The sequence below is a fragment of the Poecilia reticulata genome, chromosome 19, assembly GCF_904066995.2.
Source record: "Poecilia reticulata chromosome 19, P_reticulata-male-v2, whole genome shotgun sequence".
Lineage (NCBI taxonomy): Eukaryota > Metazoa > Chordata > Actinopteri > Cyprinodontiformes > Poeciliidae > Poecilia > Poecilia reticulata.
The window spans coordinates 6511019-6566896 of record NC_088848.1 but is presented as its reverse complement, the minus strand read 5'-3'; the positions used below and the strand labels follow the sequence as shown (position 1 = coordinate 6566896).

At 38.3% G+C, this 55878-nt stretch overlaps 5 protein-coding genes and 1 long non-coding RNA gene across 7 annotated transcripts; 4 read left to right on the top strand and 2 right to left on the bottom strand.

Moving 5' to 3' along the window:
- Positions 1 to 1446: 1446 nt before the first annotated feature.
- Positions 1447 to 10759, top strand: mazb (MYC-associated zinc finger protein b (purine-binding transcription factor)). The gene is made up of 7 exons (XM_008436793.3): positions 1447 to 2484; positions 2662 to 2812; positions 3724 to 4160; positions 5830 to 6077; positions 6156 to 6219; positions 7067 to 7238; positions 7966 to 10759. Exons 1-7 carry the CDS (start codon positions 2452 to 2454, stop codon positions 8310 to 8312), a joined length of 1452 nt encoding a protein of 483 aa, XP_008435015.2. The 5' UTR covers positions 1447 to 2451; the 3' UTR covers positions 8313 to 10759.
- On the bottom strand, positions 4960 to 8069 carry LOC103481388 (uncharacterized). Of its 2 annotated transcripts, XR_014085056.1 has the most exons (4): positions 7940 to 8069; positions 7036 to 7227; positions 6799 to 6939; positions 4960 to 5041 (listed from the first exon to the last, which is right to left on the bottom strand). It is a non-coding gene; the product is annotated as an uncharacterized LOC103481388 (long non-coding RNA). The 2 variants fall into 2 exon arrangements; XR_536286.3 differs by lacking the exon at positions 4960 to 5041 and having other exon boundaries at positions 6773 to 6939.
- Positions 10760 to 12678: 1919 nt separating the features above from the next.
- On the top strand, positions 12679 to 25520 carry tlcd3bb (TLC domain containing 3Bb). The gene is made up of 7 exons (XM_008436791.3): positions 12679 to 13194; positions 16347 to 16550; positions 17649 to 17732; positions 17832 to 18057; positions 19240 to 19335; positions 20782 to 20891; positions 21857 to 25520. Exons 2-7 carry the CDS (start codon positions 16426 to 16428, stop codon positions 22122 to 22124), a joined length of 909 nt encoding a protein of 302 aa, XP_008435013.2. The 5' UTR covers positions 12679 to 13194; positions 16347 to 16425; the 3' UTR covers positions 22125 to 25520.
- A 793-nt stretch (positions 25521 to 26313) lies between these two features.
- On the bottom strand, positions 26314 to 29530 carry pagr1 (PAXIP1 associated glutamate-rich protein 1). The gene is made up of 5 exons (XM_008436790.3): positions 29294 to 29530; positions 28860 to 29042; positions 27581 to 27917; positions 26765 to 26853; positions 26314 to 26679 (listed from the first exon to the last, which is right to left on the bottom strand). The coding sequence occupies exons 2-5, from the start codon at positions 29029 to 29031 to the stop codon at positions 26444 to 26446; spliced, it is 834 nt and encodes a 277-aa protein (XP_008435012.2). The 5' UTR covers positions 29032 to 29042; positions 29294 to 29530; the 3' UTR covers positions 26314 to 26443.
- Positions 29531 to 29778: 248 nt separating this feature from the next.
- Positions 29779 to 39456, top strand: kif22 (kinesin family member 22). Its single transcript, XM_008436789.3, has 13 exons — positions 29779 to 29936; positions 30207 to 30420; positions 30754 to 30881; positions 31045 to 31196; positions 31988 to 32197; positions 33112 to 33508; positions 34118 to 34238; positions 34440 to 34560; positions 35638 to 35818; positions 37471 to 37565; positions 37796 to 37993; positions 38078 to 38137; positions 39282 to 39456. Exons 2-13 carry the CDS (start codon positions 30233 to 30235, stop codon positions 39309 to 39311), a joined length of 1881 nt encoding a protein of 626 aa, XP_008435011.2. The 5' UTR covers positions 29779 to 29936; positions 30207 to 30232; the 3' UTR covers positions 39312 to 39456.
- A 132-nt stretch (positions 39457 to 39588) lies between these two features.
- prrt2 (proline-rich transmembrane protein 2) lies at positions 39589 to 48861 on the top strand. Its single transcript, XM_008436788.3, has 5 exons — positions 39589 to 39930; positions 42221 to 42515; positions 43334 to 43629; positions 44318 to 44447; positions 46247 to 48861. The coding sequence occupies exons 2-5, from the start codon at positions 42284 to 42286 to the stop codon at positions 46261 to 46263; spliced, it is 675 nt and encodes a 224-aa protein (XP_008435010.1). The 5' UTR covers positions 39589 to 39930; positions 42221 to 42283; the 3' UTR covers positions 46264 to 48861.
- The last annotated feature ends 7017 nt before the right edge of the window (positions 48862 to 55878 follow it).

Genomic DNA, 55878 nt, shown 5'->3' with positions numbered 1-55878 from the left:
GTTTTCCATCAACACATGGGAAGCAGTTTTGAACAATAAGAGATGAGCCCACCAGTGACAACATAAACATGTTACAGTCCAGTTAGTCTGCAATCTTCTACTGAAGTATTTAGTTTGAAGTAAAGAATCTGACAGCTATTCAGTAAGGGAATGTTAGGTTTAAGGAAAATAGCTCATTTTATAGCAAGGAATATTTGAATTAATATCAACATGTTAAGCTTTGTAGATTCACATTTTAACAGCGATAGAGAAGCATTTTCTTTTTACTTATTTTGGTTTGGATCCTGGGTGAAGGTGTGCGGATTAATCCAAAATGTTGATATCGATTTAAAGTTTTGATAATATACCAAGTTGGTATTAGTATTGGATTGATACTACCATGGTAAGATTCATATTTTTGTTTTAGATTACCTATTCAAATATTTCATTTTTGTACTGTAGTGTCTTAACTAACTCAAAAATTTTGCTTTGATTTGCACTCAAATTATTTTTTTACACTGAGGAAAAAAGGAACATAAATTTGTTCTGTTCAATAATATCGATACCAAATCTGTATCGGATTGATAACATGGTAAGATTGATACTTTAGTTTCAGATTCCCATATAACATTTTATTTTATTTTGTCGTAGTTTCAACTCTACCGTAAACAATATTTTGTTTTAATTTTCTGAAATAAGACTTTATTTAGGAAAAATCACACACAAATTAGTTTTATTCTATTATCATGTTAACAAAATAATTAAACGAAAAACTCACAACAGCACCAAAAGGTCAGAAATCTGATGATGTATCAAACTTAAATAATAATAAGCATCGATATTGGCGATATCGATATCCAATTCACTATCAATTAATTCAATATCAATATCCAATTCACTTAGCATTGGATTGATACCAAAATATGCAATATCACACACCTGTATTTTATTACGTTAAGATATTAAAGTGTTTTGTAGACACCTACAAACTTAATCCAAATTATGTCCTAGGTTTTAACAAAATAACTGAATGGAAAAAACACAGAAACCCCTAAAGGTCATGAATTAAATAATAAAAGTATTTATTATCTGCGACATTAACCGTGCATTTACATGGTGTCAGATTGATACCGCCAGACTGTGCAGCGATTTTCTTTCAAGGCACTCCATGCAGGTTGCCACTCTGGGTGGAGAGCCAAGTTAAAACCGTTGGTAATATAAAAATGACATCCTGTTAATACTGTCTGGTTTTATAGCTGTAAAACTATAGTTTTGAATTCCTGTACTCCTGCTATTTTCATTATAATTTTTTTGTTTTTGTTTCATCTCCTGAGCGGCTATTGTGCTGCAACAACAGTCTGACATCATTATTACAGAGCAACTGGGAGGATCTGTGCGCATTGCCCTTTAAAATGTGTCTGTCATCCCTCGGCTAATGGAAAGTCACTCCGCTTGTTTTCCCCGTTGCAGATTTGCTCGGTCTAGCTAGCTGGAGAGGTGGGGGGAAGAGAGAGCATTTTCCGTCGGCCGACAATCCAGGAAGGAAGGGGAGAGGACAACGAGGACGGAAATAACAAGCGCGAGGAGGAGGAGGGGGTGTCCAAAAAGGAAACTCTACCCCTTTAAGAGCAAGTGGGACATAGCGGTGCGAGAAAAAGGAGAGGAGGGGGAGAAGAAAGAGGAATTAAAAAAGAAAAGGAAGAAAGAGACAGGGAGGGAGGAGGGAGAGCGGGCGATAAAAAAAGAAAGATGACATCCTCGCAGCTGAACGGCCGAGGTGGAGCGGTAGGCTGCGGCCCGGCGAGAGCGCCGCTCGCCGGGGTCAGGGCTTGAATCCAGCAGCGAGGCTTCGACAAAACACCCGACCGGCCTACCGCGGCTTCGGAAATCGGAAAAAAATAGACTCATAAATCAAAAAAAAGCAAAGCATGACCTGCTGTTTTGACAGATATTACCACTCATATTCGTTCTCTTGCGCGAAAAACATGGCATTTATTTCACTGTTTTGTGCGCGGCGCTAAAGAGTAAAACTGCAGCGGCTCGGTCATTAGTATTATTACTATTTTTGGTTGTTTTCAGGCAACTCCTGTGGGTTGATTTCTGCGTGTTTAGCGAGGTTTGGGGTAATTTCTGTGTTTGTAAACTATTAAAGTTTAAAACCGGAGACAAGCAGGCCGTTACTGGACTGGGCCTGCTCCACCTCTGCAGCCTGCGTTAGTCCCAACAGCTGCGTGCGTCTCAACCCACAGCTCTACCTCAATGAGAAAACCAGATTTCAGCACACGGCTTTGGCTTTGTTCGCGCTATACGACAGAACCCGGGAGCCCATCGTTCCCGCTGCGGGCCGGGCCTCCGTCCGCGTCCCGATCGCCACCGGAGGGGCCGATCCGAGCCATGCAAAGGCGGCTCCCCACGACCTCAACCTCAACCAGGAGCTGACTTCATAATCTCCACCGCTGTCTGTGGCGCAAAATGGATGCTGCTTGGAGCAATTTTCTCTTCCAGGTAGGCTTTTCGCGGGCCTCTGTTTTGCGTTTTCTCCCCCTGCTGCTTCCACGCCACACACGCAGGCCCTGTCTGTGTCATCCCAGCCTCGCTCACATCTTTTTGTTACTACCTCTGCAAGATAAATGCTGTGACTTGTGTTTACATTTGGTGATGGCCTTCTCCTTGCTCCTCCAGAGTACTCCCACCCAAAACCAAGTGGAGGGGAGCCTCCAATCAGAGCTCATGCAAGTGCATACGAGTTCTCCCCAGACCCCACCCACAGAGCACATAGCGCAGCCTCCTTCCACTGTGGACACCACGGCTCTGAGTGAGGAACCCCTGCCTGGTGAGAGACATGGCAGCTCAGCCACACCTGAGTGGGTTCAGCTGGATAAACAACCTGAAGACAGCCGGAGAGATGGGGGTTGCTCCAAACACTTTGACAATTTGAGCTGGGTGCCTTTTATGATGACAGAAATGTGAAGATGTAATTGGGACTGCAATTGATGATTATTTCAGGAATTGATTAATCGTTTATTCAGGTGATTAATCGATTAAAAATGGCGCATTCTATAGCTATCTAATTTAATGCATTTTTATAGGATGTTTTTTAAATTGCAGTTCAGCCTGTGGTGTGGCATTAAATTGTTTATTTAGAGATGCTGCTAACAATTATTTTAGTAATCAATTAATTATTTTGACGACTAATCGTTTAAAATGGCACGTGCCATACATTTTTCATTTAACCACTTAAGCATTTTTTCACAAAAATTCTAATTCATTTTATTGTCTAAACCTAAATTAAACAAGCTTTGCTTTAGTAAATCTGAACTGAGTGAAATTAAAACCAGCCACTTGAGGAGTTTAGTCTATTTTTATCTTAAAAGCAAAATGCATAAAGTTTTTGTAGAGTTTGGTTTATTTACCAAATAAACCAAACTTGGTTTATTTGGTAAATAAACCAAAATAAAGTTGTATTACAACTTTGTTGTACTACAACTAAGTTGTAATACAACTTTGTTCTCAAAATATGCCTATTCTCATATTATTTAGACTTTATCCTTGTATGAGCTTATTCATTCTCACAAATTTATTTATTTTTCTTAGTATGTCCCCAATACTCTGTCGTAGTTTTCTGTTTCAGCTGAATTAAAACGCAATTTTGCTTTAAAAATTCAGAATCAGGTGGTGAACTTCACTGTGACAGGCCCTGAGTTTCTCCTCTTCCTCTTCTTCTCTTCCCCCTGGTTCCTCCAGAGCCGGTGAAGCCAGCGCCTCGGCTGGCCCGCGTGCAACACATCTGTGCCATCTGCAACAAGCAGTTCAAGAACAACTACAACTTGCGGCGGCACCAGTCGGTCCACACTGGGGTACGCATGAAGGACAGGGCCAGAGTGCAGGCGGAGGGAGCAAAGGAGGGAGCCACCGGCCAGGTGGTGGTGGCGGCGGCGGCCCCGCTGGCCATGGCGGTGGGGGCCGGAGGGAGGGCGGAGAGGCCCACTGTTCCCCTCTCCCTGCTGCACCTCTCCGTGCCTCCCCCTCTCGCCCCTCCCGGCGTGCTGGCGGGCGCCCAGCAGCCTCCCCTGGGCGGTCAGGATGGCGAAGGGGTTGCCATGCCAAACGTCATGGCTACTGTTAACCCTCATGCTCCGCCTCCTGCTGCTGTCGTCATGGCCACAGGGGCGACAGTACAGGTGGGTCAGGGCCTTGTGAGAGACGGTTGTCGTCAACCCCCGAGCTGTTGTTTCTTAAGCTGCCTTCGCCACGACGATCTTTGAACTCGTCTCCTGTGTTTGATTTTGGGAGAAATCCCTGAGCGCTGATTGGTTGAGGGGCGATTTCAGTCCCCGGTTTAAGAAACAGTTCGCTCGAAGTAGGGCTGGGCGATATGGCAATATGGCTTACAAATAAAACCTGGAAAGAAAAAAAATATAAGATTTGTTTCCACACCAGAGACAATTTTAACTTTTCTTTTCTAAAAAATGAAGTGGAAAATAGAAAATATTTTCAAAAGGTGGCTTTTATTTCAGTCATCCCTTCTGTAAGTTGTATTATGGAGCATCAGGGCCAGGCTACAAAAATGTTAGTTTAAAGGAGACCTATTTTACAAAATTCACCTTTTGCATGTTTTCATACTTCTTCTAAAAGCATAAAATAAAAAAAAAAACCCAGCTGCTTTTTTTGGCAAAAAGTTTATGTTTTTTGGTGTCTGGAAAATGAGCCATTTCAAAAACATTCGACTGGCACTACGCCCGTTACCTAGCAACCCGAGTGGTGCTCCAGCACGTTTGTTCAGCTGCTTTTACTGCTAAATTCGCTGTACAATGGCCACTGGAAAAAACACGTGTTCTGTTGTCGACTTACCATCCAGAAACAACTTGTTGCATTTTTATTGGTTGTGCAGGAGGCTCCACTTCTGCTTTTCAAACATGTACACTTGTATAATTGGGCATCTGCTTGCAGCATTTTCACGCACCAGTGTAAACGTTGAGTTTGGCAGACCTGACCAAACTGAAATCTCATCATCTCAGAATGATTTTATGCAAAAAAATGTCCTGTATAGTCCAATCCTAACCTGTTCAAGGAAGCAGAATGGGTCACCTTTAATTACAAGAACGTAGTACAAGATGCAATTTTACCAGAAAAATAAAATTACTGTAAGTCATTTTGAGAAAACACTTCTAGTAACTAGATCTGATGTCAGCTGGTCAGTTCATATCGTTTTCTTTAAAACAGGCACCGTTGTTTGCTCAAACGTGTCAAAGTTCTGCCGACCAAAATGATTTGTTGATTATGTTAAAAGGTTAAGTATATCCATGGATTATTACAAATTATAACTCAACAATATTCCTCATTTTAATTTATTTTGTGTTGGAGTTCTCATAAAATTACAACTTTATTCTCCTAATATTGTGGCGTTTCAACTTTATTGTTGTACAATTTTATTCTCCTAATACTGACTTTATTCTTCTGAATAAAAAAAAAAAAGAAAAACCTAGCCTGGCCCTAATATTCCATCGTAGAGTTGACCTGAATTCAAAGTCTAACAAAAGACGAGTGCATTGATGAGGGAAAAAAAAATCCAGATTTCTTAAAACTTAAATCTTCAGAGAGATAAAACTGATGCATCGCCCAGCCCTAGCTCGAAGCCCCACTCCCCCACGCTCCCCTGCATGTTCTCTGTTACACAAACCAGAATTAAAGACGAGCCAGAAGTAATTCTTAGCAACTGCGATCATCAGATCATTTATCTAACTGGCCGATTATCTGTGTTTGCATGGTTACATCATCAAATATTACAAATTCTCTTTCAGTATGTGGAGAACAGACCTAAACTCTGTAGCTTGTTTGTTTTTGTCTCAGCGGCCCGCCAATCCCAACCCCAACCCCGTGAAGAAGAACCACGCCTGCGAGACGTGCGGGAAGGCCTTCCGGGACGTCTACCACCTCAACCGGCACCGGCTGTCCCACTCCGACGAGAAGCCCTTCTCCTGCCCCATCTGCCAGCAGCGCTTCAAGAGGAAGGACCGCATGAGCCACCATGTGCGGTCCCACCAGGGCGGCGTGGAGAAACCCTACATCTGCCCTCACTGCGGCAAGGCTTTCTCCAGGTGATGCAGCGCTGCAGCCACACGCCGTGGCCACGCCCCCTTCCTGCTCTGACTTGTTTCTCTTGTGTCCTGCTGTAGGCCTGACCATCTCAACAGTCACGTCAGGCAGGTGCACTCCTCAGAAAGACCTTTCAAATGTCCGGTATGTATAATTTCTTTTTTTCTTATTTGCAGTTTTATTATTCTAAAGGTGCATTCACACCAGTCCTGTTTTGTTTGTCGAGAAAGTCCGGTTTATTTGGGGAGATGTAAATGCATAATCGAACTTTGATGCAGACAAAACAGCTCAATTTCTTTTATGATGATGAAGATTTTTTGATGGGTAATTTTGTTTACAGATACTTCATAATACATTTTTTTATGTTGCCGTTGTTTGGTTTTTATTTTTCCTTTTGGTTGTTTTATTTTAGATATTTAAAGTGTTAAGTGCTGTGTACTCTGTGTTTGAGAAAGGGAATTATAGCATTATTATGTCATTATCAATATATTACTTATTATCATTTATCAGAATAATTTTTGGGACAGTACATCTTCCAGTAACAGTTATTGTGACAGGCCTATATATAAACACCAAGCGGAGTAGAGTCCACTCATGAAGCAGGAAGACGACTACAGAGCAGGGAATTCTGGGTAAATGGAACCAAAGCAAACGCGCCAGAAGGAGAAATAGAAAAGAAATCCTACAACCTCTAAAATCTGATGCTAATCAATTTATATTTACATTTTGCAAAGAAGGACGTTGCTCTCATGTCTTTGGATGTTTTTATGTTGCTTCCTTCAGTGGTTCTTGGTGCAGCGCCACCACAGGTGAGGAGGGGAACAGGTTTTTGACACCGTGCGGTTAGAAAGAGAACCACAGGAGCTGAAAATGAAATAAATGTTCAATTTTGGTCCCCAATCAAACCGAATCTATCAGGTGTGAATGCAGCCTAAAATCCCAAGGTGTTCTGATTTTTACCAGTGTTGCTTCATCTGTCCTCTGTCTGCAGACTTGTGAGTCGTGTTTTGCCACGAAGGATCGCCTGCGAGCCCACATGATCCGTCACGAGGAGAAAGTGCCGTGCCACATCTGCGGGAAGCTCCTGTCCGCCGCGTACATCACCGATCACATGAGGGTGCACAACCAGTCGCAGCACCACGTCTGCCACCTCTGTAACCGCAGTGAGTGCACACGCAAACGCATTTTACCATCAGTTTTATTAAAAGTGTCTGATGAAGGCACAAACTTTAAAGTTCATAAATCTAGAGTCCTCTGCAACGGCTCCTTCTCCATTTCATTTTTGGACCAGTTAACCAATCAGTCTCTCTCTCTAGTTTGTTTGGTATTTTGAAAAGTCGAAAACGTTTCTAAAAACAACTCCAAAATTTTGAGATTGATCTCAGAAATGTTCTAGAAAAAACTTTGACATTTGCAACTCCTTATAAAAACAGCTAAGCGTTTGAGTGCTTTTGCCAAGCCTGGGATTATTAGGACAGCAAGGCAAATAATGATGCCGGTCAGTCGATGGAAAAAAGAATTTCCATCAAAAGAACTCTTGGAAATTTCAGATTTTCAAAGGTTGAAAGTTTTTGACCTTTGAAACTCTAAAAGTGGGCAGTTTTAGAAAAACTGAACATTTTCAAACATGAAAAATGTCCAGGTTTTTTCTTGAAATTTTCTGAATTTAAAAACTTTTGAGGTTTTTTTCCAGGAAATGTTCAACTTTTTTCTAGAAAATGTTCTCCTGTCCTAAGATTGATCTAAACATTTTTGATGTTTTTTTTTTTATTTTTTATGGTGTGTGTGAAAATGTACTCTCTTTTTTCTATGTACTTTGGCACTAATACACCGTTGTAGTAAACGGTCAGTTATGGAAAAGTACCTGCTCTGACCCCTGCTCTCCACCAGGCTTCACCACGCTGACTTATCTCCGCGTCCACGCCCAGAAGCACCACGGCCAGGAGTGGAAGGAGAGCCCCGGCGGCTTCGGCGGCACGGCCTCGGGCGGCGTCCTCGTCTGCCACCTGTGCGGCGTCCAGTGTAAGACGCCCACCCAGCTCCAGGGCCACATGGGAACCCACAGCACCAGCCAGGCACCACCGACTCCCGTCACCTCCAACGTGGCCGCCAGCAGCTCCATCTCCCTTAGCAACATGGTGACGGCGGCGCCCACCGTGTACGTCACCGGGAACACGGTGGTGGACCTGCTCGTCACGGACTGCTCTAGCATCGCGGCGCCGCAGTCCCACAGTTAGCAGGATTGATCTGAAGCGAGTCCCGGGACAGTTACTTGTTGATTCTGATCCGGTTTAATGTTTTATTTTCCGTTTTTATTCAAGTAGGTATGGCTGCAGATGAAGTAGGCGTTTCCAAAGGAAGACGTTTCACAAGAGCCTCACCTGATTAGACAAGCAAAAAACAAGGACCACGCCTGATTGGACGAACAAAATCAAGCGCAAAATGATTGGTCAAGCACGTCAAAGTAGCCGTTTTTCAAGAACCAAGACGAAATTAACGTCTATCATTCGACATTTTTATTAATATCTTTAGCTAACTTGTCCGGTATCGGATCGTCATTTATTTATTCTGTTGTAACAAGGTAAAAGACTTATTAAGCACTTAATAACGGCAGAGTGATTGTGTTAGCTTGTCGGACATTAGCGGCGTCTCCATAACTTCTCCTTTTACCTCCTTCGTCTTTTACCAGTGAACGTCCGGTTACGTTTCAAAATAAAAGCATCAAGATAAATCACGTTTTAATATCAAACAGCTTTGCTTTTTTTAACAGATGTTTATCAGTAAGGAGGGCTAAATGTTGACTAAATGCCTTTACATTAAAAAATGTAATCCGTTTTTGTTACTGAAATAATGTGAAACTGACATAAGTAGCTAAAAACAAAAGTAAAATTATCATTCAAAAAATAATGTTACTTAAACTGGACTTGAGTCCTTCTTCAACTACTTATCATCTTGTTCGGCTTTTAAAGCAGTCACCACAGATGAATTATTTCAGCATGTTTCTGAAAGACTTCTGTTACTGGATCAAGCCAATCAGTGTAGAAACATCTGTTCTTTAGAAACGCCTGCTTTGAGTCTGCAGAGAACCCCCCTCTCTTTTTATTAGCACTTAGGGGTTAGAGGTGAAATCTTTGAGAGAAGAAACATCTAAAAAGTTTTGCTGCAGAGCTGGAGCATCAAAGAAGACATCTTGGAGAGCAGCTGCAGCAGGTTCACCGACACTAATGACAAACATGGATGTGCTGTCCAAATATTTCCGAATGAAGACTCTAATGAAAGCGTGGTTCTCCCTCTCCACCCTTAAACTCCCTTCTTTTTTGGCATTGGCTGCTGTCTACTGTACCAAGTACTGTAAATCTCACACCAGCTCTGATCTTACCTCCATGTTAGCAACTACCGAGAATACTGAAAATCCAAAACGGTTTGTGTCGAGACATTTCGGTGGGGTGGAAACAAGACAAACGTTGGAAGGGAAGTTGTGTGTTTGCGTGTGTGTAAGTTTGAGCTCCTCTCGCATGTTTGTAGTTTTATTTCACAAGACGGAGATAAAAATTAGGGTTTAACGCTAGATAAACGTCTTTTTTGTGGAGGTAATCAGGAAAGAAGATTCATTTGCAGGGGATGAGTCATCTGTTTCCTAAAGGTACAGAAATAAAATAAAAAATAGTTGTAATTCAGGAGCATCAAGCACCTTAAAGCTGTCGGACTCGGTAAGGATGGAGGTTTGAGTTTTCTCGGATTGTTTTGCTCTGAGTCTTCCTCTCTGGGTCTGGCCTTCACAGGAAAAAAAAAAAACAAAACTGCTAATCAGCACTTCGGCTTCTGAACTACCTTTTTGCATGAAAACAAAATAAACCAAGCAAGCTCGGCCATGTTTATTGTTAGAAAACTGTCATGACGAGAATAAAATTTAGCAGTTCCACTAAGTTAGTTAGCTGTAGACGATAATATTTATGAAAAAGTTGATTTTACTCTGAATTTTTTCACATAGATTGCCATTCATTTGATTGCAGCTGTCATTGCCATAGTCCTTTTTTCTTTTCTTTTCTCTGTGTTCCAGTCCAATGGGTGAAACTTTTTTTATTTTTTTTAGATTTAGTCTTTTAACTTTCTGCATAGCACTTGTTTTCTGCATCAGTCGTGTAATGAGTTGTCGCGTTTTGTGGAAAGGGCTTAAAAAGTCACTTTAAGTCAAGGGGAGTAGGACTTTAACAGAGTGCAGTTTGTTTTGTGTTCATCTCTTACCTTGAAATCTGTAGTTGTTTCTTTCTTTGAAAATGTGTTTTTCCTGTTGAGAAACATAGTGATTTATTGCAAATTAATTTTAGTTTTTCTCCATTACACTAAAAAAAAATAATAATGATGATACCTCTACTTTAGGCTTCTGTACAGCTCTTGTGATACATCTTTAATGCCTTATCGTACTCAACTGCATTTTAATTCTTTTATGACAAAATATTTCAAATCTTAGTCATGGATTCATTAAGAATATTAAGGGGATGTATTTATATTTATATTTTTATATTTCTCAACAGTATGCATGTCTAAAAAGTTGTTAGAGCAAAAAAATCGATACTTATTACAGTCATTGTTTTTGTTTTTTTGTTTTGTTTTTTTGTAGATCAAGTAGAGATCATGTTATTTTATAATTTGGACAGTTTAAAGTAAAAATATTAAACAAGAATTACTGTTTGGACTGTTTTTTCCCCCCCGTGTTGTTAGTTTAGTGTCCCAAAGATGATTTTAATAAAAAACACAAACTACCATTAGAGGGAAAACATTGAAAATTGTCCATCAATTTCAAACATCGCTTTGTATAGCAAGGATGAAGCAATTAGGATTGATCGTGATGAATTGATAATTGAAACAACTACTTTACTAATCAATTAACTGGAGTGTAGACTCAAAACTGTACAAATGATATAAACATTCTGAATTTAGAATGAAAAACAAAACGTATCTGTTAATTTTTTTCTACCCAGAAATCTGAGTGGCATAGATTTAGATTTATTTGACTCAAATTTTGTTAAAAAATAAAAATAAACCATTATGTGCCCTTTGCCATCCAATTATTAATCAGTTAACTGAAATAATGACCGACAGATCAGCCTGAAATAGTATTAATGTCAAGCAATGGTTGAGCTTCTAAAACTGTTTCAGGTCCATTGTCGGTAGATTCTTATAATTTAACCCAAAATATTTTCTAGAAAAAACTGAAGAAAATTTCAGAGCTCCAAAAGTCAAAACTTTGCTAGAAAAAAATCTGAAAATTTCAAATGAATCTCAGAAATTTTTAAGAAAAAACAGAATTTTTTTAAAGTTGAAAAAGTTAAACTTTTGAAACTCAGGAATTTCCTTGTTTTTTCTGAAAATTGACTGATATCTAAAACGATGAGTTTTTTTCTAGAAAATTTTGACTTTTTGATCTCCTTCAGCTTCCTTGTTCTTTCTAAAAATTCTCTTAAGATTAATCTAAAAATTTCTGAGTTTTTTTTTGGTGGAAACGTATTAAGTTTTCACTATCAGTAACGGCCCCAACACGCCATCATAGAGCTTTTCATATGTGGATAATAGAAGTCCTTTTTAGCTGCACATGCAACCTTTGCTACAAATGATCAATCGATCAATAAAGTTTATTTGTATAGCACATTTGAGCAACAAATGAACTATGATGTAAAGTTCAAAGTGCTTTATATCAAAAAAACAAAAATTAAAAGTCATAGAAGACAGCCAGCAGTTGACAAAATTAGTAAATATTATATTTTGCCAAGTTTCATCATTAAGCATCAAAATGTTGGTCAGTGTTTCATTTATTATGGTTAAAAACCAACTCTTAGACAGATGGGATTTAGTCCAGATTTAACTCAGTGTTCCAGCTGTTTTGCAGTTTTCTGGAAGTTTGTTCCAGATGTACACTTAAGGAATAATACACACAATTCCCACAAGTCTGAACTGGAAGTGATCCGTGTCACTGAACCGCCATCTTGGTAGGCAAGCGCAGCTCAAAGCTTTGAGACCAACTAAAAGTAACTAGAGTCCTCAAAAACTGTGACTGAGTAATGGTTATGATGTACTTATGTTGTTTATTAATTAGATAGGAATGAGTTGAGAGCTAGTTCTAAGCTTTTGGCTTGTTTATTCTTGTCATAGCAATTCCATAGCAACTGTCATGTTACAGATACCTACCAAGATGTCTGTCAGCTACAAAGAGACCTATGTATTCTTGCATTGAAATGTTCATTTTTTTATTTAAAAAAGAGCTGAATTATTTTTTCATATGCACATTTTAATTAATTTTAAAATATTGCACAAAAAAGGCTTAAATGGTTAAATGAAAAGAATTTTCTCCTAATGCAGTTACTCGACTAATCGTCTGAATAATCACACGCACAGCTGTAGTTCAGGGAGTGGAAAGCACAGTAGCATTTATAAACGCTTCAAGCACAAGAAATTGTGTAAAACTTCCTGTTAAATACATGCTTACATAATTTAAAAAAAATAAATCAATAACAGGGTTATTTGTGTCCGAATATAATGCCTAACTGCTCCCTTTGCAAACAGATGTTGTTCTCTGGGAACAAACTGAATTTGGTAAACAGATTAGGCCTCCAGTCCGTTCAACATGTCTCTTGGTTCCTACATAAAAACGCAGATGTGTGACTGGTGCACGTTTCTCGTCATCGACCTGTAGGAACTGGCTGCTGGCGCAGCAGTGTTGAGTCAACGCTGCATCTGGGAGGCTGAGGCAGCAGCAACAGCAGCATCTCTGGTGTGATGTGGAGAGACAGAGAGGGGATGACATAGAGACAGCATCCGCTAACCATACCGCTGCATCTGAGCGCAGCTTCCTCTTTAAGTCGGGTTTAACGTGTTTCCGTTAGATAACGCTGAGTGTTTGCGCCGCCTGGCTCTCGCATCAGTTGCCATCGGGCTAACCTCACGGAGATTTTGATCAAAGTTGCTGCTAGCTCGCGTTAGCTCGCCGCTACCCTTCAAACATTCAAGCGGCCACATAAAACATGCGGAGCATCGAGGCCGAGACCCCTGGGATATCTTTAAACGCTTCCCGCAGGACACGACCTTCGGCTGGACGCTGACTGGACTCTGCAGAGCCGCTGTGTAAATGTTTCATATTTATTCAGAACATGCTCAAAACTCCCGATGTGCTAGCTAGGGTTATTGGCTTAACTGCGGCAGCTGGCTGCTACAAACAAACAACAAGCTAATAAAGAACATTTAAATGCCATGATATCATCTGTAATTAAATATCCACAAACATTAAAAGAAATGAAATTGCATTTATGAGTTATTTTTTTTATTAAAACAACCTCAGCTGTGTTTGCATTAATGGGTCCCCCAACAACATCGTGGCTAACTCGGCTAATCGCTAACGGTCGTAGCATCGTCATTGTTAGCAGGTGATTCAACAGCGCAGACAATCGGTCATTTTAATGTTAACCGGTTCGTTATGTTGATGACGGAGCATGCTTTCTGACATTCTCAACAAAGCGTCAATGTTTTTTTTATTTAATTAATTTGTTGCTGACTTGTTCGTATCCTTCTGGCGCAGGTTAGCCTCACTAGCTGGTCAATTTGTTTAAAAAGAACACGCAGCGCACAGCTAAGTTAGCGTAACTCCATGAGTTTTTATCTGCCTTTTTTATTCTCCCAGTTTAGTTCATTAGCTCCCCCACCCATAAAATATATAAAAAATAAAAATCTAGTTATTCCCGACGCACGTTAACGTGTTACCATTTTTAGTTTGCGATAAAGCTTCACCTCCCAGACAGACAGGTGACACTAACTAACGTTTTCCCTGCAGGAACAATGAGCTCCAGCTCTCTCGTGTAATGTCAATATTTTTCGACGATTTAAAAAAAAAAATAGCGCATTGCGCATTTTGCTAATGGACTTGAACTTTTTCTTTTTTAATGAGTCAGCCAGTGTAGTGTAAGCAAACTGCAATATTTGTAATGGGGAAGATAGGAGGCTGGTAAATGCTCCCCGTAGTATCAGGTGGATGATGGAGGAAGACGCACAGACTTTATTTTACATCTATGTCACTGAGGCGCTGTATTTTTATTCTTATAGGTTAAACTACTGTTTTTCACTTCAAATTCTGTTGATTTTTGGTCAATAAAAAGAAAAAAGCATTTTATACTAAAGTTTAGGTCAGGATTCAACATAAATCAATCATTGTTGACATTAATTTAGGTATTTGAATGTATACATTTCATTTAACTGTAGAGCATTTTACCAACATTAAAAGCTGAAAGTTTTCTTTAATTAGAGGGAAGAAAAAAGTGAAGGATTCATTTTTGCATCAGAAAAAAAAATATTTTTGCAGCTCTTGTTTGTTTTCTAAATCTTGAGAGATGTGATCACTTTTGTTCGATCCTGTTTTTGCAAAACATCTTTGCTCTGTCTCTAGTCTTGATATGGAAATCTTACTTCATGCTTTTGTTTCGTCTCGTCAGGAAAACTGGTGGCAGTCTACAGAATGCTAATGCTGGGCTGAAGGTTTCTTATTCTTCTGTGGTTTACATACATCCAACTCTGTTATTTGGTCTCTAAGACTTTTAGCAAGTTGGACCTCACCCACACGCCTTTTGCAGCAACCAGCAAGCTTCTGGCGTAATATTCTGCCTCTTCTTGGCACAAAGGGTGGAGTTTATTTAACTCGATTGTTTTTTTTGGCAGTGTCCTGGCAAAATAAGCACAAGCACATTCCCTGTTTGTACATATAATCTTGGCCAATAACACATATTCTGATTCTTATAAGCACAGTCTACAAGTTTCCAGTATTCGTAAGGTGAGACCCATTCAAAAAAACCTTGTAATATCCTGTTTATCTGAAAACCAGTTTTGGTACGTTTGGGATTATTGCTATTTCAGAATACATAATTTCATCCATTTTTAAACCACCTAGTTTGGGATTGAGTCTAAAAATACTTTATTTAACCCAGAGGGAATTTAAATATTCTTGCAACTCATCCAACTTTTTGGATGGTGATGTGGGCAAGAAGGATCTCCAGTAGCAGTCAGTCTTGCCACCAATCTGAAGAGGCCTCTGACAGAAGATTGTTTCTGTGTGACAGTCTGAGGAGATCCTAACACAGTTCAATATCTACACAGCCAAGATGATATTTCTCAGTAACTTGTCTTGAATGACACCATTGGTTGTTAGCAAGCTCTGCTAATCAACCTCATTTGCTTTTGCTGCTTCTCTTTTTCTCTTTATTGGGTTTTTGGTCAGAAAGCCGGGCAGAGAGATGTTGGAGTAGGGAATATGATTATTTATTCATGGTTCTGCATCCATGAGGCCTCCTTTTCAGCCACTCTGGGGTCGTAGTTCAGATGTTCTTTGAGCTTTTGAGAAGCTAATCAGCTGCTCCCAGTTGTAAAAATAATCCTAATGTGACACTTTTTAAATTCTTATCTGTTCTTTTTTTGCCTTTTTTATGTCTTTACTCTGATCTTGTGACCTTAGAAGCTGTCGTTCTATTCTGATGTTCTTAGGTGAAATAGATTTCCAAGTTAACCGTTCTTCAGTTTTATTCCTGCTGTATTGGGCTAATGCTAACTTGCAATATGCTAACAGAGACTTAATATATCTGAATATATGAATCTTCACACCTCAGGAGGTTCTTCAGATTCTTAAATCTGAAGAACATTCAGATTTAAGAATCTGAATGTTCTTAAAGGGCCGGTTGTGTCAGAATGTGTTGAGCATTCAATAAGTGTTTGACCTTGGGGTTAACATTCCCTTAGCTCAGTATGTTTCACAATTTCAAAATCAGTGTTTTTTAAAGATGTTTTAACAAATTGTCAGAATTTAAGATTTGTCTATTTTACCACATTATAATAGGTTTTGGGAGTTTTGTCTGTTTGTATGAACCCACAAACAAAGGACCTGTTTCATTATGCTTTAATATTTAAATTTAGAAAAAAAAACTGTAAATTAGGCTTGTCTGAAAACCAGCAGCACAGATTTCTCCTGGTTGTAGCCACAATTTACTCCAAAAATATAAAACGCTTGCAGGATTTTGATGTTTTTATCCATTAAATGATCCTTTTTGGTACTGTAATGCAGACCTCTATTTCTGTGTCTCATCAGTGAGGTTAGCTTAACGTACAGCCACGTGTGTTGGACTATGATAGCATGTTCCTTTCTCTTATCTTTGTGAGCGCAGCCAAATGTAAACACTTTGGTTTTTTTGTCGTTTTTGTGAGCGATTGGTGTTAACTCTCATCCTCTCTGTGTTTTTCAGAGAGGACAGAGAGCGACAGATCTCAAGGACCAGATTGTCTGCCGAACTTCTTGCCTCCTAAGACAGATCGCCAGGGACCATGCTGACCATCTTGGCTGCTGGCTCTGTGTTCTTCCCAGGCCTTTTCCTTCTGTCCAAACAATGCCTGAAGTCCATCCCAGCACTGAGATGGAGCGAAGGAGATGCGGTCATCGTATCGGCCAGGTTGGACTTCCGCAAAACCTTCCAACATGTTTATATGCAACGTGGTAACGGGAACAGTGTTCTTCCTGAACCTTTACTTTCACTTAGAGCCGGGGTAAAAATAAAATCTATTTTTTCCATTGCAGATCTAAGTTGAATTGCAAACTATTACAAATGACAGAAAATATTTTTTAAAAAGTGGATTTTATTTCAATCATTCCTTTCTGTGAGTATGAGGGTTTTTATTTAACTAAGAGAATGCAGTCAGAATAGAAACGTAATTTTTTCAGAATCTCTTCAAATTCAGAGGAAAAAAGTAATTTTAATAAGAATAAAGCTTCTAGAGTTATCAGATCTGAAGTGATTCTTTGAAATTGACTAAATTGTTTGCTCAATCATTTCAAAGCAAGTTATGGTTCTTCATAATGCCAGTCCGCTGTTGTTCAACAATAATTGAACACATTATTTGAAAATGGTATCTTATGCTGAATATTCAGCAAGAATACCTAATAATTTAACTTTTTTGAATTATGCACCTACTAATTAACCAAAGTATTAAAAAACTAACACTACAACAAAAACTAAATACTTAACGAATACTAACATAGCAAACTAAATAAAACTAACTGAATATGACAAAAAGTCACAACAGAATAAAACTAAAGTAAAAATCTCTAAACCAGGGGTGTTGAACTCATTTTCATTTTGGGCCAAATCAAAAATCTGAATGTTCTTAAAGGGCCGGTTGTGCCAGAATGTGTTGAGCATTCAATAAGTGTTTCCTAAAATTAAATATTATCGAACATCTTTTCACCCTGGTCAGTCCCTCCAGATTTTTATGTTTTTTTGCAATCAAAATGACAGATTTTATGGTGCTAATTTAGAAATATTTGTAAGGAAGTTTTATATTTGCGCTAATGTATGTATAATGCTAAATGTGACTGTTAATTAATCCGCGCATTGATCACAGACTATGACTTCACATCAAGTAAGGCTGAGGCAGCAGTCACTTAAACCCAAAGTTTTTTGGTCAATTTTGAGAAAAATTTGACATAAAGAAATGGGGGGAAATAAACAGCTTTTCTGATTTATTTTTTGTTTTTCTGTTCTCACACTCAGGTTGGTATCATCAATTCAGGCAGTCATGGCTTCTTCAGCTGGCTACATCATTGCATCTTCCTGTAAGGACATAATTGAGGACCAGTAAGTCGTACTGCTGATAATAATAATAAAAATAATAATCAACTTTAAATAAAATCACTGTCTTGTTTTAAAAACCGTCATCTCTTCCTTTCCGCGCAGGCACTGGCTCACAAGCACCTACATCATGTTTGCTGTCCCCTACTTCGTCTACGACATCTACGCCATGTTCATGTGCTACTGGTACAAGCTGCGGGTGAAAGGTCACGAGGAGGCCTTGGCGGGCCCCCAACACATGCGCTCAGCAGTGAGGAGCTACCTGCGTCGCGAGTTCCTCATGGTGCTGCACCACGTCGTCATGGTCACCGTCTGCTTCCCCGTGTCTGTGGTAACTGTCACATGTCACGATCGTCTGTTGTAACTGCATAGATGGGTAGTAAATAGTTACATTTACTTTAATAACTTTTTTTGAAAAAACTTTGGAGTAATTTTACTTTGAATCATTGAATTGAATCATTTTATTGTCAAGTTTCTCTGCTCTTGAGTTAAATTTCTGGATTTATCATACCAACATTTCCACTTAACTTCATATTTTGGTCCATCTGATGATGTAATTGTTAAATATTAAATGATTGGTAATTCAGAGGTACTCAGTACTTCAGTAGACTTTTTACCAAATATTTCTTTACTCTTCAGTAATTTCTTGGATGGCTAGATTTTACTCTTGGGAAAAATACGTTGACGTTGAATATTTGGGTAATCTATCCCTCTTTAGCATGAATGCAAGTTATTAATGAGTTATTCTAAAGTTAATTCATGTTATCAGTCGACAAATGATTAATTGAGCAGCCATTTTCTTAAAAACCTGAGTTTTGTCTTGTATCAAATCTTTCCACAACATAAAAGGCTAAATGTTTCTAAATTTAAAAAAAAAATCATATTTGATCATTGTTTCAGCTATATTAAATACAGGCTGTGGTTATTAAACCAAGATATATTTATAAAATATAACAAAAGTGGAACCGCTCACATTTCTTAATACGGAAATAAAAGATGACATTAATGAAACACGTAACCACCGAGGAGCAGAAAGAATGAATGAAGGAGGAATATCAAAACCTTTCTGCCTTCGTAGCACATCAGGAACCTCTTAATGAGAAGTTGACGCTGCTCGTGCAACTCGGCTGAATAAAGCCTTATTAAGGTCAAATTTCAGCTTGTCGAGTGTTTATATTTCAAAAATAGAACCGCATTAAGTGCGTTTTGCGTCTCAATCCGGACTCTGTTTGGACCGTTTCTTTTTCCCGTCCTTGTTTGGCCGCCATCTTTAATCCTGTATCACCGGCTCCGCTTCAGGATGACCAGCGGCGCCCTCTGCTGGTTGGCGGCCAAACTACAACACTAAAAGAAGGTTCAAGAGGACATTATTAGTTAATCGATTGGAACTAATTTGAATCTAATTAACCATTAATTAATTTTGCATCCCATGTTATTACTCTAAAACAAGTAACAACATATTCTAAATGTAACTGAATTTGTTATTGAAGTATTGAATGTTTTGTTTTTCCAGTTTTGGCGACAAGGAAAGGGCGACTATTTCCAGGGCATAATGTTCATGGCTGAGCTCAGCACTCCATCCGTCTGCTTAGGAAAAATTCTCATCCAGGTGAGTGTTGATGTTGAGACAAATTCAGATCATCATCGCATGTGCATGGCACTGACTAAAGGTCTTAATTTACACTTTTATTTCTCTTTTTTAATTAATTGGCGAGCGTATATTTCCGGTCATTCCCAGCATGCAGCTTGTTCATGCTGTCAGATGTTTACAGACTGTTAAGTGTCACTCTTTAATTGCTGACAGTGTGCTTGGATACACATTGTATGAATTGCAACACATCTGCATCTGTTCAGGTTTGTGTTTGTGTTTCAGTGTCTGTTTGGAGGTTAGCCCAGTGGAGGTATTAGACCCAAGCATTCATCTTATGTTTAGGTGCTTTTTGACCATGTTGCTGTTTTTAATGTTTTGCAAAATCAATAAATGTGTGTCTTTTTTTTCTTTTGTTTTTGCACTGCTGGAGGTTTTGTCATTCTGAGTTTACAAAATGGCTTTTATTTTGTTTTAATTTTCTGATTGAGAGTCGATACTTTAAGAAGCCATCCAATGCAATCAAATACTGAGATTGCTTTAGGCAAAACATTGTCAAGCTAAACTAATTTACACAAACGTGTCAAAATTCGCACGTAGCATAAATACAGAACCCTAAATAACTTATTTACACAACTTATTAGCAATAAAGAAGTTGATTTGGAAGTTAATTACATTTGAAAAAGTACTAATCAAATGCAGAGCTGGCTATTTAATCATATTCTAACATTTTAATTGATTAATGCTTCGTTTTATCAATACATTATGGTACAAACTGCCTTTTTAAGGACATTTAAGATCATAATATAGTTGGAAATGTTTTACTGAAATCAAGCTAAACTACAAACAGAAAACTTTACATCAAACAAAATCATAGGAGTTAAAATGCTGAAAATTGCAGGCCAGTTATCTTTTTTTTATGAGGAAATATTAGGATTAATGTTATTAAAGGTGAAGAACAGAAAAATCTGTCTGCTTGTTTCACAAAAAAATTGATGGGAACCGTAAAAAACACAAATAATTTTTCTTTAATCATGCTGATGTAACAAAAGCGGATCACACAGTAATTTAGGTCAGTGTTAGTAAAACCTGCAGCAGCAGAACCACAGCGCCCCCTGGCAGTGCAAAATCAAACCACAGAAAAAAGATTTGGTAATAAAAGCTCCATGTTACATCCGGCGATTATTTTGACAACAAAACACAGATGTTTGGTTTGAAAACACCTAAATTCAGCTAAAGCGAGAAAGTTATACAAACTAAAACGATCCACCTTCCTCCTGTAGAAACCAATCAGCTTCTGACCAGAAATATATGTCCTTGTGCTCTCCTGCCATCCCATAATCACTCTGAGCAAATAGAGTAAAACCTAACAGTGTTAGAATGACGGATATAACATTCAGATTATTAACCTTGTTGGCTTGTACCTCTTGCATTTCCTTCCTCCCTCTGTTTTTTTCCCACTCTCAGTACAAACAGCAACACACTCTGCTGCACAAAGTGAATGGGGCTCTTATGCTGGTCACTTTTTTCATCTTTCGAGTCCTACTCTTCCCTTACCTCTACTACGTCTATGGAAGGTATGTCTCTCTTTTTCCTTCTCCGTTCTGTCGTCTGAGCTGGCGGTCACCAACCTGCACAGCTGCCTGCTCTGAAATCGCAGTCAGAAGTTTACCGGGCTCATCGTGGGCATGAAGGTCACCAATCTGGAGATTCTAATCATCTATTTAGACCAGCGTTTTTCAAGGTCATACAACCACGGGAGAGGATTAAGGCCACTAAAAACAATAAAAATTCCGACTTTTTATCTCAGAGTTTTGACATTTTTCTCTGATTCTGACTCAAGAATAAAAAATATCACAATTTAATCTCAGAATTGTGATATTTTTTCCCCCCTCAGAATTATAACTTTTGGTCTTATAAGATTAAAGTCAGAATTTTGAGGGAAAAAGTTATATGTTGGATTGATCAAAACCAGGAATATTAGAGAAAAGAATAATAACAATGACGCAGATCAGAAAATAACTGCCAAGATTAAAACCATAATAAAAATGTGTCCTAATCCAAACTGTTCCATTTTCGTTCTGTCATCACTTGGTTTTTTTTTCTATTTGATTTTTGTCTTAAATGTATTCAGTTTTATGGATTTGTTTCTATTTTTAATTTTTATTTTTTTATTGTTTGTTCTCTTCATAAACCTTTAGAGTATTTTCGTTCATGGTCAACAACACTGCAAACCTAAAGTTTTTACCTCTATAAGAACTCTTCGGGGCCCTCTGGTGGCTTGGAGGCACAATACACAGCAGCGTCAAACTATAATCAGGGTTGAATTTGTGTTTTTGTCAATCAATGTGTGTTTTAGTCTGTAGTGTTTGTTTTGTGTGCACTAATTGATGAATGATTAAGACTAAACATTAAAAGCCAAAACTCTTTCTGACCGTTCATGCCCATGATGAGTTCATCTCAGGCTCTTCTGACCACGTTTGGCATCTTAAAATAAAACAGAACGCTAACGTTCTGCTTCTGTCTCTCTCGTTGGGTTCAGGTACGCGTCGATCCCCTTCCACATGGTTCCCCTGATGGTACCCTGGCACTGTAACGTCGGCGCCGCCCTGCTCATGGCGCCCCAGCTCTACTGGTTCTCCCTCATCTGCCGGGGCGCTCTGCGATTATTCACCGGCGCGTCGCGCTCCCAGCGGCCACGCGTGCCCTCCGCCGACGCCAAGGAGCACCCGGCGGACGGCAACGCGCCGCCGCAGCCCGCTAACGGCTACAGCCCTCGCTCCACAGAGCCAGAGCTGACCACCCACTGAGAGGAGGAGGAAAGAGGAGGAGGAGGAGCAGCGGCGGCGTGGGGGTTGGGGGGCGAAGGCGAATGTACCAATGAGTATGTAAACAGGAAGGAGAGCAAAAAGTAAGACTTCTAAAATCACGCTGAAGTGTTTCAGAGCCAGCAAACGGCTAAAACGAAGCGGTGGCTGACCTTCAAGTACTTCAGCTTGGTAGTTTGTAGGAACCAAATGGAGCTTTAGGGCACCTTAGTATTTAAGATGTCATCAGGCACTGTGAAGGATAGGAACATGCACTGACCCGGGAGGAACCTGCCTGGATATTTAGCAAGTGTAGGTGGCCATTTCCCCTCATGTAGATCAAATACAGTCCTCGCTGCCTCGTAATATAGGAAGAGCAGGAAAATAGGAATGTATTATATTGTATGTTAGTATGTTTGCTGTAGATGAAAGGCCTGATTCAGTTTAGTAACGAAGAAGACCTTCAAAAAATAACAAAAGGAGAAAAAAAAACAGCTAAGCAGTATTTTGACTTGTTAGTGTTTATCTGTATCCTCTATGTAGTCACTGTCACTCTAACAAAATGTAACCAACCTGCAGACTGACTCGTCTTTAAAGGGAGATACGTCATTATACTGTATTCTGCTGCCTTACCCCCCCCCCCCCCCCACATTCTTCCAGGTTCATTTGCGATTTTAGTTTAGTCTTTGAGACGGAAAACAGGCTTTCGTCAGACAGCAAAATGTGACGGTTGTACATAGCAGATGTAAAATGGTCTTTTCCATGTCAGTATTATGTGAAGAAGGAAAGGATTTAATTAAATTAATTTATTTATTTTATTTGGCTGCATGTTAGCGCTGTTGTAGTGAGAAAAAATGGGATGGGAACTCTGCTCAGATAAAGATTAAAACTAATACATCAAGAAAGTCGTAATAACTGGGAAATATTCATGTTTTATATTCAAACAAAATGTTATGAAACAAAAATCCTTATCCCTAAAAGAAAGAAAATAAACTTATCATTTTAAATCCAAAATCAAATCAGGCGTATTTTAAAAAGGAAATCTACATTTTCAACCAAATCAAAGAAAATTTATCACTTAACAAGGAAATAGTCACTTTTAGTGTAATTCCTAAATTTACAAATTTACTGTTATTCCCAAAAAGCATCCTTATAAAAAATTTTTTAGGAGTGACTTGATAAAGTCCTGACTTTGAAAACTCTGAAGAAAGATTATGATTTAAAGACATTTCAAAGAAAACCATTGAGCTGGAAACTTGACCAATTTAAAATATCCAAAGATTTTGCTTCTATTTAAAAGAATTTTCTTTTTCTTGGGAAAAAAATTATTCTGAGAAAAAAAAAATTATCTCTCTTTTTAAGAGCACTTGGAAAATGTAATTAATTTTAGCTAAAAAAAAAAAACTAAAACATCTGAACCTTAAAATGTGATAGTTTACAGTTAAAAATAAGTTTTTTTCTGTGTCCTTAAAAAATATGGGAAGTTTTGGATAAAAATTGCTGCGAGTTTTACAGCCATGAAATTTATTTGCAAAGAAAAGGAAATAAATCTATTTAATTATAGCAGCGGCGTCCATTTTTAGCCCTCATTGCCCAGTGACCCACATATTTTTACGACGATCAGTTACGACTTTGTAGATGGAAAAAAAGAAACGGTAGGTAAATTTCTGCCAGGAAATTCTGAAATTTTGAGATTAATCTCAGAAATTTTCAAGAGAAATGAAAGACATTTCTGAGCCCCCAAAGTTAATAATTTGCTAGAACAAACAAAAAATCTCCAAAAGTTGAAAAGTTTCTGAGGAAAAACTTGGAATTTTGAGTTTCAAAATTTGAAAATGTATTAACTTTCGAAACTCAAATAATTTTCAAAATTTGAGCAACTCTGACTAATTCATCTCAAAATGTCAGTTTTTTTGTCAGCAATGTACTCCTCTTTTCTATCTACAAAATGTTAAAACATAATGCATCCTCTAATATACGTTAGATACTCTGATCTAAATGGTTTGAAGCTGCGGTGTAGTGTGCCTCCAAACCACCAGAGGGCCCCAAAGAGTGCTTGAATATAGATATCAAAACTTCAGATTTGCGGTGTTGTTGACCAAGAATGAATATGTTCTTAATGACAGCTTTAAAATAGTTAGAAATGTCACCACTACTAATTTACTGTCATTACTTATTTAAATGTCGAAAAGCGATAAAGGATCAATATTAGAGCCAAGCATGAAAACATTAATTCAGTTGTTGAAACTCGGGATGATAAATTAGTGCTGGCAGGTGGGTGACGAGCTCAGCTGGAACGGGGCCCCCAGAGTTCAGCTTTGGGCCCCGTTCAGTTTTTGTCCGGCTCTGATTGATGCTCAGCATCAATTCATCACTTTCATCAGAAAAAATTATGTTTTTTATCCCAAAATCTGAGTAATATTCCTAATTCCGTGTTTAACTATAACAGGCCTGATATGTTCTCACATATTTTAGCACCTGATTATTATTATTATTATTATTATTGCACAGATTTATTGAACAGTAAGCATCAAGCAGTTGGTTTTACAGCTTAGTGTGTGCAAACGTCCCAGAAAGGTTTTAGCTGTGCTTCTTGTTTCCGTGTAGTTTTAATGTCATTCCATTCACTGGTGTCACATTTAAATCCCATTTTGCCACAAACAGATACACACTTCCTGCTTCTTCTTCTTTTTGTTTTTGTCTTTATAAGTTTGGTGCTGCTGTTGATCTTAAATTATCCGTTTGCTTGGCAGGACTATTTCACAAAGGGATTCACGAGATTTTAGTATTTTTAAATCTTAGTCAGGAGACTTTATGTGTGAAGGGAAACAAGAATGGAGAGTTACCTCGCAGGGACTGACACGCAGCGCATCTGTCCTTATTTTCTTCTCTTTGTTTTGGGGTTGTTTTTTTTTTTTTTTTTATCTTTTCAGACTTTGTGGAACGCCCCCCGATCATTGAGCCTCTGGTTCCATGAACCACCTATGAACAAACTGGCTACTTTTATCACTTTATGTTGCTGTAATGCAGCTACAGCGTCCTGGGAATTGGTTTTAAGAAAAAAATGTTTTTTTTTAAAAACCACACAAATCAAAGCGTGTAACGATGGGGTGTGCCGAAGCGTTGGGACCCCTGTTGGCATGTCGAACACTGAATATCCATTCCCCCCGTTACGTGGATCCATAAAGGTACTGCTTCTTGACAATATTGGAACATTTCAACTGCTGTACTGTATATTCCACAAATGCTTGTTATTTATTTGTAAGTAATTATTTATTTATTTATTTGGTTTGTGGATTTGAATGCATATTTATGCATATATACTCTATGCTTCTGAGCCTTATGTGAAGGCTGTATTGTTACTCGAACTTAGCTAAAATATACTTCTTTCTGTCCTGAGATTGTGTTGAGTCGTTTCTTCTTTTTTTTGGCACTTTTGGCATCCTATAAATCTCCCCTAAGCTGCAACTAACGATTTTTAGATGACTAATTTTTAAAAAAAATTGACACATTCTGCAAATTTTTCATTTGATCTCTTAATGCAATATTAGAAATACATTAATATGCAAAAAATTAAATATAACTTTTATCAGTCTTGATTGAAATTACTTTTTTAGATAAGGTTTCAAACGTATGTAATCTATGGCTGCAACGATTACTTTAGTAATCAATAACTGACAATTGATTAAACTAATGAAAATATTGGCACTTTGTATAAGCAAGCTTAAACTCACAAGCTTCTTTATGCAATGTCAGAAATGCATAAAAATATGCTAATTAATCTTTAAGGTTTCAAATGTGTGTAATTTAGGACAACTAGCTATTTTCGTAATTTTTCTGATCTTTCGTAACATCAGTAATTTCTGAATTAGAATTTGATGCCGAAATGAACACTATTAATGTAATAACTTGTGGAGTTTTCTGAGCGTTTGTGAAAGTTAATTTTTCATCCCACACTGAACTCTGGACTGTAACTTTCCCATTTCAGGATATCGCCGCCATTTTTACTTCTATATCAACGGCTCCGGCTGATGACTAGTAGTGCCCTCTGCTGGAGGGCGGCCAAACTACGCTAAAAGAAGACGTTGCCCCACAGGTTTTACAAATCAGGCTGTCCAGATTGTCTTAATCATCTGGAAAATACAAATGACATTCACCTGAAATCTTCATTCTGGTTACAATAAGTCAGAAAGCAGTTTAAAATGTTTATTATTGTCATACAAAACACACAAAAAACCCTTACAAAACTTTGTACATTAGAAATTATTCAGTTTCCTGAGAGCCTGGAGAAGCTCTCGGTCAAGTCTTCCTCAGTGAATCGGCTAGTATCTTCTCTGTCTCGGGGAGAAGATGGTGTTGGGGTTGCTGTCTCTTTCCCTCTCCTTCTCTCGCTCCTTCTGGCTGTTCGGGGAGAGCGCCTCCTCCAGCTTCTTCTCGCTCTTGAACAGGTCTCGCCCCGTGCGCAAAATGTGCTCCTCGATTTTCCGGTGACGTTTCATGTCCGACAGCACTTTGTCCAGGCGAGCTTCTCGCTTTACGGAGGAGCGGCCGGAAGATCCTGCAGGAGGAAACAGGGTAAAACTGGTTATTTTCTCAAATGACTTTGGTTTTCTCATCTTTGCTGTGGATTTCTTTTATTGCACCTGGTGTTCTGCGTCTGCTGAGGAAGGAGTTTTTCGGTGTGCTTTGCATTTGTTCCTCATCAAAGTCGAACTCAGTTGGAGTTGGAGGCCTAAAAAAATGAAAAACATGAAGTATTCTCTTGCTGACCATCTTTCCATAACATTAAAGGCAACATTTTAACTAACACTGAATTTAAAAGCACCATCACTAAGTTTTATGTTATTTTGTGCTAGCTGTTTTAAACACTGATTGAATAAACAAAGTTGTAGTTTTCTCACATTATTAAACTTTGACCCATTTATACAATATGATAAAACAGGAACCTCTAGGTTGAAGAATAGAAAAATGAAAATATACGAGAAACACTTAATTCCCTGTGAACAGAGATATTTATACAGGAGTACTTTCTGTGACTGAAGGAATGTTAAAACTTTGCTTCACTAAGTGTTTTAACTCAATAGCCGTCAAAACCAACTGTACTTATTTTGGTGTTTGTTACAATTTTTCTGTTAACTTAAGGAACTTCAAGAGTTTATATTTCAAAACAGAATTGCATAAAGTGAATTTTGCATCCCACACCGCACTCTTATTTTTTTTGGTCCGTTTTTATTTTCCGTCTGCCTATGGCCGCCATCTTTGGATCTGTTTGCTTAACGATGACCAGCGGCGCCCTCTGCTGGATGGTGGCCAAACTACAACACTGAAAGATCATCTAAGCGGTTATTAGCAAATTGATCTTTACTAATTTTGATTTAACAAACCATTACTTGACAATTGATTGCATCCCCACAAGAAGTAACCCGTCTGATGTAACAGGAAGCATAGGTGGTACTAACTTCCGCTCTCTCTCCAGCCTCTCCCTTTCTCTTTCTGCTTCTTCTTCGTCGTTCCTCTCAGGCGTCGGGGTGCGTTCTGGTGTTGGAGGCCGTCTGGGGAGGGGTACAAAGTTCAGCTCCAGCATCTCCCCTTTAGCTAGGACCTCATAGAGTCTTTTAATCTCAGTCGGTGCAGGCATCCAGTTTTTGGGGTCCTCCATTTCCTCGTCGCTGTACGGAAGCTCCCAGTCGTCGCCGCCCGCCACTGCAGCCTGCTTCCCATCCTCAGCGTCCCCGATGGTGTCCGCTTGACTTTCAGCTTTCTGCATCTCCTCTTCCGCTGCATCTGTGTTCTCATCTGAGAAAGTTAGAGATAGAATAAATACAATATATTACTTTTCATGCAAATCTTTCTTTCTCCTGTTGTCTTAAAGGGGCAGTATCGTGTATTTTCCAGGCATCAGGTGCCACTTTATATCACAATCAAGTATCTATGTTGACTTCAATTGTTATTAAAATGCTACCTATACTTTGGCTAAGGCTCATAACCCTTCAATCTATGTTTAAAATGACTTCGTATTTTTGGGGGGGCTTTATGTGACAAACCAACACACATTTGTAAAATTTTAATACAGTGTTTTCAAGAGATTTTACTAATAAAAACCCCCCAGGAAAATATGTCTTGTAGAAAAGTAGGTTTCATGGCTGCAGGATTATAACAAACAAGAATAATATCCCCTACTCCAATGACTCTCTGCTCGAGTTTCTAACCATACAACCAGGCAGAGATTTAAAGAGAAGCAGCAAAAGCAGATCAGGTGGATTAGCAGTGATTGCCAACAACTGGTGATGTAATCTAGGACATATTAGTGTGGATTATTGTCTCTGGTGTTTGGAAATTGTGTCGAATGATCTCCTTAGCATGCTAACAAGTTTTGCAGATGCCTTTTAATCACCTATTCATTTAGAATGGGGTGTGTAGCAGCAGGAAATTACCTAAAATATGCAGAACAGTGGGATCCTGAGGAGCAGGACTGAGAACTACTAGTTTTAAACAAAGCATTGTTTATATATATATATATAACTATTTCAGTCTGCACAAATACGACTTTGTAGAGTCAAAAGACTGTCAGCTGCAATTGCAGTTAATTGTTGGTTCTATTAAAAAAATTATTGTAAATCCTGTTAAAGGGAAGTAGCGTCTAATGTCAAATGCACACCGCACTTTTAAGATCTTGATCTTATGTTTTGTTAGTCTATCACGTGTAGAAGCTGAATATTTTGCTTCTAAATGAGTTACCTGCTTCATCCTTAGCAGCAGAGTCTTCCTCCTCAGTGGCAGCTGTCATCTCTGTGTCCTGTTGCTCAGCTGTGCTCTCTTCCTCTTTGTCTGCAGCCGGTTTCTCGGAGTCCTTCACGTCCAAGGACTCGATGCCCTCTCTGAGGGCAGAATCTGTAGCTTCAGCTTGCATCCTTTATACCGCTGGGGGACGTTTATAACAACAGATCTGCGTTATTTGCACAGCATTTAAACGGGAAGGTAGCAAGAAAACAGTCAGATAGCAAAAGTATATTTTTCGCTTACAACAGCTTGTGTATCTTTACGTTTAACTCTTGTTTTAACATAAACACTCAGCACAAAACTTACTTTCATCCTGCACTTTCCATGCTAGCTACAATCAGGCCTGTCCGCTAGCTCTGTTTCAACATAAAACAATCAAATAAGATACAAACCTTTAAATCTTATTTCGGCTTCCTTCGTGGATCGCTTAAATTATACCTAAAGTGGTCATCGGGTTATTTTCCAAGCGATAAAATCACCGCATCTCGCCATGAATGTTATTAAGTACAATAAAGGATTAAACTGAGACGTAAACATAGCGCCATTTTGGCTGGAGGAACCGTCAGTGACGAGTTTCTTCGTTCTGTTGGAACGCAGAAATCCCTCTGATCTAACCGTACATGGATGGTACACGCACATAAATAATGGCTGTGGTGAACTTTGTTGAGATCTAGGCTTGACGTTACTTCCTGTGTCGTACGCATAAGCAGCGCGGGTATTTAGACATATTTTTACGTCTTTTTTTTTTTAAAAGCAAATACGAATATATTTAAATTCTTATTGTGATACTTTGAAAACTATGTATTTTTTCAGACAAGTTATTTTTTAACAATACGAGGAGTAAGGATGAAATATAGCGAAAGCGCGTGTGAATTCTGATTGGCCATTGAGCATTTCCGGTCTGTTAGTTTGAAAACTGTTTAGGCAGACGGTGGCTAGACCGTTACAGTTAAAAGGGGCCCCAACAATGTTGCCGAATTTGGAGTTTAGTTGATAACAAATTATTTTTCCTAAAAAGTTTTTGCGCGAATATCGGTAAGACTTGAGGCGCAAATTTAAAAACGTTGTTATTTCGTACTTTACATACTTGTAAACTTTAGTTTAATAGGACGTAAACGGTGAAATAACCTGAAGCTAGCTTAAGAGCTAACGTTGAACTCCTCTTCGGTCGCTAACATATGATGTTAGCCATTATTTAGTTAAGATGTGTTCTATCTTTGCAGCACCTAATAAGTTTTAATATATTTGTGTGTTGGTTGTTTTTTTATATTTTAAAAAGTCATCTGACTTCTTGGTGTTGCCCAGGCCTTTTGTTTGGGGAAATTTCAAAGATGGCGCAGCGTCTGACTGTATCAGATGGGGTAAGCAAGAAAACCTCCAGGGTCCGTGTAGCAGTCCGTCTGCGGCCTTACATGAGCAGACAAGATGAAAAAGACGAGGGACCCTGTGTTCGAGGCCTGGACTCCCAGAACCTGGAAATAATTAATTGGAGGAATGCAACGGAGACCGTGAAATACCAGTAAGTGTTCCTACCCGTTTTGATACATTTAATGAACAAAAGAAACTCTAATTTGTCACTTTTTGACCTGAGGCTCACTGGTGAAAGGTAATCGAACTATAACGATCATAATCCATTTTCAGTTTTTTTTATGTGTATTCTTTTTAAATAGAATACACATGGTGGGAAAAACAAATATAGGAAGTTGAATTGAATAAAAATGAAGTGGGACATGTTTGGATCCTGAACTTTAATTCAGGATTCAGAAAGTTCAGGATTAAAGATCCTGAAATGTAATCATAATATAATTAAAGTAAAACACAAAATGTTTTATTTTTTTATTTGTATCTTTAGTTTCGATGTTTTCCATGGAGAGCAGACTACACAGCAAGAGGTTTTCCTTTCCTCAGTGAAACCCATTCTGCCACACATTTTAAATGGACAAAATGCAAGTGTGTTTGCTTATGGGCCAACAGGAGCTGGTATGTTAAATCTGTCTTATTATTGTAAATATTTTTAGTTTTAAGTGCTTTGAATCAGGAAATTTACTGTGAAATTGAAAGTTTTTGTTGCTCCATCTCGTTGAGCTTTTTTGTGCAGCGTATATTTGTTTTTCCCTCAACTCTTTAAAAAAAATTTTAACAGGCAAGACCCACACCATGCTGGGAACTGCAGAGGAGCCGGGTGTGATCCCCCGAGCGGTGCGTGAGGTTTTTAATCTGGTCAACGCCAAAGATGAGGACGAAGGATGGGACTACAGCATCGGCATGTCGTATCTGGAAATTTACAATGAAAAAGTAAAATGAAACAGAAATGCACCAGTAGCTGTAATTTTATTGTTAAAACTGACTTTATGTTGACAAAACTCCCATAATTCCAATTAGTTAAAATTCTACCAATTAATAAAAATTCAAAGCATGTTTCACTCAGTTTGTTTAAACATTTTCTGTTTCAGTAGCTCTTTTATTTGGCTTATAAAGTTAAAATTTTAATAAACTTTTAGAATTGGAAAACAATTTTTGAAATAACTGGAGCGCTTGTTTAAGGATGTTTATGGAAAAGTTTAACCTGAATTATTTAGCTAATCATTAAATTTGGAAGCTAATTTTTTTTAATTTTTGCTTTGATATGAAGTTGAAAATGACATAAATTAAATTCAGACATTTTTTGTTAAAATTACTACTGCTTTCACCACTTTGAAGTTGGAACAGCTTGGAGCCTGTTCTAGCTCTTGGTGCCAGATTAAAGTGTTTTGCCAGATTAAAGTGTCTAAAACTTTAAGGTCATACTTGATGGATATTGTGAAACTGCCTGACATTGTGCCATTAAAAAAAAAGTACTAAATCAAGTTGGATTGCAATTGGCCCACATTTTCTTAATTTCTTTGTTTTTTCAGTCTGCATTATTTTCAAAACAAGCATTTTAACTTTGTGTAATCCATCACAACCGTTAAAAACGAGCATTTTAACTTTGTGTAATCCATCACAACCGTTAAAAACGAGCATTTTAACTTTGTGTAATCCATCACAACCGTTAAAAACGAGCATTTTAACTTTGTGTAATCCATCACAACCGTCTGTCCTCTCAGGTTCTCGACCTTCTATCACCAAACTCCCAGGATTTGCCGATCAGAGAGAATAAGGACAAGAACATTCTCATTCCTGGCCTCACCCACACGGTCATCTCCTCTTTCTCTGATTTCGACAAACATTTTATCCCTGCGACTCTGAACCGGACCACAGCTTCCACCAAGTTAAACCAGCGGTCCAGTCGAAGTCACGCTATTCTGCTCATCAAGGTCTGACATCATTTGCTCTACAACGATGTTCATCATTATATGAAGTCCGATAGCATCTTAACAGGTCGTGGTCTCTGTGCAGTAGACCAGGATTTGGTAGCTGGTGCTAAAATCAATTCTCTCCTGCAACACTCCCGTTAGCAACTCCTGTGCTTCTCGGGACAAAAACCGGAGAGATACAAACTCCTCATCCTGTTCTTGTTTAATCTGTTTCTTTCTGTAGTTTTTAACATGAAGTACGGAATTCCAGATAACAAAAGTTTGAGTCACACTTTTTTTACACATCTAAAATATTGAATGAATTCATTATATTCTGTTGAATTAAGATGGATTTGCAATATTTAGTAGCAATTTTAACATTTTAGCATCGTAATTTATTTTTGGCTTTTGTAATATCCATCAGATATCAAACTGTTCAGTTGTAAAGTATTTTTCCCCATATTAACTAATACAGGTTCTGTTCAGTGGCATCTGGATGTTTTCCTTCTAAATTATTGTTTCCACATTTTCATTAAACTAGAGCAGAAGTCTTCAACCCGAGGCTCTTTGGACCTCAAGTTTATTTAATAGGTGTGCATTTTAGTTGAATCCTCTGAATATTTTTGGTCCCCATTGCAAATAAATTTAAAGAAAAACATGAAGTGGAAACTTCACTCCAACATCCCTTTTAAATCTGCAATAACTGTGACCATGGGCCACCCAGAATCATTCAGAGGACCCTAAATGGCCCCTGGACCACATTTTGGGCACCCTGGTTTAGATTTTCTCTTTGGATTTTTATTCAGGAGCGTTTCTCCCGCTTCCATTTTGAGATGTTTTCTGGAATCCTGCAGGATTCTTTAACCTTTTAAAAGGGAAAATTTTTATTTTTATTCCTGTCCGACCTTCATGTTTCTGTTTATCAATCCGTCCAGGTGGTCCGGACTCAGCGGGCCTTGCCCCACCGACAGCAGACGGGGAAGCTGTACTTGGTGGACCTGGCCGGCTCCGAGGACAACCGGCGCACCGGCAACCAGGGCATCCGCCTGAAGGAAAGCGGCGCCATCAACCTGTCCCTCTTCACGCTCAGCAAAGTGGTGGACGCGCTCAACTCGGGCACGGCCGCCCGCATCCCGTACAGAGACAGCAAGCTGACCCGGCTGCTGCAGGACTCTCTGGGCGGCTCGGCTCACTCCGTCATGATCACCAACATCGCTCCAGAGTACAGATACTACTTCGACACCTTCAGCGCGCTGAACTTCGCAGCCAAATCGAAGCTCATAGTGAACAAGCCGTTCACGAGAGAAACCGTGGCCGTGCCTGTGCTGCCAGGTGAGTCGGAGACCAGAATCGTTGTTATGGAAACGCACAAGATGCTGCTGAAGAAAATTGATGACTTTGTTCGCACTGCAGCCTGAAGTGTATCACTAATCTGCACACAGTGTTTTCAAATCTATTGATGCTTTCATTGAACAGAGCAGGAAGTGGTAAAACTATCAATCCTGACAATGACAGCTTTGGGTTTTTTAGCATCATTAGTTTGAATTTATTGCGACAAGAATTAATAAATGTTTATCACAATAAATGATACAATAAAAGTCCACCCCTAATATAAACTATTGAAGCGCCAATAAATGTAGTTTAAATGGAATAAAAGGTAAAATCTGATGGAGAAACCTCACTTTGGCTAAGCAGCCACTAGAGGGCAGTCATGCCACAAGACAGGAGAAAACGGTGAGCAGTTTTCTCTAATCTTCAGATTTTCTTTCATCACATGCCTCATTTATTATTTTTTCCTCCGTCTGGATGCTTCATGCAGGAATAAGCTGCCATTTTCTTTAATTTATCCTCTGCAGTGCAGCCATTTTTACCCTGGAGAATCTTAAAGCCCATGTAAGAGTGCCCTGAATACTAAGCTGTTAATTTTCCCTCTGGCTCCAGTGAAGCGGTCCAGAGAGGAGCCCGAAGCGACGGGTTCTGGCGCCGAGCCACACAAGAAGAAGCAGAAAGAAGAGAAGAAATCCGAGCAGGACGGCTCCTCCCCCTCAGCGCATCACCCCAGGTTAAAGATCCCAGTTAACATCTGATCGGCCCGTTTTCACTTCTCACAAACCCGATTTGCTATGAAATGTCAATACTCAAGGTTACGATGAGAGGAAACCTTTAATGCTCTGGAGCCCATCTTGTGTGGCGCTGCAGTCCTGAACTCTGACCCCTGTCTCGGTGCATTTACTCCCCTTCTCTGGGTTTGGTTCTGTTTCAGTTTGCCAGAACCGTCGGTGATGGAGCGGCTGATAGCGCTGGAGAAGCTGATGATGAGCTGCCAGGACAGAAACCGGCAGAGCGTCCTGAAGGACGTGGCCCAGTCACGCAAAGAGATCCAGGTGACACACCGACCTGCATCTCTCTGGGCTCCTGTCCAAATGTTCCACATTTCTGTGGACACCTGTGATGAACTTCATGAATGTCTGACTGGGGATGAGAATACAGAACCGGTCTTAAGTCGTTCAGTTACTTGGAATCGTTGGGCTGCATACGTAACGGTTCTGCTTATTGGTTCCCGTGACGCATCGTACACGTATTTTGCATTAGAAAATATCCAAGATGGCGTCGCGACTGAAGCTCCGAAATGTTTATATTTCACCAGAAAAGTCGATTCTGGAGCCGGTTGGTTCAGAACTTTAATCACAACAAAAGGAGGAAATGCCTCCAGCATCCGGCCGCGCAGCATGCGACCGATTTGTACGAATGTAAAGTATTTATATTGCTAAACAAAATATATTGTGTGGAACTCTGATAGTGCCAAAAACTATATATTTTGGTCATTTTGATTTTTGTTCTTCAGTAAAATTTACTTCTATTTTTTTTTTTGTTTCAGAAATTTAACTAAAAACATGTGAAATCCAGTTTTGTAGATGATGCCAAATGCAAAATATATGCACATTTTCTTTTTTTTTTTTTTCTTTACTGAAACTTCTCTAAATTTGCTTTAGTTTACCTCGGCTGCATCAGTCTGTGCATGGGTAATGTGTACAGGTGGATCTATGGTTTCCAAAAGTTTGTAGCTTTATTTCATATTTCTAAAAGGTTTTTATAATGTTTAATGCAAAAAAAAATTCTGCAGATTTACAAAACATCCAAATAGTTTTATGTTCATCCACTGTTTTCTGAAACTATCACAGCTGCTGTGACAGTTTGGAGTCGGTTTGCTTTATTTTAATAATATTGAAATTGTTGGAAATTGCTGAGCAAAACCAAATTACATCAGGGTAGACAGGAAACCCAGCAGGGCTTAAAGTTTGGCCGGGGCGTCTGAAATGTATTTGTTCAGTCTCTGCTCGACCCATTTCTGTTCTGTTTGCTGGGGAATCTGGATGTAAAAGCCTAAAAAAGTAAAACTTTCTGCTCAGAAGCTCTGCTGATGCAGCTGTGATTCAGATTTTATGTTTTTGTTGCTGCAGGAGCTGAAAGAGAAGCAGAGGGAGTTTGAGAGAAAGGCGACGTTGCTCAGCCAGCTGGCGAAGGAAAAGTCGAGTTCGAAAGATGAAGCTGCGTTCAAGAACACTCTGGCCCCCCTGCAGAGGAAACAGCCAAACGTTACAAAACCCAACAAGCAGCAGGCTGTGGTCCAACCGATGCAAGGTCAGAACGAAGGAAACAGTTTTGTTACGGAGAAGGAGGGCGGTGAATCCATCTTTATCCAATTTTTGAAGATTTAATTATTGGAAAATCAGGATTTTTGTATTCAACCAATGTCTACAATTTTGTTTGACAAGTGTGTTTTACAGCTTCTACTTGAATTTGGGTCAAATCTGTTGCATAATATGAAACTTTGGCTACATTTTTGTTTTATTTATTACCAGAATAAAGTCATAATAAGTGAATAAAGTTGAAATTTTCAACATTAAAAAATAACCAATCAAGATATTTCTCTTGTTAAAACAACTTTTTCCTCCTAATTTTAAGACGTTCCAGTAAAATTGTGTCTTTATTCTGATAAGATTATATTTTGGTAATTAATCTTGTAGTCTGGCTCTGATACTAAATTGCAACTCACAGAAAAAAGTCATTTGGATTTTTTTCCTTTTTTTGGAATAGAAAAAATGAGAACAAAATTTATTAAAGTCAAATCTGATCAGAAAAAAGCGGTGATTTTCTTAAGCTGTGTCGCTCAGCCCTATTAAGAAGTTACATTCTTAATTGATGACACTCTTCTGTCCTCTAAATGTCTTTGAATCAGACGGAGCTAAATGTGATAAATTTGGCACAGAGCTCCACAGTTTGTGCTTCCATAAAGTTTGTTTGGCTCTGATTTTTGTCACGTTCATCGATGGGATGTGAAATGATCCAAGAACTCCTCTACGGTTCTGCAGCCAGTAACGGGTCAGATGACGATGAGGAGGGGAGTAATGTTTCCCCTCCTCAGCATCGTGGCGTGAAGCCAGTCATCGTTTTCATTCCTCTGTTTGAAACGGTTTGTCATCACTGTGGCGCTCAAAGCTCTCAGTGAGACGGAGGAAAACGATTATCTGAAAATGTAACATGTTTTAGTTTTTCCATTTTGGTTTCAACTGCTTATTTAAAAAAAAATAAAAAAATGCCCATCTGTTTTTGGTGTCTGGAAAATGAGCCGTTTCAAAAACGATCTGCCAGTGAAACTAGCACTTCATCAATATGAACGAGTTATTTACTCAAACCAAACTTTTATAAAGTTACTTGTAAATCAGTTTTGTCTTATTTCAAGTTTACTTGGATAGCTACACCCTTTTTGTTCTGCTTCTAAAAATAGCCCAAGCAATTAAACATCCATCCCATAAGAGCGCTGCGCCATTCCCTAGCAACCCCAGTGAGTTCCGCCCGTTACCTAGCAACCCAAGCTGAACTCAAGCACGTTTTCTAAGCTGGTTTTACCGCTGTGTTCTCTACAATGGCTGCTGGAAAAGAAAAGTGTTTTGTTTACTTACCATCCAGAAACCACTTGCTGCCTTTTTGTTGGTTGTACAGAAGGCTCCACTTCTGCTTTTCATAGATGTGCAGCTGTATACTTTTGCATCAGTTTGCAGCCATTTTCTCATGTGTGTAAATGTTGAGTTGCGTTTGTGTGGCCAGCAGCAGATTGTCTTGATTTAAAGAGACAAGATGCCCTGAAACGGCTCACTCAGAAAAAAATTCCATTTTATGCAAGAAATGTATAATGAACATGTTTTGTGTAGGCCGTAAACTGTCCTAACGTTGAAGGAAGCAGAATGGGTCACGTTTAAGGCATTAAATCGTCGCCTTCTCCTCTCCTGCAGTGTCTCAGCTCCAGCCTCTTCAGCATCTCGCCGTCGTCAGGAAGCAGTCGGTCTGCGTCACCAAGAAGGAGAAGAAGCTTTCAGACCTGGTCGAGGTCAGCAGCCGACGCTTTGGCTTGGCACATCTGCAGCGTTGCATCCATCAGATACGAGCTGATGCAGAGCATTTTCTGTTGACCACACACACACACACTCTCTGCAGGATGTCAGATTTATGGGTCAACTGTCTGCCCTCGTCTTCTAGAGCCGTTACAGATGAACACATGTTTACGGTTGAAATTAGCCGGTCAGATTATAATCTGGTTGTTATGTTTTTCTACGGCAGCCTCCAGATGGTAAAGAAAATGTGGAGAGTTCCTGGGAGTCCCAGCTGGACAAGTCGGTTCTGAATGAGTCCAAACAGAAAATCCTGCACATCCTGAACACGGGCTGCCTCAAAGAGCTGAAAGGCCTGCAGCAGATCGGCGACAAAAAGGCCAAACTCATCCTGGGCTGGAGGGAAATCCAGGGCCACTTCACAAAGGTAGGAGCAGGAAAAAATGTTTTATTAAACATCCTGAACCTCAAATGACTTTCAGTCACTTCCATTTATTTTTGTTTATTGCAGTTGGAAGATTTGATAAACATAGAGGGCATGACTCAGAAGAGGTTTTCTTCCTTCATGAAGGTAAATTTTCTCATAACAAAGACTGATAAGTCAGAAAGAAACTTGACAATCAGTTTTGTTGCTGTTGTGCTTTTAAAAAAAGGATAAAAATACCAAAAAATATTCAAAAATATTTTAAAAACCTACTCGACAATGAACTGAACATAAACCATTTTCAGCTTTTTGTGTGTAGGAATGGGGTCAATGGCATCTATTTCATGTTTAAATAATGAAAACAAATCAGTTTATTTTGGCGTCTAAATATTCCAGAGTTCTTCTTTTGAAGCTAAATTATTTTTCCAGGTGGAAACTTGATTTTCTCTCTGTTGTCGGTTTCGCTGTTGTTGCCTTTGTTTACATCCAGACGCTCCGGGGAAGTTGCCCGTTGCTGCCTGAGTAAAAACCGTACAAGTTGGGATGAATCTGTTCCTGGCAGCTTCTTTCTGCTGATTGGGCCTCTTCGATTGTTTTCCACATCCAGACTGTTTCTAGCTTCTTCTCTTTTTTAACTAAATATGAAAACCTGACTGGTTGCACTGACCGGCAGGTGGAGCGTGTTTATGTTCTGCATGACTTGACGGATTCCCGATCTGACTTTGTCATGTGGTGAAACCCGGTCATGCTGCAGAAATTATGCTGAGCGCATAAAAGATGAAACGAATCGTAACATGATGTAAAAAGGAAAAGGTGACACCAATAAGCAAAGTTGATTTTTGAGGATTGTTGTGAGTTAAAGCTCTTCATGAATCTACATTTTCTTGAACATGCATCGTTTCTGTATGAAGAATCGTTTCACATTTTATTTTTCTATTCTGCTACCTTAAAAGTTCCTGTTTTATTTTCTAAATACGTCAAAGTTTAACAATGTGACAACCAGTTTTCTTTAACACAGCTGACACAAAATGTTAAAATATTTTTGATTTAGGGTACTGCGTAGCTCTTTTGTGCTATAGAAAGGCTGTCGGCCATCTTGTCCACTCATCAGCTTTAGTTTAACTCAATGACTTGCAATTTGCTATATTGTAATTTTTACTCCTTTTTTAGACTTATTTACTCAAATTTAGTCAGTTACTCTACTTTTTTTATTTGCTGGATGTTTACTTGAATTAAAATATAGAAATGCTTCAATATTTGATGCTCATTTATCTTTTCTGTTTTTTTGCAGGCAAACATCTTGAGTGCCTTGGGAAAATGAACTTTTATGAACTCTTAAATATATATAATTCCTGTGACAAAGACATTTTTTCCTTTTTTTTGCCTTTTGTAATATTTTTGTAGTAACATCTTTTTGCCTGGTGGTGGCACTCGCGTGCATTTTTAATAAACCTCACCTGAACGCATTTGTGTCTAAATTATTTCAAAATGTGATCACATCTTTGGGATCTTTGCCTTGTTTCTTTATCGGTGGATAAAATGTCAAACGTTTTGCTTTTTTGGTAATTTTTTTCGGGTTTGAGGAGAGCATGGTGCTAATCCAACCCCCACCTTCCTCCTTTTTCTCCTTCTGCACGTAGCCTGGTGGATTTCACTTCTCTCACACACGCACACACACACACACACCCCTCCTCCCGGATCCACCCTCCCATCCAGGAGTCTCCATCCACCGCTGCTCACTGCATCGCAAGGATTCACCAACAAGCTTTCAATGCAACATTTGCCACTATATATATATTTATTTATTTATTCCTGTTCGTTAAACATAATGTTTGACTGCGTGTGATTTTTACTTATTTTATTTTTGGGGGGAGAATTTCCCTCCCCACGATGCCAAATCCAGGGACAACCCGGCTGTAACGAGGCGTTGCAATAAAACCGTAAGTTGGATTTTTCTGTTGAAAGAGGAAACTTTGCTTACATTAAATTAATATGCGACGTCTTTTTAGCACCATAACCATCCGCTGAATACAAATGAGCAGCAGCGGAGCTAATTAACGCGCAGCCTCGATTCCTCCCTCGTCCATCACTATTTCCCTTTTGTCCTTTTTGTTTTAGTTTTTGCAGAAGCAGTCATATGGTGGTTAGCAGTTGTGTACACACCTGCACAGACTAATGGCTGCCAGGGTGAAATCAAAGAAACCTGCCTTTGTATCCCCACCTCATGTCATTGTGACCCGCTTTTCTTTCTCCTCGTCTCGGCTTCACTTCAGTGGCTTGTGGACACATTTCAGGCCCCGTTTATAATGAATCTCTGATGCATTTTTAATGTTTGCAAAGCATCAGCGATATAGGAAGTGATTATAAAGGAGAATGAATGTCAAACAGGATCATCGTAATTCTGAGTCTGCCTTTTTGAACTGTAAATATGCTGACGGAGGATGGATGGTGGAAAAAATCCAAATGGGATTTTTTTTGCGTTTTTCCCTTGACTGAAGTCTGCTTTGATATATTTGCATTTAATCGGTCTGTAAATAGACGTAAAGCTTGTAAAATAAGCGCACTGCACGTATTTCGACAATCTTATTTTGGATAGACACGTAAAAAAAACAAAAACACCTAAAAGCAGATTAAACATGACATTTCAGAAATGCAAATCTAAATTATTAAATGCAACAAAAAACTTGACACAGATCCTTCTGTATATTGAATACCATTGGAATTTTTATTGTATTTTTTTTTTTAACAGATTTTATTTTAAGGCGATTTGTTTGAAAGCAGGTAAATGTCATATTTGAGAAAAACGAACCTAAATCTTTAAAACCAACTAAAACTATAAGCCATCCTTCACTCTGCAGCAATACAGTTTCCTGACTGATTTTTTTTTTTTAAACCACATTCCAATTAAAATATGATCAGAGCCGCGCGGTTCTGCGCCTTTTCCTGTCATTCCCGACCCACATCGTGACAGCAGCTGATTGGAATCGATGCTGATCCGAGCGGAGAGCTGTGGAGGACGAAACAAAGACACGTCCACACAAACTGCGGCTGCCACTTCTGAACGATCCCCATGTGCAAACAAAGCTGAAAGCCACCTGTTGTTGTAAATAAAGTCAAACTATCAGCGCAGCTGCATTGTTTTCAAGGGCAGAATATGTAAATATTGCGTTTTAAGTGACAAACAGGCGTTTATTTGTTTAGTAATAGCAGTTTGAGTTTGTGTGTCATGGCGGAAAGCTAAAGGCGGGAAGCCTCGAAGCTCCGTTAAGATCACTAAACAGGAACCCTTCAGTAAATTTACAATACTGTAAACAGTTCATTTCCCTCTAAAAGTAGAGATAAATGAAATTTGTTGAATCAAACGATCCGTTTTCAGTTTTTTTAACCTGTTTACATACAAGCTAGCATTAGCATTGGAGCATGTAGCTACATTTCAGAAAAGCAAGAGTTTCAGACGGGTTCTGTTATTAGGAAGTAATTATTTTTTATTTCTGTGGAATGTGACTCAACTTGTTGGCACAACCTCTGTTTGCTACCATGTTCCTTTGTGTTTTTAACACTAAATGGAGATAAAGATGATGTTACTGGCTTTTATGTTGTAACATAAGTTGTAGTTTATTCACGTCAACCATTTCTAACTATCTTATGACATTTTCAGCTTCCTCGGGTTTACTTTTCTCAGCACTGTAGCACAGCTAGGTGTTACAGGAAGCCAGAAAAGCTGCAATTTGAAACTCAGCCATTGCTTCAGTGATTGTGGCAATGTTTCAGATTCTCTTTTATTTTATTTACATGTACTCACTATTCTTCAGTATAGGTGTTGGCACTGCAGCACAGCTAGGTCTTACAGAAAACTAGAAAAGCTTTAGAACTGAAGCATCCATTGCTTCAAAGGCTATGGTACTGTTTTAGTTTATTCACATGGCAGCTGTATCTAATAAGACATCTTAAGCTTAATTTGTAGCATTGGCGTACAGGTAGATCTCCCAGGAAGCTAGAAAAATTTAACTCAGCCATTACTCCAAGTATTGTGGGGTTGTTTCTGATCCATTTGCTGATTTTTTTTTTAACCAGATATCTACCATTTTTAAGCATAACTGGGTCTATTTTTGGTGTTGCCACTGTAGTACAGCTATGCTCCATAGGAAGCTAGAAAAGCAGAGGTCTAAAACTCTAATCAACTTCAAAAGTTGTGATTTGTAACTACGTTAAACTGTTATGCCTCTTCAGGTTTAACTACAGACAGCACAAACAGGATTGGACCGGAATCAGAGGCTCAACTTTGGCGTCGTCATGGCCGTTAACATAAATCCAGCTCCTGCCATTTGGCCGGGGGAAGAACAGCCGTCGCTCATGGATCACGACGACCCCGTTTCCAGTCAGGCCGCCGTCATCCCCATGCCGTGTGGCTCACCGGGGGGCGAAGAGCTCCTGCACAGCTGCAGCAGCCCGACCGACACCAGGCCGCCCCGCAGCAAGTCCAAAGGAGAACTGGTGATCGTCATCAACGAGAAACTGAAGAACGGTGAGTTCACTGCAAAAACACAAAACCTCACCAAGTATTTTCGACTAGTCTCAAATGCAAATATCTCAGCAGATTTCAAATAAGACAAAATTAACTTACATTTAAGTTTTTAGGAAGATATAGGAGCTTATTTTAAGCCAATAATTCCTTCTTATTGATGAAAAAGTGTCAAATTATTTCACTTATAGCACAACATTTTTACCAACTTAAAAGTGAAATAATCTGCCAGCGCAGGTAGAACTTTATCAGTATTAATGAATAATTATTTACTTAAAATAAGCTCCTATGCTTTACCTTAAAGTTCTAAGTTTATCTTAATTCAAGTGTACTGAGATATTTACACTACAAAAAATACTTGGTAACATTTTGTTTTTGCAGTGTTCAATTAGGTTAAAAGGAACTATATGTGTACGTATACCATATACTCTAACATTATGCTTATCTTGTTTGACAGCAGAGTAGCTGAATACTCAGGATGCACACTGTAAAAAAAATAAAAAATTAAAAAATCACGTTAAAATTGAAAAAGATCTGCCCAGTACTTTTTCTCAGACAGTTTTGTCTTATTTTAAATGTCCTAAAATATTTGCACTGAAAACTAAACTGAAAATACTTGGTGAGATTTTGTGTTTTTGCAGTGTTTGACCTCGAACTGAGGCAGCGGGTGGGTGGAGGTTGGGTCGCATGCAGCTGCTTACTCAGCAAGCTCTGGGAAAGTCAAATCCCTCTGCATGGAGTCGCTCCCAAGAGAACACACACACACACACACACACACACACTCTGACTTTTTGCTTGTCCTTGTCACGTTTCACGTGCAGGTAATGGGATCCACCCCGGCCCTGCAGAGAGCACATCTCCAGTGATTTCCTCCCCTCCCAGAAGGCAGCACTCCATCTCCTATCCTCACCACGCCAAAACCAGGAAGGGCAGCCGGGCGGGCTCCATCGGCTACACCGCCTTCTCGCCCAGGCCGTCGCTGTCCCGGCACTCCAGCATCGCCACTAACCCCCCCCTGGACCGAACCAAGGTCAAAGACTACCTCCTGCTGTCCGTGCTGGCCTGCTTCTGCCCCGTCTGGCCCATCAACATCGTCGGCTTCGTCTACTCCATCATGGTAAAAACGGGTGGTGGAGAAAAGCAGCGGCAAGCAGTTAGGGGTGTGACCACCGGGGGGCACCAGCGAGAACAATTTACGAGTTTCAAAAGTCGAATATTTTTGACTTTAAGTCGTAACGTTGCGAGAGAACAAAGTCATATATAGTGGTAATATTTTTAATGAATAAAGTCGTAGTATTTTGAGCATGAAGTTGTGATATTACAATTGAATAGTCAAAATAACACGAGAATAAATTCATAGTATTTTGAAAATAGTCGCAGTATTATGAGAATAGTCGTAATGTTATGAGAATAAAGTCGTAACATTGCAAGAAAATAGTAACATTTTGAGCATGAAGTTGTAATATTACAACTGAATAAAATCATCCTGTTTCAAGAATAAAGTCAGATGAGAATAAAATCGAAATAAAACGAGGTGAAAGTCATAATACTATGACTTTACACTCATATTATTGTGATCTTGTAATTTTATGACTTTATTCTTGTAATTTCCTTTTTCATCTTCTCTGTGTGGCTCTAATAATCCATCATATTGAACTATATGGACCTGATCAAAGCATAGTTAATATCTTCCGTCTTTTTGACTCGTCGGTGCCTCTCTGGTTCCTCGCCGCACGTCTCTGTTGCTGACAAACGAATGTTGGCGCCATCAGCGGCTAACGAACTTTTATTTTTTCTCTGTCCAGTCGAAGAACAGCCTGGAGCAGGGGAACCTGGACGGCGCCGTGCGTCTGGGTCGGGTGGCCAAGATGCTCTCCATTGTGTCTCTAGTAGGAGGGATGGTCATTATCATCGCCTGCATTGTCAACCTGGCCAGTGAGTGTCCCAAATCTGACCTTTAACCCTAACTGCACTTCTTTAACCTCTGTGTGTCTGTGCCCAGCTGAGCTGAACTCTCCTGTTTATTCCACTTTAATATACCATCATGTCATCCCACCATATAGAGCTTAATCTGGCCCTAATCTGTAGCCGCCTGCATGCTGCGGTCCTCTGTCCGTTCCTCTGTCCGTTCCTCGCCTCGTCCTGTTTGCTTGTACCAACCGTGTTGTTCCTGTATGTAAGCGGCTCACAACATGAACGACTGTGTGCATTTGTTGTGTTTTTATTTCAAATAAAAAGATTCTGAGAACAGATTAGTGATCCTTCCAGTCACTTGAATAGATTTGGGTTTTTGAAAAAGTAAAAAAAAAAACGTGTTTGCACTTTGACCTCTTGGTAAAGATGTGGAAAAAAAAAACATTGAAATAAATGTTTAGAAAACATTATTTTCTAAATTTTTTAAATGCTTAAACAATAATAAATGGGTTTTTTAATGAGTCGTTTGTGAAAAACTAAGTTAATTCTTAGTTGATTAGTTGTTTTAATCTTTAGTTGATTAAAACATTTTAAATCAATCGAAGAACCTCCTGATAACCTGAGATGTAAATATGATGCGACAGAAACCGGTTTGCCTGATTCACTCTTCAAAATGGGAAAGAGCAGTGAACCCACCATTTAAATGTTTTAGTACGGTCATATTTCTCTTATGCCTACAATTTTATCCATTTTGTTTTAGATTTAGCCAAATATATAATTTCTTGTTTTCATTTTCTGATTTGTGACTCTTTTTTAAAAATATGTTCTTTCCCATTGTGAATAGTGTAATGGGAAGAGGAACTCTTTAATTTCTAATTTAGAAGTTCATAGATGTTGGTTTATTTCAAAAAGTTAACTACAAATTACACAAAAAGACAAAAAAAGAAAAAAATAATTTAAATATTTGGACAATAATTACGTCACTGATTTTATTGAATAAAATTTTTTATTTCACTGAATAAATGTGCTTAAATTAAAAAGATTTCCGGGTGAGATTACGTTGGAAGATTGAAACATAATTACGTTACGTTGTATTTCAATCATATGTTCTCTTGTGTTTTCAGTTTTGAAAAGTAGCTAAATATTTATACACCAGGAAGAGTCACTGGTTTACTTTTCTTTTTTTAATTAAAAGCTTCTCCATACTTATATTGCAATAAATTAGATTATTATTAAAAATGCATTTTATTTCAGTAACTTGTCATGCATTTTTGTAGATTTCCAACGTTATCAAGCCTTTTTCTTTCGTTCATTTTCTGCTTCCAGCCAATGAAAACACGATTCTTGCACGTTATTTTAATTTGACAAACAAGCAGAATATTCTAATTTACTGAATATGACTGCATTAATATTTCTGGTTGCAAAGTGTTAATTTATACCATCAATGATTTTATAAAAAGAAAATAATTCACAACCAAATTAATGTGCTTTAACGTTAATGTAAAATGTATTTAAATGACTTTTACACATCTTTACCAGAGGTTTCAAATCAGTGAGGGGAACCTGAAAGGGAAAGTAAAATGTGTTTTTTTTCCGTCTATATTAGTTGAGTTTAAGCTGATTTTTTTTTTCCATCTTTCCCTGCGTGTTCGCTCAGCCTTATGGGTCTCATTAAACCAACCTGCGTCCTAATTAGCTCCGTTTCGGAACCTCTGGGACGCAGCAGACCCTTATTTTTTCCCCTCATTATGTAACTGTGGTCTGTAGATTATGTTGCAGATTACAGCTCTGACTAATACGCCTCCCTTTTCTTTTTTTAGTAAATGTGAAAACCTGAGTTTCATCCCAGGATGAAACCGGATAAGGGAAGTGAAGTTGGCCCTCACCTGCACCACCGCCTAGTCATTACCCGGATGTGTGACAAACTCCTGATTCACAGCGCTTTACTTAGATTCCTGTAATCTCTATACAGCCCCCTTAATTGTTGTGGAAGAAATTAGGATAATCCGAAATGCTGCTGCTTTCCGTGTCGAGTCGGAGGACAGAAAATGATTTTTAAGCTCTACCTGCGACTAATAACAGGGAAGTGTTTACTGGCTCTACAGCATCAATCGAGACAAAATGGCCGCCAAACCCACCCTCCTCTGCACCGGCTTGCCTGTTAAATCCCCTCAAACACGGAAGAAGCTGCAGGATTTACAATGCAGTGGAAGAAACACTTTGAACCACACTGCGTCCTTTTTGTTTCAGACTGTCCTCTGTGACTTTCAGCACTTCAAAACGTCCCACATCTTGTGTTTGAGCCCCAGCATATGGGCGGTAAAAGCGGATGAAAGAGAGAAGGGAAGGGTTTAACTCGGACTAGGATTATGGAAAATCTCGCACAGAAGGCACGCTACAAGGAAAATACGTGCCAAATAAAAGGAAATTCAATGGGGAAGCTGCTTGCTTTCTCTCCTGACAGGAACATGAAATGTGTTTTTACTCTTCCGCTACGTCACTCTACGCCACTGTGAGCTGGGAGCGAAACACTGCTGTAGCAAAATCCAGTCCGGTTAAACTGCATCGTCTCAACTCACCTTTTTTATGACGTTTGTAAACAATCCTTTCCAGACAGAATCGTGACGCCGTTAATAAACGCTGAACTGTGTGTTTGGGAGCCGCGTTTCCGTTACAAATGTCCCTAAAGCTTTATCAATATTATGCTAATGTAAGAAAAAAATCGCAAATGTGGTGTTTTTATTAAATAAGAAACGTAATTTAAATCACATCTTAAAGAGTTTGTTCATGCATAAGTTACTAAAAACATTGTAATCCTCCTACCGCTTCCTGTTGATTCCTGTCGTCGTCTTCTTCGTGTTTGCGCCAGTGTCAACATCCGGTTGTTGATTACGTGGCTCCTGTGACGGCAAAAAGTGTTTTCATTGCATTTTGGTGAAATAAAATCATTTTGATGCTGACAAAACTCCCCACCGTTTTATTGTAAAAGGTGTTTTTTAGAAATTAGTTTTTAGTGTTTTCACTAAGGACATTTATTTTCTAAATGTGAACTATTTTTGCTATTATTATTATTATTATTTTATTTTTTTATTTGAGATAAAATGGGTTTAATTCACAAAACTGCAATGAAAACACTTTTCTTCGCTTCACACAAGTCACATGACCAACAACCGGATGTCGCCGCCAAACAGAAGAAGACAACAGGAAGTGGTAGGAACGCGAGGGCGCTGCATGTTTTAACGACTTAACGAGAATAAAACGTATTCACGTGTGATTATAATTGCGTTTTTTATTTAATGGAAACACCACAATTGCGAAATTTAGCTATTTTCCAACGTTAGTGGAATATTGACAGTTTGTAATGGAAATGCAGCTACTATTTGGTTAACAATCTGATCACTTATTCACTTCAGAAACACACAATTTTGCCAAGTATTTTTAGTCTAATTTATAGCGCAAACATTTTAGTTCACTTGAAATTGGATATAACTAGCAAGTAACTTTTCAGCAAGATATATGAGATTTTTTAAGAGTAATTCCTTAATACTAATGAAAAAGCACTAGCTCCACTGGCAGATTATTTCACTATAACTTGGGGAAAATGTTGTGGTATGAGTGGAACTAGTAATTTTTAAAATCAATATCAAGGAATTGTTGACTTAAAACAAGCTCCTATATCTTGATGAAAAGTTACTTGTGAGTTAGTTTTGTTTTATTTCAAGTATAGTAACTCTTTGCACTAGAAACTAAACGGAAAATACTCTGTAAGATTTTGTATTTTTGCAGTTTTGTCACCAGAGATGCAGCTGTAACCTCAGTTTCTATCCACAGGTGCTTTAAAACCAGACCTACTGTAGCGTTTTCGTCCTTTAATAAACGCCCTTATTGCTGATTTTATTCTTTTCTTTTTACCCTGGATGTGTTGCTTTTACGTGTATAGCCCCCCTTTTAAAGGCTAATTTGTAAAATGTTTGTTCAGAAATGTTTCTGTGGGTGAGAACTTTAGCTGTAGAACCTTCTTTGTCATATTATGTGTTTTTAATTGACCTCTAACCTTTATCTACCTGTGATTCCTCACTGTGATTCCAGCAACTGGGTTTTGTTAAAACCAGGCTTTTTTTTCTTTTGCTGTATACTAAATTTTAAGTACTATTAAAATTTTCTTTCTTATATTGTAAGTTTAATTGTAATCAACTGTATGTATTCTGTAGATATACATTAAATAGTGTGATATTTCTCTTGATAAATGAGTTAGCATTGTGTAGCCAGCCTGCTGGAAGCCATTGTCTCCCCAGCAGGCTTCTATAATCTTTGTGGCTATTAGCATGTTATGGATTTTTATTCATGTATGATGATGGTAACCTACAAGGAAAAGCTGGCACCTGGATTATTATACTTCTGCAACACGTTCATAATAAAGACACAATGCATGTGACGCTTTTTCAGTGTTGTTTTGACAAGATAAAGAGCAGCAACAGCGCAGATGGAAGAGATTTTTGCTTTGAGCCTTGGGGATTTCTTCATTTTGTGCTCCACCTGTGTCCCTTACACACAAAACGATGCTCGTTTATAGATCGCAATAGGAATATTATTTATTCCATCTTCTTTTAAAAAGGAAATTAATATGTTTAACCCTTAGCAAATGTATATTTTCTAAAATTTCATATTAGCAAGTATAGTCTAAAGCATCCCATGTGATTTGACTCAAATAAAATGTACTATAACGTCTGAATTTTCAAAAATTTGAGCATTATTTACATTAATAACACTGTAACCATATTAAAACATATATCATATAAACTTATGAGTTTTTTTAAGGTACAATGTTTGTATAACATGCATTAAATAGAAAAACACCAAAGATCTTTGGGAATATGGTTACTGCTCCTGTAAACAATTTCTAAAGTCTGGCCCAGATCATTTTTAAACTTTCAGTTTTGATATAATTTTTAATGACAGAGTATTAGAGGCCATCCTAATAAAAATAAAAATTACGTAAAATTGCAAGAAGAAACATGTACCCTGCATATTACAACCGTATTCTCGAATTATTTCGATTTTATTGCTGGAATATTATTTTATTCTGGCATTTCGATTTTATTCTAATTTTATTTGTATTTTTCAGTGAATTCAAATTCACTATGCGTCTGTTTCCATTGACTTTGAAACTGCGCAAATTTGAATTACACAAATTTGCTTAATGGAAACGCGAACCTCGGTTTTTCAATTGTATCTAAATTAGAGTACTTTGCAAAACTGCAATGGAAACTTTTTTTACGTCATGAGTCACGTGATCAACAACCGACGGAAAGAGACGAAGAAGACGACAATGACATGGTTTTTAATTACGTATAGCGTGAACAAACATATTCACGTGTGATTCAAATTGCGTTTCTTTAATGAAAACACCGCAAATGAGAAATTTTGTGTTTTAAAAAAAGTTTTTGCATTTGTAATGAAAACGCAGCCATTAAAACACAACAAAAAGTTATTCAAAAACACTCAATCTGTTCAAATTACATTATTTTACAGCCCATGCGACGCGAAAAGAAAATTAAACGAACAAAAAAAAATGTCAGAGCAAATGTGGGATATTTCCAGAGAGCTTAGCAAGCGAAGAGCAGATTGTCTTTTGCAATTATGCACAGCAGACTAAGGAAAGTGGGTGAAGTATTAGTGTCTCTGTCTCTGTGACAGTGTTTAAGCTGCAGTGATGCAAAGCGCCTGCTGCTGCTGCTGGATACAGCAGGAGAAGGAAACGCGGGAGGCAGCGGCTCAGAGCCAGAGAAACTCGCTGATGATGGACTGTAACGAGAACCAGACTCTCGGATGACTTCAGCAGAAATCAAAGCTAAACTAGCCCTCATTATTTTCTCAGAGGGTTTTAAAAACGCTTAACGAAGCCACTGCAAGTGGAACCTGAAACATTCTTACTGAGCGTATATGTTTGGAAATGACCAAGTATTGTTGGTCTAAATGTATTAGTTCACTTGAAATAAAACTCAGAAGTAACTTTTCAGAAAGACATGGGAGCTTGCTTTAGTTCTACTGACAAATTATAAAAAATGTCTTATAAGTTAAATAACTAGTACTTTTCATCAATATTAAGAAATTATTTATTTTATCTGCATCTTTTGTCTTGGGAATTCAATGCAATTTTCTATGACAACAAAGTAAAAACTACTAAAACCTGCCTTTGTTATTAGAGCTACTTAAATCGGTTATCGGTTGGTTCTTTACAATTTTTAATTGGCAAATTATTTCTTATATAAGATGGAATAATGTTTTGTTACAAGTGCAATAATCTCCCAGTAAACTAGAACTTTTTTTAATCAACATTAAGGAATTATTTACCGAAAAGTAACTTGTAAGGTAGTTTTTGTTTCATTTCAAGTGTATTAAAATGTTTGCACTAGAAATTAGACCAAAATACTTGGAAATATTTGTATTTTTTGTGGTAAATATTTACTAAATTAACACTAGGCTGCACAGTGGAGCATAAGGTCCTGGTTCTCGGCTGTGGAGCTTTTTGCGTGTAGTTTGCTTATTCTCTCACCTTCATCCGACAGTCTAAAAACATAATTCTTTGGTTAATTGGTCATTCCAAAGTGACTTTAAGCGTGAGTAAGTGGACAATTAAGCACTTGGTTGTTCTGTGCTGGACTGTCAACCTACCTAGGGAAAACGCTATCTGTTGTCAATGCTAATAAAAGAAGCCAACACAGAAAGTACGGCACGCTAGCCTCTGCTAATTAGCATTAAGTTCTACCAAAAGCTTTTAAAATTTATGTTGAGAGTGACCCAGACATTTTCTGCAAAATATGTGAGTATTTAATCCATATTTTGTTCTCAGTCATAAATTTAAACAACATTACAGAAACATAGGGCTAACCACCTGGATGCCAAAAATGCAAGAAAATAACTGGATTGCAATGCTAACACAAAATATTGCACAAATTCTCTAATTTATAGTCAAAACATATCATTAAAAATACATTTCTATTTGGTAAAATTATATATTTCTGAGGAAACCTTAAAACGATAAAACCTTGCTAACACAAACATGTTGACATGCTAATGCAAGACAACTCATGTTAGCATACAGGACCTGTCATAGCTGGGAAATAAATACTTTGTTAAAACGCCATTATTTTGTTGTAATTTCCTCTAGACGAGAGTTGTCATTTTTTATTACCTTTCTTGTTTAAATTAGAATATATTTTGGTTTTAATGAGATGTAAAACTCGTTCTTTGGCAAGAATTGTTCTCGTTTTAAGAAGATGCTGGTCCTGAATTTATTCCCTAGCTCTAACAGTTAATCGATTTTATATTAGCATGCTAATATGCCTAAAAAGAGTGGCTGGTACCACATAATCATGACTATAAATATCATACTATATCTCCAAAATAGGATAGATAGAAAATTGAGGGTTACTTTGCTTCTGAAGCTGCTGCCCCCGCGACCCGACCCCAGATAAGCGGAAGAAAATCAGTGGATGGATGGATGGACTTTGCTAAGACGTCTGTGTTACTGCTTTGCTAATTAAAGAAGCTAAAATGGAAGAAACACGTAGGCTAACATTACCTAATTAGCATAAAATACTAAGCTATTTATTGTGGATTCTGACAGAATTGTAAATGTACAGTTTAAAAATATTATCTACATCCACAAATATACACAGCAAGTTTGCATTAAAGGGGGAAAATAAAGTTAACCAATTCAATGCTGATAATACTTGAAGTTTCCTTGTTTGCAATTCTAAGCTAAAAGAAGATAAAGTAAATAATATACAATAATTTAATAAGATAAACTCTATCATGTGGAGAAGTGGCTTAAAGCAAAAAATTATTTATGAATCAAACTATATAAAACTGGATTGGATTATTTCTACATCTCTCTGTCATGCCTGGGTTCTCAAGAAAGTAAAACGAAATTTTTATAGCACCTTTTACAGATAAAAATCACAAACTGCTTCATAGACAAAAAACTAAACCAAAGATAAACAGATAAAACAGTTTTTTTTCTGAGTTGCGACCTATTCTTTCGCCCCAATGACCGCTGGAGATAAAATGTGATGATGTGATGTTTTGCATTTTTATTGGTTACAAAAATAAACTCACAGAGTGAATATATTGTTAAATTTGTGTCACACATCAAGAAAAAACCTGCTGACTAACAGCGAAAAATCTCAACAAGACTGACAGAAATAAAACCGCTCCGCTAACATCTGACAACAATTCCTCCATCAACCACTTTTAACATTTTGACACTTAAAGTCATATTTTTTTTTGCACTCAGCTAATTTTATATTTTGTTTACAACAGGCTCAGAGGGAGATCAGTACACCCCACACGGTTTCATCCAGATGCAGAAAGTGGGTCAGAGATTATCCAGCTGGGTCATAAATAAACACAGATGCTTGATTCAGCTTGGCATTTTTTGGATGCTCTGTTGTCAGTCTGGGGAGGAAAAAAACTTTATGTGCTACTTATTTCCTTTGCCTTCGCAGGAAGAAACAAACCTGAATTTTTATTGTGAATTTATCCAGAGGAAGTAGGTGTAATTATTCTGGATTAAGAAAAAATAGTAATCCTGCCAGAATGAGTCACTTTATTTAGACCAGCTGTTTAGTATCTGGTCTAAATAAAGACATAACGTTAATACAGCAGAGTTGTGTAGTAAACCAGTTACATTTACTTAAGTAACTTTTTGGAAAATGTGTGCAACAGGGTTTTATTTTAACAGTATTATAGATGTGAAGTTTGTAAAAATGTGTTTATTTATCCTTTCTATTTATTTAATTTAGTCGAGAAGTTGTTTCTCCAGACATTTATTTATTAGTGTACACTGCTCTTGACGGTTGGTGGTTACCATAGCAACCTGTATCTAACAGCTCCGCCCAATTTTTGTGTTGCCGTTGGTAACTGTGATACGCACCAGGAGCAGTTCTGTGTTTACTTTACAAATTTGATATTATAACGTATATTTTAGACTAATTTAACCACATGCAGTGTTTCATGAGTAACAATATAAAGTTTTGTAAACATTTTTAACTGTTATTATTAATGTTGTCCGTTTTAACTACGTTTAATTTCACAATTGTTAGCCGCTGCTAACTGCTGTTAGCTGCTCATCGGCGGTTCTTGCTCTGTAGTTTACTTGGGGTTATTACATTTTCTTTAATGTAAAGGCAGAAGCTGCTGGACTGATGTTACCCACCAATTTGATTTCCTTTGTGAAATTAGAGATTACCAAGGAAAAACCTGGTAACTGATTAACTCGTTTTAATTAATTACTATTAGTTTTCTAAAGAGACAGTTTGCTGTTTATTATAAAAATATGACAAAAAACAAACTCAAAATGATATATTTTTCAGCATTATAATGCAGGGTTTCCTAAATAATCTCACAACCATTAAAAAGATTTATCACAATAACCCGAAACTGAACCATCTTAATTAAACTTACTCATTGTATATAACTTTTCATGCTGCGCTAATAAAAACAAAATTAAATTTACTGTCATACTTTCAAGCATAATTTGCAATTTCCCTGCAGATCTAATTAGAAATCATTGCAAAACATCTAAAGGGACAAACTTTGTCTTAATCTTACAAGACAATAATTAAAAAATAAATGTAGTTTTGTAATTCAAATAAAAGCGTCTAACCTGTAGGCGTCCAACAGGGGGCAGCACAGGCTGTGTGTTTATCAGGTTTTTGGTTGAGCGTCACATTTGCTCCACATGAAAAAGCGCAGACAGCGCAGTTACTGAGGATGACATCAATATGCTGATGAAGAGCTGACCTAATTTATTCTGTGTGCGGCGTCTATTTACTGTAAGTGAAAGAGACTGAGGTCATAAAGCTGATTCACGTACCTGATGGCGATCACAGACTGGAAGAAGATGAAAACATCAGCAGCACGGTGTAACCTCATATTAATGCGGTAAAGAAGCAGATTCAAGAATGTTACTCATGTTAAAAGTACAGTGTAGTAAAACTACTCCTAAAAGTCCATTCTTTCCAAAGTTACTCCTATTTATGATTATATGTATCTATCTATATCTATTTAAGTTTTTATTAGATAGTGATTCATTGCAATTAATTATTTACAGACCCTGTAATTAACTCGCATTCAAATTTTAATCAAATTGCACCACTCTTTTTTCCTCCAGCAGAGTGCTAATGTATTTATCTAATTATGCTTTTTAATATCGTTAATCACACATTTTGAACTTTGTCTGCGTTTCCGAGTGACAGCATCTGGAAAGGACAGATCGCCTGCGATGTAGTCGACCAGAAATAAACGGTGACAGTGATGAAACATCAGCAGCCGTCTCTTATTTCGCACAGAGCATCTTTCCCTCCCAGCGGGAAGAAGAAAACGCACAATAATCACAAAGTGCAGCTGCAGAGAGGCTGCGTCTTGCTTGCCTGACTCCGCTCCTGATCCGGTCAGTCAGCTCTGCTTGTGACCGACCGGCTGTGTTTTTACATAAACACTATGATGCACTGACGCCGACCTCTGACCTGCCCTGTCAGACAGAACAAACTGAGTTCATGGAAGATGAGTCTCAAAGTAAAACTTTAGATGGTTTCAGGTCAGATTTACAGTAAATGTATTTAACAGAATTATTTTTCTGTTGACCGTTTGGACGTGACGTCACGCTCTGCTTCAGTAGAACTTATTCTTCTACAAAGAGGAAGCCTGGTGCTTTCTTGGGAATAAAAGGAGAAATAAAGGGGATTGTCACATTTTAAAACAACCATAAGACGAGGCACAACAAGAAAATGAAATTACCATTCAAAATGTGGTTTGAAGAACACAAACATCGTTTTGATGACAATACTGGAAACCATGGATACAACACAGGAGAAGAAACACGGCTCTAAGTCCAAACATGTCAAGAAGACACCGGTGATGAGGAAGAATTTCCCTGCATGGCACATCTGCGTGACTCCAAAGCCATCCACTCAAAGTGTAGAAAGGCAGGATAGCTTTGTTCCTGAAAAACAAGGAAATCTGGCAGATTCCTCAGAAAATTAGAATAAGCAAGCTGTGATTGCAAATTCAGGATCTCAAGAAGACCTCAGAAAAAGATTTCCCTCCGAGATCAGTTTGTATGATTTCATCCACTGAAGATGTGGATGTGATAGTTCTCTTCTGGAAAAACAAGGAGATCTGGCAGACGCCTTAGAAAAGGAGGCTCGTACCAGGAAAACTGTCTTCTCTACTCAACTGGTCACTGAAAATGAAAGCATCTCCCAAACACAGGAGATAGTGGATGAGCTATTGGAGACACGGCCACCTGAGAGGAAGAAGCTTTCATTTCAGACCTTGTTGGAGTTACGCGGCCCCATTGACCAGAAGATTTCTCTTGAAATTACTGAAATGCAGCGCACTTCACTGGTCAAGGAAACTGTCTTCTCCACTCCTCAACTGGCCACTA

Coding starts and splice junctions, on each gene's coding strand:
- prrt2 (XM_008436788.3), top strand. CDS start 42,284: ATGGCCGTTAACATAAATCCAGCTCCTGCCATTTGGCCGGGGGAAGAA. Junction 42,516..43,333: donor CAACGAGAAACTGAAGAACG/GTGAGTTCACTG, acceptor TTTCACGTGCAG/GTAATGGGATCCACCCCGGC. Junction 43,630..44,317: donor GCTTCGTCTACTCCATCATG/GTAAAAACGGGT, acceptor TTCTCTGTCCAG/TCGAAGAACAGCCTGGAGCA.
- mazb (XM_008436793.3), top strand. CDS start 2,452: ATGGATGCTGCTTGGAGCAATTTTCTCTTCCAG. Junction 6,220..7,066: donor AAAGACCTTTCAAATGTCCG/GTATGTATAATT, acceptor CTCTGTCTGCAG/ACTTGTGAGTCGTGTTTTGC. Junction 7,239..7,965: donor CTGCCACCTCTGTAACCGCA/GTGAGTGCACAC, acceptor GCTCTCCACCAG/GCTTCACCACGCTGACTTAT.
- tlcd3bb (XM_008436791.3), top strand. CDS start 16,426: ATGCTGACCATCTTGGCTGCTGGCTCTGTGTTCTTCCCAGGCCTTTTC. Junction 17,733..17,831: donor AAGGACATAATTGAGGACCA/GTAAGTCGTACT, acceptor CTTTCCGCGCAG/GCACTGGCTCACAAGCACCT. Junction 20,892..21,856: donor CTCTACTACGTCTATGGAAG/GTATGTCTCTCT, acceptor CGTTGGGTTCAG/GTACGCGTCGATCCCCTTCC.
- pagr1 (XM_008436790.3), bottom strand. CDS start 29,031: ATGCAAGCTGAAGCTACAGATTCTGCCCTCAGAGAGGGCATCGAGTCC. Junction 27,918..28,859: donor TGCTGCTAAGGATGAAGCAG/GTAACTCATTTA, acceptor TAACTTTCTCAG/ATGAGAACACAGATGCAGCG. Junction 26,680..26,764: donor CAGCAGACGCAGAACACCAG/GTGCAATAAAAG, acceptor TTCCTCCTGCAG/GATCTTCCGGCCGCTCCTCC.
- kif22 (XM_008436789.3), top strand. CDS start 30,233: ATGGCGCAGCGTCTGACTGTATCAGATGGGGTAAGCAAGAAAACCTCC. Junction 32,198..33,111: donor ACGCTATTCTGCTCATCAAG/GTCTGACATCAT, acceptor CAATCCGTCCAG/GTGGTCCGGACTCAGCGGGC. Junction 35,819..37,470: donor TGTGGTCCAACCGATGCAAG/GTCAGAACGAAG, acceptor CCTCTCCTGCAG/TGTCTCAGCTCCAGCCTCTT.